The sequence below is a fragment of the Peromyscus maniculatus genome, chromosome 3, assembly GCF_049852395.1.
Source record: "Peromyscus maniculatus bairdii isolate BWxNUB_F1_BW_parent chromosome 3, HU_Pman_BW_mat_3.1, whole genome shotgun sequence".
In the NCBI taxonomy this organism is placed as follows: Eukaryota; Metazoa; Chordata; class Mammalia; order Rodentia; family Cricetidae; genus Peromyscus; species Peromyscus maniculatus.
Window position 1 is genome coordinate 13372852 of NC_134854.1, and position 72089 is coordinate 13444940.

At 38.5% G+C, this 72089-nt stretch overlaps 2 protein-coding genes and 1 pseudogene across 5 annotated transcripts; all 3 read left to right on the forward strand.

The window, feature by feature from the left end:
* Positions 1–10100: 10100 nt before the first annotated feature.
* On the forward strand, positions 10101–12157 carry Smim30 (small integral membrane protein 30). The gene is made up of 3 exons (XM_042272810.2): positions 10101–10215; positions 10527–10619; positions 11059–12157. The coding sequence occupies exon 3, from the start codon at positions 11088–11090 to the stop codon at positions 11265–11267; it is 180 nt and encodes a 59-aa protein (XP_042128744.1). The 5' UTR covers positions 10101–10215; positions 10527–10619; positions 11059–11087; the 3' UTR covers positions 11268–12157.
* Positions 12158–37692: 25535 nt separating this feature from the next.
* Gpr85 (G protein-coupled receptor 85) lies at positions 37693–43793 on the forward strand. 4 transcript variants are annotated; one of them, XM_006984258.4, is made up of 4 exons: positions 37715–37977; positions 38409–39023; positions 39407–39530; positions 40459–42122. In XM_006984258.4, the coding sequence occupies exon 4, from the start codon at positions 40628–40630 to the stop codon at positions 41738–41740; it is 1113 nt and encodes a 370-aa protein (XP_006984320.1). In that variant the 5' UTR covers positions 37715–37977; positions 38409–39023; positions 39407–39530; positions 40459–40627; the 3' UTR covers positions 41741–42122. The 4 variants fall into 4 exon arrangements, with proteins under 4 accessions (XP_015858244.1, XP_006984320.1, XP_042128743.1 ...); XM_016002758.3 differs by lacking the exon at positions 39407–39530 and having other exon boundaries at positions 37693–37977; XM_042272809.2 differs by lacking the exons at positions 37715–37977; positions 39407–39530 and having other exon boundaries at positions 38191–39023.
* Positions 43794–62505: 18712 nt separating this feature from the next.
* LOC102923843 (speckle-type POZ protein pseudogene) lies at positions 62506–63576 on the forward strand (annotated as a pseudogene).
* The last annotated feature ends 8513 nt before the right edge of the window (positions 63577–72089 follow it).

Consider the following 72089-nt stretch of genomic DNA (forward strand, 5'->3'; position numbering starts at 1 on the left):
GACCATCTCACAGCAGAGATCAGAAACCCTCTTCTGACTTCTCAGGGTTCCTATAAGCAAGTGATACACATATACACACCCAGGCACATACAAACATACACATAAAACAAATATTTTCCAAAATCAATTTTTAGGATTTCTACATTCTAAAGCATAATCAAGCTTATGATTTGTTCCTCAGATTATAAAGTGTTCAGCAGTCTGAATGAAACACACAGGATATTCATCTATTCACCTTAGTCTCCATGCTAGTTTATGAAAGAAACAAACATATAGGCTGTGGATAAAATATGAATGATATTAACAATGTATATTCACATATCTAAAAATATTAACAAAAATTTCTCTGCAAAGATAGAGAAAAAAATCCAGTTTTTTTTCATAATTTGAAATAAAGAAAGATCAAGCTATGGGTAGTTCAGTGGCATAGCTAACGAGGATAGTGAGGGTAAACTTAGCATGTTCAAGGTCTTGGGTTGTTCCTCAAAATTGGAGAAAAAAATTCTTCCTGCCTTAGTCTCCCCAGTTCTGGAAGTATAAACATATATCACCATGCCAAAAAAAGCAATTCCCTGTAATGCAACAACTAGCTCAGGACTTGAGGATGGGTGGTAAGAAGTGATAAGACAACCAGGGAACATCTGGTTCAGAGAAATCAGCAAGAATATCTATTTCAAGTATTGTTTTAAGGTCTGAATCTTTTCACATCTCAGACATAGCTTCATCAATCCAACCTTCTGATTGATCAGTTCCCTGCGACTCACCATGGCAATCAATTAGACTGTTAGAATTATCTATCCTTTTGTTGAATTAAAACACATGTTATTTTTACCAGTGAGTAAAAGTTATCTAGGACCAATCCAGGTTTTCTCCTTTGGAACCATTATAGGTAGAGACACAGATGACCTCACTGAGTCTTTTCTTTCTCGTCATTTTTTCAAATATGTCTGTACTAAGACTTTGAGTTTCATCACATTCCCAGTTAGTGTCTAGTTGCTAATATTTGTATTAACATAGGGAACCTATGAAGGCACCATACTGTTAGGCATGGTCCAATCTAGAAAAAATAATCCAAACACCTTTCCCTGTTCAGTATTACACATTGATTTCAAAAGCCAGGAGTCACACTCACTGCTTTTAAGGCTAAGCCACACAGGTTAATTCAAATTGAGCCTTATAGTAACTAAAATTTTAATGCCTTAGAAGTTAAAGATAGTCAATAACGATTTAGTAAGCATGTATGGATGCAAGCACTACTTTATCTGCCACTAGCTGTGTGACAAGAACACTTGTTAGAGCTACTTGATTTTCATAATAGGATAACTATCTTGCTACTTGCTGATCTCAGTTTCAAAGCATATGGATGGGCCCTCAGCCAGTAGTTTAGAATGCCAACACTCCAGGTTATCCACCTCCTTCCAAAATCCTACTGAGAGGGAAATGTTTACTGAAGCTAGGCCCAAGGCCTTCTAAATTCAGTGTTTGATTAATACTCTCACAAGAAATTTATCCATTTGGACACCACATGACACCACTCCATTAACTCTCTGAGTTGTAGTTAATATACCATATTAAGTCTGTTAAGAGATTATTATAAGAAATAACCATACAAAATTTAAAACAGTATGGCTATTTTGTTTTTATCTTTTGTTTCTGTGAGGCAAGGTCTTGCTATGTTACCTAGACTGATCTCAGTCTCCTAAGTGCTAAGATTATAGGCATGAACCACCACACCCAGGCAATCACTGTTACTTCTGACAGCAGAAGATGTTGCCCATTTGTTCAGAGTCCATTTCAGTGCTAAGGTCTTAGTTTCCCTGAAGAGTCAGCTCTTGCTATGTCTCTAATGATGGAAAGCATCAGAATGGCTTCAGACTTCTAAAAAGCAAAAATTACAGAAAGAAGTCTAAGAATTAAAAGAAACCAGGAAAATGCCATTTGATACCTGTACAAATAAAGATGAAGCACTTGTATTTGCTACTTCATCAACTAAAAAAGTGGTCCTTGGAGAAAAGTGGTTAATGTCTACTAGGGTCTTATCAAAAATGTATGGTTAGTTAAGCTAATCAACATTATTCAGTTGTTTCTAGATATCTACTTCCTAAATAATCTCCCTGAGTAAATTGGTTTTCCCCCATGACAAATTTCAAATATCATATGGATGTAAAAACACCTTAGAGAATTTGTTGTAAAGTTCTATATCTTAAAAAATGAGCTCCCCTTATAACTAGGATGCAAATGATTGCAAAACACACTAATTGTGGATCCCTTGAATAGACTCTGTCATTCTTCCCTGTGGCCCATGCTGTCTCTATCAATTTATTTAATGCCTGGTGAATAAAGGTAGATAGAATATCCTACCAAAGGTCTTACTGAACAGATGAAAGGATCTTGTCCCTGTTCTTACCTTGCACACCACATTCTCTTTACACTCCCTAGTGTCCACAGGTAGGATCACAAAGGCAGGGCCTTGTGCAGACTGCCAGATGGAAGGCAACTACTCCTTTTAACTCTCCAGAGCAGTGAGAGCTTAAAATGCATTCAAATGAGTCCAAATCACAAACATGTCAGCTGCCATCATTTTTACAGACATCACCTAGTTCACCCTTAAAATAGAGAAATTTACTAACAGAAAATCTGACAAGTTCCTTGAGTAAGACTGTTTTTCAAAAAAGTAAGTTTTTAATCATAGTTGTTGCTATTCATAAACATTTTAAATTCATATAACATGATCTTAGCACATATAACATCAAGCTCATTGTCATAATGCATTTCATCACCTGAACTCCAGTTGAAAAACCTATCAGGTGAGTGACAGGAGATAACCAAAGAGAAAATAACTAAAGTGGTGTTTCAAAACTGAGTAATTTCCCCAAAAAAATGGCCCTAGTCAGAAATTTCACAGGCCTTCGGAGTTCAGGAAACCAAGCTAAGACCATTTGGTCATGATTCACTCTTCTATGCTGTTTGCATTCTCTATCTTGTATGTTTTTAATTTTATAAATTTCATGCTGTCTGTCTCCATGGTTACCAGCTCTTAATCATAATGAGCACCTGGTCTATAGTGAAGAATTAATATTTCCTTATGAACTGCAGGCACTAAATTGCTCACAGCCTCCTATTTTTGCAGAGACTAGCTGTAGGTCCAGTCCTCCAGCCAAGCTTTCCACAGGGTCTCTATGCCTTTGTGAAAACTGTATAGTACATAAACATGGCAATTTTTATGATAGTTAAGAATTGGAAACCCCTCACAATCCATGTTTATTGTATTTATTTATGTCCAATTTAGACATACTTAATTTCTAATGCATTTATATATATTTATTAAATTTTACTCAAAATAAATTAGGTGAATGCTAACATTGACTCACTCGCCACTCATAAAAAGAAAATCTAAATTTAGAAATAATCTATGAAATCTAAATTTATCATCAAATAACAGGGAGACAAAGCCCTATATCTTGCCACCAAATGAAACTTCCAGTGCCAGGATGGTTTATATCTATTTGAATTCTTGGCCAAAGGGGCACCACATTAACCCTTAAACAACCCAGGCTATTGTAGAGGTTAGTGGTGATTTTCTTTTCCACAAACTGATTGTAAAGCCTGTTGCTGAAGGAAGCCTATGTAACTCATTGGACACAGAGAAGTTGAATTTCACCACTGACTAATGTTCATGGTATTGGAAGGCAATCAGTATATTACTAAAGGAGAAAGGTTAACACCAACCCAGCTACAAACTCTTCAGTTTACAATGGCAACCTGCTTGTGTAATACACTGGCATGATAGTGGCAGGTTGGGAAAGTAAACAATTAGTATCTGATAATAGATTTGAAGCCCACTCCATGAAATGTAACCCATGCCTGACACCGCTTTTGTGGCCAAGAACCTGAAAATACATAGGCCAGGAACCTAGTGGAAAACCAAATGCTATTGTTATTCTAAAGGAAGAAAGCAATAAAATAACTCCTAATGTCATTCTGCTATACTCATAGATCAGCATCTTGTCCAGCCATCATCACAGAAGCTTCCTTTTGGAGCATATGGGAACAAATACAAAGACCCGTAACTGGACAATGTTCAGAGAGTAAGAAACCTTGGACACTCAGACCTAAATTTTATGTTTCCATCAAATCCCTCCCATCTGAGCACAGGAAACTTTGCAGAAAAGGAGGTGGAAAGATTGTAAGAGCACCAAGGAAACAGGGAAGACACCAAGGAAATAAGGATTTCTGGACACAACAGGGCCAACACACATGTGAACTCACAGGGACTATAGCAGCATGCACAGGGCCCACATAGATCCAAGACAGATGGGGTCCCATTGCTAAGTAAACACAAGCCCCCATCCTTAACCCAGACACTATCTCCAAATGACAGCTGCTCACAAAGGAGAAAGTAGTTCTCTTCAAGGGTCTTACTGGGTATACAAATCATTCTTACAGACAGGCCCCATGCCTAGCAGTATGTGGCCAACACAAAATGAACTCAATAGTATTTTTAGAGGGTTTTATTGACTCAAAATGCATTATCTAGGCATTGTTCTACCTTATGGGTCTCATGCTTATATCTCATGGTTTAAAATTTTGTTTTTATGGGATTTCTGTATGTATGAATGTGTCTCCGCATCTGTATGCATTTTGTGTTTTATCTTTGGTCCTTTTTTTCTATTAAGTTTGTTTTGTCCAATTCTGCTTTGTTTCTTTCTCTTTTATTTTTTATTTTTGTTGTTGTTGCTGCATGTTTGTTTCCTAATGAAAGAGAAGAGAGAAACTGTGTGGATTTGTGTGACTGGGGAGGTAGAGAGGATCTGGGGGGAGTTGGGAGAGGGGAAACCATGATTAGAGTATGTTCTATGAAAAAATAAATATATTTCCTTACCAGGCAGTAGTGGTGCAATGCCTTTAATCCCAGCACTCGGGAGGCAGAGGCAGGTGGATCTCTATGAGTTTGAGGCCAGCCTTGTCTACAAAATGAGTTCCAGGATAGCTAAGGCTATTACACAGAGAAACACTGTTGCTGGAGGGCTTTTCTCCAGGTTCCACCAAGCCCCGCAGTCCCACAATCCATGTATAAAATAATCACTCAGATGCTTATATAACTTATAAACTGTATGGCCGTGGCAGGCTTCTTGTTAATTGTTCTTATATCTTAAATTAACCCATTTCTATAAATCTATACCTTGTCACGTTACTTGTGGCTTACCGGCATCTTTACATGTTGCTTGTCCTGGAGGTGGCTGCAGTGTCTCTCCCTCCTTCTTCCTGTTTCCCCAATTCTCCTCTCTCCTTGTCCCGCCTATACTTCCTGCCTGGTCACTGGCCATCAGTGTTTTATTTATATAGAGTGATATATACAGCAAAACACCATCTCAAAATATAAACAAAAATATACATTTCCAACTTTAAAAAGGAAAAAAATAAATAAAATAAAATATGTATAGGTCTGCTCATGTAGCTCAGTTGATTGAGTACTTACCTATCATTCACAAAGCTGGGGATTTAATTCCCAGTACCCAAACCTCAGAGAAAAACAGACAGGGTGGCAGAGCTGTAATCCCAACCATCTGGAGTTGCAGACAGGAGGATTAGGAGCAGTTCAAGGTCATCATCGGCTACATAGAGAGTTGGTTGCCTGTGGCTACATGAGACACTCTCTCCAAAGAAAAATATTTTTGTCAGGTTTCCTGAATTCATAAAGATCTGATCACTATTGTTCACAGATTGTATGACCTTAAAATTTCTTAGCATTACTCAATTCTCTCATCTGAAACAGCATGCTAATAGCATCTACTTCACTGGATTATCTAAAAAAGAGTAAAGGGGTTAATATGTTAATGTGTGAAAATTGTTTCTGGTATATATTAGTCACCATCTTAAGAGTTTGTTAAGGATAAATGTCAAACAATCTTACCACATGCTACAGTTTAAATATAGTTTATGCCTGTGGAGAAATCATTGAAAATAAAGAGCTCATTCCAGGTTGTGCTCTTGGAGGATGCTGGAACCTTTGGGCCTTTTTTGGGTCAATGGGGATATCTCCTTGGAAGATGTCTTAGTAAGGGTTATTACTGTTCTGATGAAATGTCGTAACCAAAAGAAACTCGTGGAGGAAAGGGTTTATTTCACTAATAGTTCTATATAATAGTTCATCATCAAAAGCAGTGAGGGCAAAAATTCACACAGGGCCGGAACCTGGAGGCAGGAACTGAAACAGAGGCCACGGAGGAGTACTGCTTACTGGTTTGTTCCCCATAGCTTGCTCAGCCTGCTTTCTTATAAAACCCAGGGATGGCACCACCCGCAATGGACTCCCACATCAGTTACTAGTTAATAAAATGCCCTATGGACTTGCCTACAACCAGGTCTTATGGAGGCATTCTCTCTACTCTGGTCACTTGACTATGCATAATGCTGATATAAAACTATGCAGCACAATGAAGGGAATATGGACTCCAGTCTCTTTTTCCGACTTCCCATTGAGCAGGACCGGCTCATCCACAGTTGTTCTCCTCTGCTATCACATGACACAGCCAAGACAGAGGGCCCTCATCAGAACTGAGATTCCAGCTCTATGTCCCTAAACCTAAAAAAATTGTGATACAAATAAATATTTTCTCTTTATAAAGTTAGCTGCCTTAAGTACTAACTTCAGTACTAACTAATTTCACTATACTTCATTATAGCAACTAAAAGCAGATGGATAAATCTCAGATAATATAAAACCATTCTACTAAGCAAACCTCAAACAGTTCTGTCCTGTTGTTAATAGTAATACTTAAGCACTGACTACATGAAGGCATTTTATATGCCACTTCCTTTAATCTGCATTGTCATTCCCGAGAAGATTGGTTATATCCTCATTATCAATAAGATGAGTATTCTCATCTCTAACCCAGTTAAGAATATGCTCACAGACAACCTAATCTGTAGGATTCCTCATTGGGCATCCCTTCCCAGGTGAATGTTGATTGCATCATGTTGAAGACTTAATTCCCACATTACCATAGTTCATTGATGAGACAGGACCACATCCTCCATCATTCTATATGATAGCTGAGTCTACATACAAAATGACTATTTAGCTTACATGTGCCTCTGTAAACTGCTAGCACAAGAGGAATTGAGACTCGGCAAGTCCTGCAGTTGGTTCATTGCATTTTGTTTTGTTTTGACCAACTTCATAGCTTTAGAAAATGTAACTTATCCCTGGTTACTCTAATGATTAATTATCCCAACACAATGTTCTCAGTGACAAATATCCATTATTGATGAGAAATACTGACTACCTCTGGGTTAGTCCTTTTTAATTGTGAAATTTCACTAACATGTTTTCACTCACTTGGTTTGGCTCAACTGCTAATGAGGAAGTCTGGGTTTTATGAATTCCCTGACGCCCACGATTCACTGCAAAATGCTCATGTAGGCACATTCTGCCTCCTCTGATGGATCCCAGAGGCTCCTTCCCTTCAGGGCCTATCAGTGACTCATTTCTAATGGTTATAAAATAAGCAGAAACCACTTCTCCTTTCTTCTTTAATATTGTTTCTTAGTAACGGCTGATTGGGAAATTTACTTTCCACTGCGGAGATAAGTGGCTTATGCAGTGTTCTTTGTCCCTATCACTGGCTACCAATGTTCTTTATTTTAGCAGGAATGGTATTAGCTTAGATTTCTTGAACTAAAAGGCTGAATTTTGGATTCTGTCATTCTAAATGTTTAATGAAGTGATCTAGGTGGCCTCAATGAATACATTTTAAGAATCTGGGCAGAGAAAGTAAGTATAGAACATTATATTTAGGATCCTGTTTTAGATTCTACTGCATCTTATACTCACACAGAAGTCTTATTATTAATAAGGCTATATAGAAAAGATAAAATAACTAACTTTGAATGAAGATTCAAAATAACACCAGACTAAGTATCTTCATAGATTAGTTCAAAAGCAAACTTCTTTCTTGTAAGATCCAAAAAGGTGACTAAATATCAATAGTATTCTGAATCAAAAGATTCAGAATCAAAAGTTCTTCAAGAACTTTTCATGTTCTTATACTATCATTATACTATACATTATACTATCCTTATTCATTTAGTCACAATACCTACTAAGTGTCTACTACACGATTGCTAATTGTTGAGAACTTAATCATGAACAAGATGAAAATACTTCTACTTTTTGTGGAATTTTCACTTGGGTGTAGTTGTTTACCTGCATAATATAATGGGAGATTTTGTTTGGTTTTGTGTTTTATTTTCAGTGAGGTAGTTAGAGATGGAAGTGAAGCTTGAACAAAGCTATGGGCTTTGAGTGATGTTAAGAATACCTATGAAGACAAATCTGTCAGAAAGTGTTATTTCAGAGAAAACAGAAAGAGCAAAATGTCAATAGGGGAAAAGAAATCAGCTTCTTTATAAAGCAGCGAAACCTTAAGTGGAGGAGCAATGGAAAGAGGACTGTGTGAGTGGTGGCCGGGCATCAGAGGCAGGAAGAGCAGTGCTGATGTTGGGTCTTGGCAAGTAACTTGGGCTTTTGTCTAATACAATGGAACTGGAAAATTTCAGTAAAAGAGTAAATTACCCTTAAAAGAAAAATACACTAGTTAGAGTGGAAAGAAGAAAAAAAATAGAATTAAAGCTGCATCTAATCTGAAAGTGATGCATTAAAAATTGCCTTAAATTTCCTGCCAAGGTTGAGAACTAATTAGCAAATATTAAGCAACTTCACTTTAAAACCATATTTGAACCTAAAACATCCCTAGACAAATCTGTGCCATTCTTTCAGACAGACCAAATCATTATTCTGACTACAATCACTTAATTCACAGATTCTTCAAACTTAGAACTTAACCAAGAAAGAATAACAAACTCAGGAACAATGTGTGTACCAGCACTAACTTTAGCCAGCAGACTTCCAGTAGCTGAAATAAACACATAGAGAAAAATAAAATCTCCCAAATAAAACATTGGCATATAGGAGGATATTTTGAAAGCCAATATTTGGAATAGGTTCTATTCCAAAACTAATTGATAAGAAAGATACATAGCCAAATGCAGCATAAGACAAACACAATTAGAAAGAACTTGTTAATCAACTGTAGAGAAACAGCACCGTCAGCTTGTCAGACACCTTGCTTTTAGTGTGCTTGCCACTTCTGGGTCTCCTGGAAAACCTTGACATATTTATTTAACCAAATGATTGTTATTAACTAATGTTACTAAAGCACCTGCCAGATGTGTATCAGGAACCACAAGTATAAATCTCTGCCTTTTAAAGAAAGATACAACTGTGTTTGAAAGGGGATCTCATAACACAAGAATACATGCTTGGTTATCAACACTGAGCTGAATGTATCCCCAGTATCTGCGTGGTTTTTATCACGGCAAGTTCAATCACCTTTAGAGGTGAACTCTGCATCGTTAATGACAAAATTAGAAGGTGACAAGTTGTCAATAAGTATGAAAGTGTTCAGGCCAGAAGACTAGAAACATTTAGTAAGGATATCACAGATAATAGACTTCAAGAATCTTTCAAAGGTAATGCTTACAGATGCAAATGAATAATTCCTGTGATGGTTTAGAGTGCTAATTTGATATCTTAAAATATTGGGGGGCTTTTGAGGGTGAGCATTCTGAGAGGCATGAAAAAGATCTGGTTATAGGGCTGAAACCATATTTGCTAAACTTGTTTTGCACCACAAATGATTCAATATTTTCCAAAGTTTCTGATTAAATGTGCTTATTTTCCCCATTGGTTTAAAAAAAAAAATAGCAAATGTCGTCAGGCACATTTGGAATATGAGGATAGGGATTTTTCTGCTGCAGAAATGTTGGAAGTTCCCTGGTTTGAAAGCATCCCAAACAGATGGCAACACTCAGCTACCTCTTTATTTCAGAGTGCCCAAAAGACATATTTACACATCTAGGAATCCTGTAAAGGGCAGAAAACACGTGCTTCTGTTTCATTAGACTTATCACGAATTCACTAAACCTTATCTTGGACAAGCATCCAACCTCTCGTTAACAGTAAAACAGAAGGGCAATGTGGGAAAGCCGCACAGCGGACAGCTTTTCCTCCTGGGAGCTGGGGTGTCTGTACCTCAGCCAGGGATCAGAGAGCCATGCATGCCGGGAGTAGGCGGCAGCGGGGATTGTGGGAAATGTAGTCTAGCGACGCCGCCCTGCTCGCCATTCCTGTAATGGCTGCTTTCCGGTCAGGTAGGGTGCAGACTCCGCTCCCGGGGCTTCCCTGTCTTTTACCCGGTAAAACGCTGCAGATTTGAGCCCTCCCGGGGCGAGTGAACAGTTCTTCTCCAGATCTGTATGTCAGAGACTGGGACGAATTTGCTTCTCGGCTCGGTTTCGTTTAGCTTTCTCTGTGTGAGAACTAACTTTACATTTAGGAGTCTCTTTTTGAACGAACTGTTGGGCGTGTTTTCTGTACTCCGTATCCGTTTCTGCCCTTGCGCCCGTTCCTCGTTAGCTTCCTCTCTAAAATAATGTTTAAATTTTATCCCCCGCCCTAATAGGGTTGTCACGGTTGACCTCTTAGCCTCAGCAACCGGAGCTCCAAAGAGGGACCGTTTCACATTGGATAGAATTTTACATACACTCTGGTTTGGGTAAGTCTTATTATTCCTTGCAACTTCACAGAGTTACATGTTGTGTTGTGTAACTTTTATCAGATTTGTCTAAATAGGAGACACACTAAAAAATGTGATTTTTTTTTTTTTTTTTTTTTTTTTACTCGTTAGGGTATTTTACATTTACAAGTGCCATGTGTTTTTTCTCTCCCTTTTCTTAATGATGTACAGCCATCCAGTTTCCGTTTGGTCGGTGCATATCCTGTTGGAATTACTGGAATTTCGGAACTAGGGTGTTGTCCTGAGATTAACCTAAAAATGACTGTCTTTAAGTAAAACTTAGTTTTGTCATGTGTAAAATGACAAACTCTGAAGTGATTCACAAACTCCAGCATCAAAGATTGCTGTATATTTTATATTGTCATTCAAAAAGTAGAACTTTTTGACAGTTTCTTTTGTTTCTGTGTTTAATTTCTAGGGAAGTTCGGCCCGCCAGACCCCAACATCATGAATTCGGTGTCAACACAGTTGATCTTAGTCCTCACTTCACTGCTGTTGATTCTGCCTGTTGTTGAAGCTGTAGAAGCTGGAGATGCGATTGCACTCTTACTGGGAGTGGTTCTCAGCATTACAGGCATCTGTGCTTGCTTGGGGATATACGCCAGAAAGCGAAATGGACAGATGTGACTCTGGAGGACTCTTCTGAATTTGACTTCACCCTGGCCAGACTGAAAACCATTGTGCTATTGAGGCCAAACCCAAGGTTTGATCTCTCCTGTTCCCAGCAAGAGGGTTACAGTTAAGAGGATGATTTCACATTTACTTGGTTGTTTTTCCTAAGAGGGGAGTAGATGGGGTCGGGTGGGAGTGGGGAGTCTTTACAACAAAGAGAGCACTAAGAAAATGGCCGATGGTTTGTATTTGCTGCTTAGGAAGGGGGTCAAAGAGGGCTTAAATTTGCATAAGCATTATTCCATGCTTTCTAGATTGTTAAAGCACACGACATTGGAGGAAGGAAGGATTTGCTCAGAATCTAGTAAATCAACATTGTTGCTGTATTAATCACTGCCTCTGGAATTCTGGGGGAATCTTTTTCTCTGTATTTTTTGTTGTTGTTCTATCTCCCTAGTTGATATTGTACTTAGATATTAAATAGCCAAAAACTGAAATTTTTATGTCTGAGAAAAAGATGAACTAAAATGTACTCAACATGTCTAATTCTAAAATGGAGAAAAGATTTGTTAAAAAATAACTTTATATTAACTGAGTAACATCTCCTTTGTGAGGAGTACTGTATCAAATACATGTCCATTATGCCATAAGTGAATCTGGTTATTTTGGTCTGTTTGTATCTATGTGTGGACTAGTTATTTTTAAATGAGTAGAGAGAGCCTGGTTACCTTACCTTAACAGATCACAGTGGATGAGAAATGAGCATCTTTGGGATAGGAGAGGCCTCTGGTAGAAAATCCACAAGTACAGAAAGAAATGTATTGGCCGCATTGATTTGTACACCAGCTAAATAAATGGGCACACCTTCTTTGCCATAGTAAATAAAGAGTCCCCAAACCAACAGACTACAGAGCTTCTAAATGCACATTGTTGGGCCCTGGACAAACTTTTCGGTTAAAATCTGTATTTTGAATGTTACTATAAGTTCAAGAAAAACTACTCAAACCTGTTAGAACTCAAGAATAACTTCAGATCCTTATGTTCCACCAGAATCTCGGTTCCTAAGTCTCTCTCTGTATTGTAGAGCAGAAGGGAGAGTGGGGCCTGAAGCTCTTGCTTGGCCACGGTCTTCAGGCCTTTGTTTGAGTCAGAAGATTCGGCTGGAATGAAGTAGTCTCGGTAAATTAGACTATATTTTCAATGAAAGTGGATAATCAAGTTGTTCCCAAAACTGTGTTGTCCAATCTCTAGCTCTCCAGATAGCCTTTAGTGCTTTGACTTCTGTCAGGAAGCAGGCTGTGGCAAACAAAAGTGAAAACTCTGGCGTGCCCCAGAGTTTTGATGGACAGTCAAAGGTGGTGAGGAGTGCTTACATGACACGCATGGGAACCAGATAGGTTTACTGGCTTTGGAGGTATTTTATCTTTCACCAGAGAAGGTGCCAACAGTCTTTCTTGGGGTCAATTGGCAGTTACTAAAACTTGTTTGAGCATGCTCAGGAAACAAGGAATGATACCAGAGGTACTAAAACTTGTTTGAGCATGCTCAGGAAACAAGGAATGATACCAGAGGTACTAAAACTTGTTTGAGCATGCTCAGGAAATAAGGAATGATATGAGAGGCGGGACAGTCATCTTTGTACACTGGCTCGCTGCAGCTGATTCAGACAAAGGCTGCTTTCTCATCCCTGCATGTCTCAGCTTTTCAACCAGGATGGGACAAATCTAATGTAAAGCGTATTTTAAATCACAGTCATTTAGTTACCCCCAGGTACTATTTTTAGAGTATTCAAAATGAGACTACAGGAAAACAGGTTTTACTAACAATCTGTTTCCAAAAGTACTTCAAAGAATGTTTTTAAAAAACTGCCATTTCAGCCAGGCGGTGGTGGCGCATGCCTTTAATCCCAGCAATCCGGAGGCAGAGGCAGGCGGATCTCTGTGAGTTCAAGGCCAACCTGGGCTACAGAGTGAGTTCCAGGAAAGGCTCAAAACTACACAGAGAAACGCTGTCTCAAAAAAACAAAAAACAAAACAACAACAAAAAAAAACAACCCTGCCATTTCCTGTTTTATCCTTAAAAGCAGAAGTGGGGGAGAGGGGAGGAACGCTTTCTAAAAATGGCTTCACTGGGCCATGGAGATGACTCTGGATAAAGGTGCTTGCTTTTACTGATGACCCAAGCTGCATCCTCAGTATCCACGTAGTGGGAAAAGAGAACCAGTTCCCACAAGTGAGTCTCCATACGTGTTCCATTATATGTGGGCATACTCCCAACCTCTGACTTATCACTGAATAATTACTGTTTAATATACTAAAAAAAAAAAAAAAAAAAAAAAAAAAAAAAAAAAAAAAAAAAACTTCATTGCCTAAAAACAGAAACCTGGGCTGGGAAGATGGCTTCCTTGATAACAGTGATTGCTGTTCAAGCATGAAGTCTTAATACCCACATAAAAACCTGGTGTACATGCTGAATATTCCCACCCTAAGCATGCAGAGAGGGGCAGATCCCTAGGGCTTGCTGGGTAGCCCCGTTAGCCAATTCATTGAGTTCTAGGTTTAGTAAGAGGCCCAGCCTCCAAACATAAGAGCAACTGAGGAAAACCCGGTGCTATGCCCTCCGTATGTGCACACGCATACATACCACACACAAAATAACGAAGAAAGCCTTATGACAGATCTTATTCATCTGCTCCTTTGAGATTCTGATAAAAGCTTTTGATTTTTTTCTTAAATAATACCTGTACACGCTAACATTTTCAGATTAGTTTCACAAAATTTGCAGCGATAAAGCCCATCTAGGAATCAACAATTACAATTTTATGGTCTGTTTGTTCATTTGTTTTCAGGTTAGGATTCTTTCCAGTTGTGCCAGTCATTCCATGGCTCGGAGAGAGCACACCTGTGGCGCTGCAGTTAGGGGAGTATGATTGACAGGTGTCCCTCGGGTGCCTGGCACAGAGTTTTATGTCTAATGCTCTCCTTAGATGGGCTGAGTTCAGTTAAAAAGCAGAAACAATAAATAAAAAAGTAAGGTCCTTGTCAATATGTTTTATTTCTATCTCACTGCTTTCAAGATTTTGTTTTTGTTTTTCAGAGGGTAGGTTATAGTGTATCTCGGCCTGGGGATCTTCTGTTTACTCTAGATGGGACTTTCTGAGTTCTTAAATTTGGAGGTTTCAGGGTAGGTTTTTTTCCCCAAAATTTAGGAAAATTTTCTCCATTATTTCTTCAAATACTTCCTTGGCCTAATTATTTCTCCTTTCACTGTAGGACTCCAGTGGCCCACTGGTAGATGGCTTGTTGTAGAACTAACAATTTATTAGCTTTTTTTCCCCTGTTATTTAGATTGTATAATTTAGTGATCTGGTCTCAGATTCACCAATCCTACAACTGAATTTTTCAATTCAAAATGCATCATTTGCATTTTCTTTGTATCTTCTTCTATTACACTGTAAGAGTTTCTACGTTTTCAGTTGTTTCCAGCTTGGCTTGGAGTGCTCATTGAAGTGCCCTCCTAGTGACAGCTTCAGTGTCCATGTTACATGATGCTAACATTTGTGTCATGAGTGATGATAAGCTTTGAATGTGCTCAGTGGTAACATGACACATGTTTAGCTGAATTGCTTAGATCATTTAAGATTTTGCATGGAATTTGGTTTTGCCTGTTCAGAAGAAAAACAGATCTGGTCCATGGCTCACCAGGAAAAATACTTGGTTCTCAATTCATTGAAAGCCATAAAGATATAAGAAAATTGGGGCTGGAGAGAGGGCTCACCAGTTAAGAGCACTTGCTGCCCTTCAGAGGACCTAAGTTTGATTCACATCACCCACATCATGACTCAGCCATCTAGAACTCTAGTTCCAGGGGACCCAGTGCCATCTTGCAGCCTCTAAGGTACTATGAGGCACAGAGACATACATGCATGCAAAACACCCATACATGTAAAATAAATTTTTTAAAAAAATATATATAAACAAACTAAAAGTTGATGTGTGTTTTCCATGATAGTGAGTAGAAAAGAAGCCCCTAGTTTGATTGACTAGCTCTGAACATGATTTTTATACTTAGATGATAACAGAATCAAACTTATAAAAATCTGCAGGATAGCCTATTTAAGTTTTCTAGTTTTTAATAACTTCATTTAAATATTTTTGGAAAAAGTATAATTGCTATAAAAATGTTCCACAAATATGTTTTAATTTCTCACTGGCAAAGTACAAAGTCTTATTTCTGCTCAGTATTATTTATGAATGATTAAATTGAAAATATTAGTTGATCCTTCATAGTCTGAAATGATATTGTGAAATATTATAAACAAGAAGGTTAAATATTTGGGAAGGGCTAATCATGAAGCACTTTCTTAAACACTGGGATTATAAATACCCTATTTCACAATATTAGTCAAGATAATTATACTCTAGTTAAATGTTCATAAATCACTTAAAGGAATTTAGAAGACGTGTTCACCAAGAATGGAAGCCATACCATATTTTATTTCAGATAATTTGTAGTAATAAGCATTTATTTCATAGCATTGACACCAATGTAAAACAATTTTATGAGTCTTGGTATGTTACGTGCTAGCTTCCACTTGTATGTGAAACACTTTGGCAGACAACACCTCTCAAGCCTCTACAGTTGGGTGTTTTGTTTGTTTGCTTAGTTTGGGTTTGGTTTTGGCCTAAATTATGTCATAAGTCTCTATGTCATAAGGCTTCCTTGTGATAGAATTTTGTGACTTTATGAAATTATATTTCTTATTCCTAAAAATAGTAAGCATTGCTAATGTGTTGATAGTATTGCAGTTACCCATTTCAGTCAGAAGTAATGAGTCTTCCAACTCCTCACTGACAATGGCAGTTTAGTCCTTTGCTACATTTTTGTATTCAGTGCAGTGGTGTGGGAACAGTTCCTTTTCTGATCTGAATGAAAATGATTCGGGATTACCTCAAGAACGAAGAATGAAAACAAAGCCTTGCCCTGCCACTCCCACTCAAAGCCACCAACCCACAAGCTGACTAAGTAAAATCAGCCTAGCAGCATTGGGGACTAAGGAGTCTTGCAGTTTTTAGTTTCACGCAGTCACTGCAAGTGAGACTTGGCTAACACACCTTCCTAGTGGCTGAGACAGTTGATGGGATATGAGACACCTTTCTCTCCTCCATTCCAAACTTGATCCATTGCTAAATCCTATTCATTCACCTTCAAATTTTACCCAGTATCTATCCGTTTCCATCTCTGTGGTTCTACCAAGTTCGATTCCAAGTATTGTGCTCATGTAAATAAGATCGATAACATCACATCGACACCACCTCCTAGATGGTCTTCTGACTTCACATCTTATTCCTCTGCAGTGTTTCCCAAGTCCAACTGTAAAGAACTTCTAAGAAATGTGGTTTCTGGTTTGGAGGGTGGAAGGAGATCATTGAGAATGAAAATAAGAGAGAATAATGGGGCGGGGGGTGTGGGGTGTGTTGGGGGGGCGGTACTGCTCTAGTTTGCATTGTGAACCTGGGAAAATTGAGTCTAAAAATGAATCAGACTAAAGTCTCATGCAATAGACAACTTTATTCAGAGCATCAGACAATTTATACTCTGAGGATTAAGAAGTGTCACATCAGTTAAGTGTACAATCACAAGGGCAGGCTACATGTGGCAGATAATCCACACATGGCTAAAGCATGTTTTTCCATAGGGACATAAAAGCACATAACAATAGCAACTTGCAATGAGTAATCTAAAGCAAACTCCTATCTGCTAGACCTGGGAGTGGCACAGAAGCACATTCCAAGAACAAGTCTGTTTTTGAAAAAACTGAGGTCACAAGATTCTTGTTTTGCTTAGAGTTTTCTCAAAAGTTCTCAGAATTCCCCTCGCCGTGACTCCATTCTTGGACTGTGTTCTGAGAGAGGCGTGTGAAAATGATTTTATATATAGATTTTTTTAAAAAAAAAAAGAAGACAATCTTCCTCTGTTGCCAACTAGCCTGAACTCTTGGGCTCAAGCTTTTCTTCTCCTTAGCCCCTGAGCAGCAGAGTCCACAGGAGCAACCCACCCTTGGCTGTGGCGGAAAAACTACAAACACAAAGCTGGTCCTATCATTATACATGCCAGCCCCAAATCCTTTGTCAGGCTTCCTGTTTCTGTGAAGTCCCCCAAATAAAATCTTAGAAGGATGTACTTTCTCACCACCCTTTATTTTTGTAGTCTCACTTGTATCCACAATCGCCAACGTCCCTTCCTAGGAATAGCCAGGTATATTCTCTTCTCTTTCTTCCCTGGCTTACACTTGCAGACACATGCTCACGTGCTTCTTGCTCTTCCTAGGGTAGTTTACCCCCAGAATATCTGGCTGATTCCCATACATCCAAACGTAAACAGCTCATCTTTAGAACATTTACCCCATTTCTCTCTGCTCACAGGGCTTTTTGATATCCATCAAACACAGACCACACTGAGCTGGCATCTATGTATACTTATCTTGATTTCAAACACCCTAGCCCCCATTTCAGAATAATACACTCTGGGGAAAGAACGGTGTCTAAAATGAACACTTTCAGGATTTTCCAGCATAAAAGCTAGTGCATGTTAACTCAATAAAAGATAATACAACACATGATAGAATCTATGTCTACTTATCTTCATTTCAAACACCCTCACCTCTGTTTCAGAAACCTCAACTCTGGGAGGAAGAACTATGTTTCTAATGTACACAGTCAGGGTGTTGCAGAATTAGTTAGTGTATGCTTAATCAAAGGTAATACAACACAGGGATGTTGCTGGAGGGCTTCTCTCCAGGTCCCACCAAGCCCCGCAGTCCCACAATCCATGTATAAAATAATCACTCAGATGCTTATATTACTTATAAACTGTATGGCCATGGCAGGCTTCTTGCTAACTGTTCTTATATCTTAAATTAACCCATTTCTATAAATCTATACCTTGCCACGTTGCTTGTGGCTTACCGATGTCTTTACATGCTGCTTGTCCTGGCGGTGGCTGCAGTGTCTCCCTCCCCTTCTTCCTGTTTTCCCAATTCTCCTCTCTCCTTGTCCCACCTATACTTCCTGTCTGGTCACTGGCCATCAGTGTTTTATTTATATAGAGCGATATCCACAGCACAGGGATACATGGTGGAATCTATGTCTACTTATCTTCATTTCAAACACCCTCACCTCCATTTCAGAATGATGCACTCTGTGGAGGAAGACTATGTTTCTAATATACACAGTCAGGGTTTTGCCACATAAAAGTTAGTGCATGCTTCCTCAATCAAAGATAATACATCACAGGGATACATGGTAGATCTCCATGTTCCCTTGCTGAAATGTACTGTGATTGTCTCAGTGTTGCTCTGCTAACCATTGAAAGCTTGCATAGGATAGGCTAAGATTCACTTATTTTACCACATTCTTTAGCATTTATAATTGGAGAACATGATTTTAATAATTTTCAATAGTCTACTGGATTTGACAATTATTAAAATTTATATTTTCTGAATTATTTAATGATTTGTGTACCATGCAATTGAAGAAAAATGAAATGGTAAGCCATTGGTCAAGCTCTTCTGCACTACTCCTGTTTCCCTATTCATACCATTTACCAATAAAGACAAGTTGCCGGAGATACCAAAGTCAAATGCTTCCCTGGACCTCCAGACCCACCTTTAGTATTCTTTGCAAGTTCTGTTTCCCTCCCTGAAGCTTTCCCTAAAATGAGTTAATGATAGCCATCCTTTAGAATCCATGATGCATTTGTTCTGTATGTTGTATATATTACATTAAACCTTTATTTTTTACAAGTTATTTATCGACTTTTTTGGTCACCAGCCTTGCTGCTCCCACCCCTTATGACCTACCATCAAATCTATCACCCACACTCTAAACTTATCGAAATGAAGTTTGTCTTTTTATCATTGCAAGCACTAACAAACCTAATCTGCCCTGTAAGGAATCCCAGTATTTATTTACTTTGATATTTAATTTAGTTCCTTAAAAAATCTTAAAGAAGTACAACAACCTTGCTAAATAAGTCTCCATGTTGACGAGTACAAGATCAAAACTGATACTAATGCTCTTCAATAACATTACATACTGAGAGTTTTCCATTTATAGACAAATGTTTATAGACCTCTCTTTTCCTGATAACAATTATATATTAGTATTTTCTCTTTTTCTATTATGTATTCAAAAGACAGTTGGCAATACATGGTAGTTTTTAGATAACATTACCACAGCAGAAGCCAAATTTCACATTTCATGCAAGCAGGAAGGCTGTGTCAAACAAAAGCGAAGAGAAGCTACCAAGGGCCAAAGTCCTAGACCAAAGGTCTCTGAAATGAATGGTCTTAAATTGCACTCCACTGCTTGCCTTCAGTCACAATGAATGGATTTCCAAAGAGCTACTTTCTTGGTTCATCTGCTGTTGTGCTGGACTCTCACCCAGGTACTATGACTCTCTGAGCCAATGTCTAGGCATAATTAACATACAAAAAAACACCAAAATTCACCTTTGAAATATCTTGTTTGTACACGTCCTTGGGTCACTCAATAACAGTTCTCTTATGGAAGCAGGACCTTTAGTGATGGTGCCAGCACTCAAACAATGTTTATTATTTATATGTAAGCTAGGATATGCTTTTTCAAGTAACCACAAATGAAGAGATCTCTTTAAGCATTTAGCTTTTAGGAAGAGCCAAAAATAAACCAATGCTGGGTCCTGTGAGGAAGGGGAACAGAAACAGAAGGAACACCACTTGGTGAGTTATTTGCCAATTGAGGAAGAGCACAGAGCTCATTCCTTATCTACAGATGATGACACTTAGACTCGGATATGGTAAGTTACTTAGAGCAGTACGTTTACACAGAATGACTGAATGAATGGAATGTCACAGTAATGCAATTTTTCTCTAATTTATAAACCATGCTAGCTGATTAATACACATGTTTGCTATATTTCTTGTTTGGGTTCCTGGTTGAGGACACAGTCCGTCATCATGACAGGGAAGTGTGCGGCATGGTGGGAGTATGAGGCAAGTCTTCACTATTAGTCTATAGTCAAGAAGCAGAAAGATGAAATCTGGTAGTAAGCTTGCATTCTCCTTTTTCCTTTTCATTCAGTCCAGGATGCCAGCCCATGGGATGACAATGAAAACATTCAGAGTGTGTCTTTCTTTCACCGTTAAATCTCTCTGGAAACACCCTCACAAACACGCCTGTTGCTATTGGTTAAAATAATCTAGTCCCAGCTCTAGTCAACAAAGAGGACTAACCATAACACCACATTATATGATATATTCTTTTACAGCTAAGAAAATTATGCCAACAATATTAAGAAATGATATGGTATAATGAAATGAGCAAGGCATAGAGATGCACACCTGCTATATTAGAACTCAGGAGACCAAGTCTGGAGGATCAGTAAGTTCCAAGCCATAACAGGCTAAAGAGGTGACCTGTCATTAAAAAACAAACAAAAGAAATCTGTATCTTACCTGCATCCCCAAGAAACAACCATTTTGCACACCACCTTTCATGTGTATAAAGTTAATTAAACCATGTTAGAACATTCACATTAGTTTTTTTTTTATCCTTTTTATTTTCAAGTATGTCATGGATAACTTAACTCAAACACTATTCCAGGCCATGTATTTCCATTTCCTATTGCTTCTTCAAAAGCTATTTCTTTAACAATGTCAGAGATGTTACCATCGTGCCATTATTGACAACACTATAATAAGAAAAGCAGACAATTCTCACTAAATGTAAAAAAAAAAAAGTCAGACATATGGTTTGAGCCTTTTGATCCAGCCTAGAAATTATCTTTTAAATATTACTTTTTAGGTTATAATTCAATAGATGCAAATGTGTGCATAAGCATCTGTCTAAACAGTCTGTCCAACTTGTTTTCTCCCAAAGTGGAAGGTAATTGAGGGGACTACAAATGACTGAATCAGAAACACTACCAGTCTGGATTTAGAAATGGAAGTCTGAATTTCTAGGTGTAGAAAGAGAGGTTTTTATCCAGAGAGAAGATAAGAATCTCTTATTAGAAGAAAGGACCAGAATGAATCTTTGTGTACTTTTATAATACGCAGTTTGTAAGAGGGGTCAAAAAACACTCAACACAGAAGTGAAGCAAGAATCCTCACATGCTCTTGAACTGTCACTTTTAAGATTGTTCTTATTGTTTCCATAATTGAAATAAGCAATAGTTGTCCAATGATCTCTAATTTTTTATTGTGAGAGGTCAACAGTAATGATAGCTGTCCAGAAATACTATTAATGTGGTCATTGTTACAATACTATGCCCCATGCTTTCTTTCCTAGGTGCTGTTGCTAAGGGACAGGAGTTTATGATTAAGGAAGGCTGTATCCTGTAATGAAAAGATCCCTAGAGGGAGAGGCAAGGAGTCAAAACTTTCAAAAAGCATTACTACGATGTGTCTATGTCTTTGTGTTGCTATTTACTCATCCTGGTTCTGACTACACTGCAAATAGGCTGCAAGCCAATGGCATCCTACAAGTTGCTATAAACTTTATTTTATTAAAGGAAACTATAAATAAATTGAAATACTCTAGCCACAACAGGAAGTCTCCTGTCAGGCCCATAGCACAAAGATGACTGTTTAAAAGAACAATGGAAAGTGAAGAAGGCTTCAACAAACAGCTCGCTTAGAAATGGACAGGAAAAGAAATCGGGCAGAGGTAAGTACTTGAGAGATGATGTGATTTAAAGAAAACTAATAGGAACCAGCCATGTCAGGTATTCATGCTGCATACCCATTAGTGCTGTTGAGGTTCCCATAGTTCTAACATAATGACCCTTCCGGGACTCCATACCTCAGTGTTCTGGCTCCTCATTTGTGAGTGCTAGTATGCCTTTGGGGTCTTTACCTTAAACTGGAAACAGTACCCTCAAGTGGGACTCCCAGTTGGGATTGTGTTCCTAAAATTGGGACTGCAAGAAGCACAATAATGGAGAATACAGGAGCCTTATGTGGTTATTGCACTAAACGCATACAGTTGTACTATGTGACTGAAGGCTGGCTGTGCTTAAAAGAGGGTTCAATTTTTATTTTATTATCCATTAAATTGATTGCGTCTGCCTCATAGCAATAAACAAGGCTCTCTAGTTGTCAATTTGTGGGCAGTCTCGTGAAGCCCAGTCTGGCCTCTAACTTCTTACGAGCCTAGCCTTGAACTCTGATGCTCTGTCTCCTCCTCAGGTTAGCGATGGCTTTGAAGGCAGAGCTCTCTCCACTTCTTTTTTTGTAGAAAAAAAAATTAAGAAAACATTATTTTCTTTGGTGCTAATATTGGAAATTCTTATTAATTATTTGATAGAAAAAATTTGCTTCTTGGTTAATCAAAAAATTTTTAAAGTCCATTACTTAATATTCTTATTTTATTTTAAATATGTTTTCATTGAAATATAATTACAACACTTTCCCACTCTCTTTCTTCCCTTCAAGCTTTCCCAACTATTCTCTCTCTCAAATCCATTCATTACTCTTTTTTTGAATAATAATTGTTGCATATGTATTTATATGTATCTGCATACATATGTATGTATTCATGTATGCACTAATATATACAAATGCAGTATCCTGAATGAATCCACTTTTGTTGGTGGTGTATGCATGCTTTCAAGGCTGACCTATCCACAGTGGACAACCAATAAAGGGGCCCATTCTCCACACACCTTGCTTAGCATCCTTGTTGTCCGACCCACCCCAGCAGTCTGAGCTCCTTTCATATCTTTGGTGCTTGCTCTGGACAGTTTTCTCCCAAATGATATATTGTGGAAAGTTATTAGATCATAAGGGTTTATCCCCCGTGAATTTAATTAGCAACCTTATGTGAAAAGCAAATACAGTGTTGCTTTCACTTCCCTCTAGTTCCTCTCTGTTTCTTCCATTCTCTTCTCTTCTTCACCTACCCTGCCTCCACTTCTCTTCTCTCTGCCATGTAAGAATACCCACAAGAAGGTCTCTCCAAACCTGGAAGAGAGCTCTCAACAGACAACAGATTGGCTGGCATGTTGATCAATTTCTAGGCTAGAGAACTATAAGAAATAAACTTCCATTGTTTAAGCCGCCCAATCTATAGTATTCTGTTATAGCAGCCAAAACTGAATAATACATCCCTGTCTAAGAACATTCAGAAGTTTGCTCCACCCAACTGTTCTGACTGCACCATGCCAACACATATGCACACACATGAACACATGCATACTTTTTTTCTCCTGTGTGACAATAACCATACCTAACCTTTATTGAGCACTTACCATCTGCAATGTTATTGTTGAATTTTTTTATAAATAAAATTGTCTCTTGTAATTTCAACACAAACTCATCAGTTAGTCACTATTACTTTACCTACTTAATACCCACCAAAAACTAAAAAAGAGGATCTAATTTTCCTAATATCACAAAGCTAGTAACCAGTAGAAAAAGAGTCCAAGCCACACCCCAGGAATCTTTCTCACAGGATCAGCCTAAAGAAAGGGAAAGAAATCCATGCCACTTCTACTATCCAGCTGAGCCATTTTCTATTTTTTTTTCCTTTATCTGGTCCAGACCCACTCAATGTTAATTCACTTGCTGCTCAATCCTCTCTCCCAGTATTCATGCATTCTGCTCTTCATTAATTTAGCTGTGTTAAAGAACTAATGGTAGAGATACCATGATTTTAAACACATCAAAAACCAAGCTTTCCAGGTACTTACTGCATGGAGGTTGAAAATGACAGCCATAGCTACTACAAAGCATGGTACATTTATGCCACAAAAAGTACATGAGCACTTCTGAAGTACTGATTAGCAAGTGGTTATAAAAAGGTGAATAAAATCAGTTTCTTCATTTTTCTATTACAAGGAACAAGTAACCTAAAAGTCGTTCAGATGGGCTTTATCTAATTAATTTCTTTATGGGCTTTCTCATGTAGTTTACTCTGTTGATTACCTTCTTGGAGCATTATTTCTTTTTGTCTTTTTTAGAACAACATTCTCTTATTCATTTATATAATGAATATCTACTAAGAAACTGTGCAGTGCCAGATAAGCACACACTTGGGCAAGACTGATATTAAACAAACAGATAAACACATATTAGTTGGTGATAGTGTTGCTAATAAAACAATATGACTAAACAGAAAGGGATTGGTGAGCAGTGATAGTGTTTTACAGAGAATGCTCAGGGAGGGCATCTGATTAGGAGATACATAAGCAGACATATAACGGAAGTAAAGATCTGAGTTACATCGTCTGCTGAAGGATGAGTATGCACAAGTACCCCAATCTCCTTTTCTTACACTGTCTCCCTTGTAGATAATTTCTCATTATCACCTCTCTGATAGCATAGTCCTAAGGGTCCACTATGAGCAGACAACACATAGCCAACCCTGGCTCTCCAAGTTCAAGTTTTATACTAGCTGCTATTTATAGATTATCTCATGTGACTGGGTGATTGTTAATTCATGCTCAATTGCTAAAATTAAACTCATCTGTCAACACCGAACGTCTTTTTTGATTTCCTCATGTGGGTGTGTGTGACCATCAATCTCCTAGCTAACCAACCTTGAACTTATTCTAATCCCATATCCAGGCTATGATTCTGACCTACATTGATCCTTTCTCTCTATAAGTTCTTTCCATTGGTTCCTTGTTCTATCATTGTAGTAGAGCTTATGCCTGGACATCTGTTCATAAGCTCCAACATTTTAAAATGGTAAAAGTCTCTGGCTTTGATCTAGCAAGGGGGAAAGGGTGAGCCCTAAGTCAGTGCATCGTGACTGCATCGATCTACACCCAGGCTCTATAGGATGCCTTGTGAGCTGCCAGGTTAAACAAAAGATGAACAGAAAGTGGTGTCAGCCCCTAGCTCCAGTCTCACTTCACACACAGCTCCTCTACTCCCACTTGCTTTTTTATCGGATTTCTAAGCATAATAAATATAAATAAAAAATGTGCAGCCACCTAAAAAAATTCAAAACCATGACAGTGAAGCCTGTCAGGTCCTTCTTCCTTCAAAATTAAAGCCCTGTGAACTAAAGAAATATAATTATGAAAATAATACTAGAGAGAATTACTAGTTTAGGCTTCTGCTTATATGCATCTTTAGTAGATTCTGGCTCTGGCAAGCTGAAGGTTTGAAATGAATTTGGCTTAACAATGAAAAGTCAGTTCAGGCTTCAGGTTTTCCAGAAGGTAATAGGAATCTTATGAGTTCAGGGTCTCAGAAAGGAAATCAAAAATTGTCTCTAAAACAACACCTCCCGAAGTTAGAGGACCTCACCTTTTTCCCAAACTGAAGCCATCATGTTAATGAGCTTTCCACAGCCCATATATATTTAAAAAGAGAATTTGTGAATAGGGGGAGTTTCTAGGCTCCTTTATCCCATGAAATTTGATTATTATTATTTTTACTTATATTTTATCCAACTTTTCAAAAGTAAATAAGTAATGGTGTTTATTTACTTTTGAAAAGCAGCCAGTGTGGGCTTCTTGGTGCGGAAAGTGCACTACATCAGACTGAGTTGTGGTTACTCAGGTCTATAGATAATCAGCTGCTGAGAGAGTGATACAGGAAGAAGGTCTCAAAGCCAGCAGGCTAGCTGAAACCTCACCTATGGCTCAAGTCTTGGCAACTGATTTTTTTTTCTTTAACTCTGTTCACCTGCTTGACTTTGATGCACCTAATTAACTCTAAGACAATAGAAATTTGTTTCTAGAAGCCTCATTATTCTCATATGTGCACTTGATGGTATAGAGCTGTCTTGAACATTGGGAATATTGAAATGATCCATGTTAGATGGTTACCAACAACCGTACTGATGAAGCCAATGAAAAGTTTTTAAGAGTGGGTTCATGACTCTGAAAAGTCTCTTGATGGCCAAATCAGAGGTATTGACTTTTTAAAGGCAAAAATCACAAAGGCCATGATGTACATCAAAGTTAGATGAGGTCAGAGTAACCTTGAGATGTTCTTTCCTGGAAGCTTATAATAATCATTTTAGACATAGCATGCCAGTTATGTTTTATTATATCTTTTCTAGTTATTTTAGTTTACTTTAATTATTTTGGTTAATACATCTGAATCATAGTTGAGTCCATGGAAATCTCAAATGTATTGTCAAGGCTGACATGACCATTGTGGGGAGAAGGGAGTGAACTGTGTAAGCAACACAAAATGAGTAAGAACAGGATGGCATTAACTTAGTCATTGCAATATGAATTAAGATGAGTTATGCATGTTGTAAAAGCCATGCTAACCCAGGAGGTGGTGGCGCACACCTTTAATGCCAGCACTCTGGAGGCAGAGGCTGGTGGATCTCTGTGAGTTCGAGGTCAACCTGGGCTACAGAGTGAGTTCCAGGAAAGGTGCAAAGCTACACAGAGATACCCTGTCAAGAAAAAAAAAAAAAAAAAAAAAAAAAACCAGAAAACAAGGGAAAAAAGCCATGCTAAATTTTGAAGACTTAATGAAAAAAAATCTCTAATACTTTTGTATTAATTATAAATTGACATGCTAACACTTTGGATGTTTAAATAAAATATATTATTAAAATTGGTTTTACCTGTTTATTCTAATTTTTTTTATTTTAGCTGTTAGAAAAGTTTAAATTACACGTATGCTTCACTTTGAGTACCCAGGGTCATTACTGGTTGACTATCAAGTCAATATGGCTTACTTGAAGTACATAAGATGTAGTTGGGGAAAAAAACAAACTCGAATCAGGTTTCTCCAGATAAATAATTCACAAAGGAAACTTTTTCTATTGTCTTTGAAAACTTCTGTGAGCATCAGCTAAAATGGGTTTTCTCATAATAAAATGGAATTATGAAAAGAACAAAACATGTTACATTAAAAACAATCCTTAACTACAGATGTTCCTGAATGCTAATAAGTCCACTAGAATCTGAACATATTGTAAGTACAAGCGTGCGTACAGTTGACATAACAATAGCAACACCGTACATCGTTGAGTGTTTGTTCTTGGCTCTCATGCTCAATGACTGATGCAGCTGTGTCTCTGGTGCTTCCCAGCGTGTCCGGAGAGATGCCCAGGAAAAGACCACACTTCAAAGTATGATTTCCAATGAATGCACAGATCTTTCCCACAATTTACAAATGAATGACAAGTCAAACCAACGTAAGTTACACTCTTATGTACTCACTACTCATCCCTCTCAACTAGTTTTTTATTATAATGAATGGAGAATGATAATCATAAGGTTAGAATACAATGAAATGGTGCATTTAAAATTAATTTACAAGTCACAAAATTAGGCAATTAACAAGTGTCAATAACAACATAAAGTCAGACCAGAATAAACATGAGTTCAATTTTCCCACCTCTTAACCCTGAACATGAGTAGGCATGTCTGTTGGTACATGTTTCTTTTTATCCCATTATAAACTGTGCTCAAAGTGAAGGTTTAGAAAAATGTCAAAGCAGCTCATGTTAATGCCAGCCTCACTCTTAAACCTATGTCTGTTCACTCACTAAGCATTTAGCTTGGGTTCTCAACATTCTGAACACCACATAGTTCTAGTGTTAACTTAGAACACTCTATAAAGTATTTAGAAATATCTGGATATACTATAAGAAAAAGAATTTAGCCATGATATCTAGTATAAGTACTGAGTAAAAATAGGCTATTGTTTTAATTTAAAAGTTGGTTTTATTTTAAAACGGCTGAAGATTATGAGAAATGGGTGGAAAAGAAAGTAATTTAGTTAGTTTGTATTAATTAATTTTTTTTGCATTTATTTTACATCCTAACTACAGTTTCCCTTCCCTCCTGTCCTCCTGTTCTCTCTCCCCCACTTCCCTTATTCCCCTTCCCATCCACTCCTCTTCCATCTCTATTCAGAAAGGGCCAGGCCTCCCATGGGCTTGAAGAAAGCATGGCACATCAAGTTGAGGCAGAAGCAAGCTCCTTCCTTTACATCAAGCTTGGGTGAGGCAACATGGGGATTAGGTTCCCAAAAGCCTGTGACAGGCACAGGCCCTGGTCCCACTGCTAGGAGCTCCACAAACAGACTAAGCTACACAACTGTCACACACATGCAAAGGGCCTAGGTTGGTCCTATGCAGTCTCCCTAGTTGTCTGGTCAGTGTTTGTGAGCTCCCATGAGCCCAGTTCAGCTGTCTCTGTGGGTTCACCTGTCATGACCTTGAGTCCTTAGGCTCATACAATCTCTCCTTCCTCTCTTCAAGCTCAGCTCAGTGCTTGGCTGTGGATCTCTGCATCTGCTTCCATCAGTTACTGATGACAATTAGGATAGTCACCAATTGATTACAGGGAATGGCCAGTTCAGGCACCCTCTCTACCCTTGTAAAACACTAATGACATCATATGTTGGAGAGGATGTGGAGTAAGGGAAGACTCCTCCACTGCTGGTAAGAGTGCAAACTTGTACAACCACTTTGGAAATAGATATGGAGGTTTCTGAGAAAGTTAGGAATCAATCTACCTCAGGAACCAGCTATAACAATCTTGGTAATATACTCAAAGGATGCTTAATCATACCATGAGGATATTTTCTCAACTTTGTTCATAGCAGCTTATAATCATAACCTGGAAATTGTCTAGATGCCCCTCAACCAAAGAATGGATAAAGAAAATGTGGTACATTTATTCAATAGAGTACTACTCGGCTGCTTCAAACAATGGCATCATGAAATTCGCAGGCAAATGGATGAAACTAGAAAAAAATCATCCTCAGTAAGGTAACCCAGACCCAGAAAGACAAACATGGTATGTACTCACTTAGAAGTGGATATTAGGTGTAAAGTAAAGGATAACCAGGCTACAATCCACAGCCCCAGAGAGGCTAGGTAACTAGGAGGACCCAAAGAGGGACATGGATTTCTCTGGGAAGGGGAAATAGAAGGGATCACCTGGATAAACTAGGGTCAGGGGCTGGGAGGGTATGGAGGGTATGGAAAGATACCGGATCAGATTGGATAGTTTGGGGGCAGGACAGAGGGGGAGCGTAAGTAATTTAATTCTTAATTTTGATGAATCTAAAAAATGGAAACATTGAATCATTTATGGCACTAATCATTTCTTAGTGACTACCTACCATATGGCAGGCACTATTCTATGCAGCGAGGAAATAAAGACAATCAGCACAGCGATCTTACTCTTGGGAACTAGACTGTATCAAAATTTTTCAAAAAACAACTTAAATGCCCAGCATGTGTATTCTTACATACATTTGAGGGTGATCATGTGATGCATCCTTATAGGTTGATATTTTATAAAACATCATTTTGAATATACCTTTGTGATAAAACACTCAATCCATCTATCCATCAAATGCCAACTTATCCGTGTTCTTTTGCAGTACAGTAATAAGACTCATCATGAAACCCTAGCAAGCACCTCTCACCTATGTGGTGCCAGATGGCAGGAAAACCAAACCATTTATAGAGTGGATTATAGGCAGGCTACACACAAAAGTGCTGTCTCTGCGGGATTCCTGGTCTCTCAACCAAGTGCCAAGGATTTATGTTCTTAATTCCCATTAGAATTTACAGGAATTAACAGTGCATGAATGTGAAGAAACACATCCTTAACTGGAAACTAAAGTCTCATGCTCCAAGATTTTGCTTGAATTTTACAGGTATTTTTCATAAGAGTGCTATATAATAAAACTTAAATTGCAAGCATGGAGCAGATTAGGCAATTTGATAATTTGGTTTAAAGGCAACTGAGCATTGTAAAACCTTAACAAACAAATGCTTCCTGGACTAAGTCAATATGTGAACAAGTCTCTAAACGAAGCACTAGTCAATGTTTTGGGTGCAAAAGAAGACATTGTGTTTAGAGGGCTTTCTATAATGCTAAGCTATATAATGCTATATATATATATATATGTTGCTCGAATTCTAAATTGGTCTTGTAATTAAAAACCCAGAGCCAGAATATTGGGGTAAATGCTGGATGATCAGAGAGACAAAGGGACAAGCCACATCCACCACCTCTTACCTCATCAGCGCCTCAGCCTGAAAAGGCTTTCTAGCCGAAAGGTCTCTAGCCAAAAGGAGTTCCTCATCTGAAAAGCCTTTAGTTCCTGTCTCCTCATGCCTTATAGATCTTACTCCACCCAGCCATCACTTCCTGGGGTTAAAAGCCTGTGTGCTTCCCAGTACTGGGATTAAATGTGTGTACCACCACTGCCTGGCTCTGTTTTCTCTCCCAGACTAAGTCAATCTCATGTAGTCCACGATGGCTTTGAACTGGCAGAGACCCCGACGGCTCTCTGCCTCCTGAGTGCTAGGATTAAAGATGAGTGCCACCACTGTCTAGCCTCTATGTTTAATCTAGTGACTTGTTCTGTTCTCTGGATCTTCAGGTAAATTTTATTAGGGTACACAATATATTACCACACATACACCTACATCTAATGCAGTATATTCTTGGATTAGTGAATGCCTAGTTGAAAGGAAATTTTATATGCTTGGGGTTGTTTTTAGTTCAATAATCTGTTACCTACTATAAATAAAATGGAAGAGCCCAATGTTCCCTCAAAAATAATATGCTTATTACAGCAAATTGGTCCTTACAAAGACCCATGTCTGTATACCAGGGGAACAAAATGACAGTGGTCCTGGATCTATACTACACAATTCCACAGTTACTGGAGAAAATACCACCTAACCAGAACAGCCAGAATGTCCACATTCAGAAATCTCACAGGAGTACAAACTGTTTACCTGGATTTCTTACATTAATCCAGTGCTCTAGCTGTCCTAGATAACTGTTCAGATATCTATTTTCAAACTAGTTCGGAAATTGAGACAAGCAGAGCTCTGTTCTACTGTCGTAGTTGACATTGAAATATATGAAGTCCATAGTAAAATACACACACACACACACACACACACACAAATACACACACACACACACTTGGCGTAGGATCATTCCCACCTCCATCTTTTTTCATTTTACACCTTTTGTTGAAATGTTCTTTTATCACATAGTATATCCTGATTACAGTTTCCCCTCCCTCTACGCTTCCCAATTCCTCCCTACCTCTCCTTCCATCCAGATCCACACCCTTTCTGTCCCTATAGAAACAAACATGCTTCTAAAAGATAAAAACAAAATGTAACAAAACAATAAGATAAAACAAAAACCATCACATTGAAGTTGGACAAGGCAAACCCACAGAAGGAAAAGAGTCCAAGAGAAGGGCTAAGAAGAATAAGAGATACACTCATCCACACACTTGGGAATTTCATACTAAATATTAAACTGAAAGCTATAAAATATATGCAGATGCTCTGCCCACCTCCCTCTTCTAAGCCTGGTTCAGTGACCCACCCCTCTACAGCACAGACATCAAAGAAACAATGACTAACTGTAGAAGTACAGATTCTAGAGTTCATGAACACAACACATATTGCATTTCAAATCTGTACACAGAAGGCACATATTTTTTCATAATTTTCATGCATGTAACAAAATTCCTTAAACCCCATGGGAATGATTAACAACCCTTTGGCTACAGCCATGCCAGAAAACAGCTGTTGTAAATCACATACCAGCTGCCAATACAGGATGCTGTGATTCTAGACTAGATAAAGGAAAAGGCAATCCCAAATAATACTGTGCAGGGAAATTATGTACCACACTTTTAGTCATTAGGGCCTTTACAAAGTGACCTGCTGCCCTGTTTTTGGTTGGGAACACTGTTCTACACTCCCTTGTTACAGAGATTATAAACTATCATTTGCCTTGGCCTTTTTTCAAACTAAGATGACTTAAAGTGTAATTTGCCTGGCAGCTTTTTAATACTATATTTAATTAATAAAATGAATCAGCATTATTTTATATAAGAGTTTTTGTTTGGCACTAATTTATGCCTGGTAAAGAAAGGAAAATACTTTCAAAAAGGAAAACAAAACACAAGAAAATATTATCCTGCCATTTACCTGAGAGTCACATCATCCTTATAAAGTCTTTATCCAAGTAGCTAAATAAGCAATTTCTATTTTAACCTCTTTTCCTTCTCATCCTGTGGATAATTATGAGAAATTCAGCAACAAAACCATATAAGAAGTTATTATTAAAAGGAAGCCATTACAAAGTTAAGTTAGCAAAGTTTGTCTACGGAGAAAAAGCAAATCATGAACTGGGCAGTGCTCAGAACCAGAGGAATTTCAGTAAAATCTGCAGTAGGTACGCTATTTTATTTATAGACAGAAAAAATAAAAAGAAGCATGGCAAGCACATTTTTTGACTGCCTGTGGATCAGGCACTTGCATGGTGTATTGGGGCATTTACCTATTTGGATGTGGTCTGAGCAGTTGGCAGCCTGCGATTGGCTGGATCTCAGCTTCTGACCTTGTGTGAGACTTGGCATCTCCTTATAATAATATAGGCTTAGGTTTGCTTACATATTAAGGCAGGTTGCAGTTCGCTGTACTACAGAGATAGCATCATGTCACATTTAGTTAAACCGTGATGATCATTTAAATGTTTTATATTATCAAGCTTTTCACTTCTGTGCTGATTTATCAGATTGGATTTTTTATGTCTTCATTTGTTTGCTTGCTTTTTTTGATTCACTGTTATTAAAAGGTTAACGATCATATACATAAAGGCAGAGTGAGACTATAAATATATATTTTTATAAAGACTATAAATATATTTATATTTTAAAGACTATATATATATACATATGTATTTCTGTATTTGATCACCAGTTTAGTGATTAAACAACAAAGTGTCTGCTCTTGTCTTATAATCTACATGAGACATTAGAAAATGGAATGAAATTACTAAGTTCTAATGCAAATAAGAAATCATGTAGATGCTTATGTAATAATGTTAAAAAGCAAACTGAACTCCAAATCCAGAGTGAATCCTTGGCTAAGACAACTGTCTATCCAAAATACAAATAAGTATCCCAATTCCATTCAATTAAAAAAATGTGCAGCCTCTTTGGAGCTTATGTTGCTATCCATTTCCTCCTTCCATATCCCTATGTACAGGACCTGAAAGCATCTTTTGTGTAGCAGGTTCATAAGCATCCATTCAACAAATGTGTACCACTTGCCTTCCCTGGGCCAGGTTCTTTTTGGGCACTGGGGAAGCAAAATGCCAACACATCAGAGTTTATAATTCCAGTGAAGCCTTGAGTGTTTGATGAATGAATGAAATTATGTGCCCCTGAGACTTAGTCTCAATAAAGTCATTTTTGATGCAAAATTAAGTAGATAATGTTATTGAAATTAAATACAACCAATATTATAATATTTATAAATGGCTCTCATACATTTTCAATCCAAAAGAGAAAACTGACCTTGTGTTATGAAGTTATAATTCTATAAACAGAAAATATAAATTTCAAAAATTTAAGAGAAATATAAAAGAAAGGGTAATCAGAAAATCAGAATGCAGATCTGGGCAGTCAGTATGGAGTTCTTATATCTGAAGGCAATATTCTTTGCTTTCAGAACATTTTAATTATGCCTATTTGTCAAAAGCTAAACACCACAGAAGCTCAAGCAATCATCACCTGCTTACATTATCAGTGAACTAGTACTCATAATAATGTCCTTAATGTACTACAAGATTGAAGTAACCTCTGAAAAATGAAACCCAAAAGTCCTTATACTTCTAGAGATTTTAAATCTACATTGCATTTTTATTCCCTCAGAATTTGTAATCCATCTAAGATGTGTACGACTCTCCAATAACTTGGCTATTAAACTGGCTTCTCATTCCTTAGTCATTTTACCAACATGTGGGTTCCTCTTCCTGACTTTCTTCTAGGCACCTCTCTCTCTCTCTCTCTCTCTCTCTCTCTCTCTCTCTCTCTCTCTCTCTCTCTCTCTCCTCTTCTCTTCTATTCTTTTCTCTTTCTCCATTTTTGTTTTCCTAGATAAGATTAACTGCATCTAAAACAGGAGGTGGGGTTGAAATATATAAATTAATGGGACACTTTTGAGTATAATAGAACAAGGGCTTTTTCTTTTTCTTTTTTTTTCTTTCTTTTTCTTTTTTTTTTTTTTCTTTCGAGACAGGGTTTCTCTGTGTAGCTTTGCGCCTTTCCTGGAACTCACTTGGTAACCCAGGCTGACCTCGAACTCACAGAGATCAGCCTGGCTCTGCCTCTTGAGTGCTGGGATTAAAGTCGTGTGCCACCACCGCCCGGCGGGCTTTTTCTTTAAGCTCTGAAGTTGTCCCAAGCATTAGTAAGGAACTTGGAACTTTCGTTTCCTCTTCTCAGTCACATAATTTAAATAATGTACAGTTTAAAAGTTTTAAAGACTTCTTGAAGAAGAAGACATGCTGTATTCATTTAAATAACCACCACTTTGTTCATAAAGTACCAGCAGAATTCATTAAAACCGATGTCACCAAGACAGTGCTGTGATTAACAGTACAATCATTTCTGAGTCTAACCTTAGATGCCTTTAAGACTGTGTCCTTGCCTGTCAATACATGTAAACTTGTCTCTCATAAGTTGCTAATCTTACTACCAGACCCAATGGTGTCTTCTCATTCACCATTGGTCTAAAGTTTAGAGTCACAATTTGTGTGGATGATGACCACTCCTCATTGAAAGTCTTTATCCCAAGGTACCCCTGACATAAATGTTGCTCCTGTTTTTCATTTCTTCAGCACCCCTCCCCATTTTATGAACTAAGTGGAATAAGAGATTCTCTTGACTGTTTCTAACTGGCAATGCCATCCATCGGTTTATGCTACTCTGCCATCACCCCTTGGTACTTCCTAAATTAGGCCTTCACTTTTGACCACATAAAAGACTTCAATATTTGAAATACCCACCAACATTTCACATTCCATATGTCTGAAATAACTCATTATTTTCATTATTGGATGAACTCCTTTCTATTTTTATTTTTGCCGCCCTCCATGAACAGTTCTTTGGCCTTACAGTTATTCAACATGAAAGTTAACTCTTACTTTTCAAACTCCTTTTGCTTCCCTCTAAGCACTGGACAAGCACTGTGGTTCCTCAGGTCTTGCCAACCTACCGCTTTGCTTCTAATCACTCCTCTTCTGGTTTTCTTGAGAATGATGCAGCTGCCTGTAAACTGCTCCCACCACATGATCGTTGGTTTTAGTCAAGATCTGTCCTTGTATCTCATAGAGAATCAGTCTGACAAATAGTTTACTAGATGAATTAAATACGAGAATAAATCTTAAAGTTTTCAGAGATGGAAATTTTCTACATAAAAGTCACAGTAAGTAAATTGCTGAGCTTTCAAAAGCCTGTGTCTTAACTGAGAAAGAAGGTGCTCCAAATTAAAAGTGAGTTATAGTAGCACTTTGGACCCTGTTTTGTGGCAGAACAGAAAGAAAAATCTGACAAATGAACCTCTTAGCGATGTGGAAAGAAATATGCCAGATTCTTAATCTTTTTAAAACCTATTAAAATTCTGAAGAAATCTCATTCCTCATTTGAGATGTTCACAATTATGGTTATTCCAAACTCCTGAGGCACAATTTTAAAATCTGATGGTCATTTTTTAGGTCTAAAGTCCACCATTTTACACTTCAAGTGTATAAGTACAATGCCCTAAAAACTTTTCACTACTTACATCACTCTGGAAAAGTTTGCTTCTTTGAAAAACATTATTAAAATATAAATGTATAATTTCTCTATCTATTAATTACTTATGACAGGTTAGCTCTTATTTCTCAATAGTCTATCAGAAAATGTTTCTATGCAAAAGGAATCAATGAGAACCTTTCTTATAAATCAAGTTCTCAGAAATCGCTAGTTCAGAACTCTAAATTTACATGTTTTCTAAAGCTTTAATGACAAGCTATAAGCAGAAAAGGTAACATTTTAAATGAACAACTAGATATCATTTTTAGAATATTTTATTGCAGCCTGTTGTTTTGTGAATTCAAATCTTGATAGACTTGCACATAAGCAATGCATAGAATAAAACCACTGCACCCATAATGAAGCTGAGCATCACAGAACAAAAACCTAAAATAGGTTAACTCCAAAAAGAAGTTAGTTTCCTTTTAAAATAAAATTGTCTATATTGAGTATAATGACCAAATTTAGCAAATCGCCCCAGTCTTCCTAAACACAAATCAATATACGAAATGTAACATGTCTAATGCTGGGAACCTTCAAAGTCCTTCAAACCCAACGATTAGGGTAGAAAACACTTCACCACATGTGCTTCGTCCTTTATTCTTAATCTGAAAATCAATTTTTCTAGGTTTGGTGATACAAGGAACCAGAAAAGGAATTAGCTGAGGTCAAGTCACCCTACAATGCGAACGTAAATCTGCAGCAATAGCCATATGTTTAAGAACTTGATGATAATGTAAACTTTGTTCATATTTTTTCATCTTTTAAACTTTGTTCAGCTGTTAAACATATATTTAAAATCCTTGTCTGTTGTTCCAAGATACAAAACCCAGTGTTTTCTCCAGTAGTGTTAATGAACTAAATTATCTCATTAGTTCTTGAGCCCCCTTTCAAGGCAAGTAAATGGCATAGTCGTCTAACAGGCGGGGGCGGGGAGGGGGGCACTGAAGCAAGTGTAACTGTACTCAATTGCAAATGAAAAATATCTCTACTATACCTGGACATTGCTATGAAAGACTATTGTATATACATATACTTTTCTATTATCTAGTTCAACCCTTGGGTCATAGTCCTGCACTTTTTGCCAGAGTGGATTATTGCTTTGTGCTCTGGCGGTGTGCCCTTCCCTTTCATTTACTTTTTAATCTGGACAGCCTAACATCTGGTCAACAGTGGGTGTTCAGCAAACTTACTTGAATCACTTATTCCATTAAGTAATTTTTAATCTTAAAAGTTCAATAAATCATCATTCTTTGAAAAATACATTAAGATATAATTTAAGAAGTAGAAAACTATATTGTAGTTTCATAAAAACAGTTTGAGATTTCATTTAAAAGTTTCCCCTCATTATATAATTTCAAGTTCTGCAGAATTGAGTTTTACAAAAACTGGGATATCTTACTTGGGTGGAAATATCTTCAAGCTACTTCCAGTATTGTTGCAGGATTGATTCTCCTCAGTAAAGGAAATGCTTAAAGCAAGTACCTTATGGATATCCAAAAGAGGGGAGAGAGAGAGAGAGAGAGAGAGAGAGAGAGAGAGAGAGAGAGAGAGAGAGAGAGAGAGAGAGAATCATTATTTTTTTAATTGGCTAAGAAAATCTCCAATCAAATCAGGGCAATTTAACATTATTTCAGCATTACTAACATTGGTCTTTGTGTAACGACTGTGACATCATGACAGTGAAGTATTCATTTTTAAGCTTTAAACATTTTACCTCTATGTGTCCAATAGAAATACAATATGTAAATTAACCTATATTATCTGTATGCTGATTGGCTTGACTTCCCCTGAATGTCACAATCTCACCACCCAGCGATGAGGTATTTTACTGCTGTCTCGAGATCAAATTATTACTGTAGAGAGGTTTTTTTTTCTGTTTCATTAACAGATTATTATAAAGCAATAAGCTTGCAGCAGGACAAGCAGACGTTTTACCTTGGGAATTAATGAAAGCGTGCCTGCTAGCTTTTAAGGGGTGGAGGAGAGTGGGTAGTTGTTTAAAATCTTACCCCACCCTCACAAAAACTCTTTGGAAATGGGAGAATCGGGACGTGGATGATTCTAGAGGCGTTCCTAATCACCAGGTGTCAGACTATGTGGTGTTTGTGGACTGGTGTAAGTTTTCGGTATTCATCATATTTCTGTTTTTTTTTTTTTAAATGTCTAATAACAAAGGAGAGGAAAGGGGGAACTCATACACACCACCGCTTTGACATCAGCAACCTATTGGTCAGCCCAGCTTGGAGGAGAAAGGAGAGGCTTGTAGCTTGGTGGGGTGGGATGTGAGGAACAGCCATGTAAAATCTCTGTTCTCCTGATCCGTTAGTCACTTTCGAGAAGGTAGAATGAGTGTAGATCGTTTTTGCACTTGTCTGAACTTAGCTTCTCCTTCCTTAAACGCAGATCTGCGTGCCTTCGCGAACAGATGACGACTAACAAAGACAGGGCTGCCCTAACCTGCTTTCCTTCTTCCCCCATTGACAAGATTTTGGACTGTGCTTAATTTTTTTTCTTTCTTTTTTCATTCTTTCTTTTTCTTTCCCCAGCTAACGTGCCAAACCAAAGACCAGCAGGGAAAATCATTTGAGAAGAATTCTGCAAGGCGCATCCAATGCTTAGCAGGACCACCCTGACAGAGAAAGGAAGACGATGTTTCGGGCAGGCGAGGGTTCGGGGCAGCTGGGGCGGAGGCGGCCGTCCGCGGCACGGTGGCTTCGTGCGCTGCCCTAGGGGAAGAGGATGGGCCTGAGGTCCGGGAAGAGCCTTCCCGAGCCCCCCACTTCCAATGCGGGGAGGGAAAAGTTCCGAAGCAGCCTCGAGGGAACAAAAGCCTGATTCGGGGCCGGCTGAACTGGACAGGACATTGAAGCAAGCCAGCCTGCTCCGGAGACGGGCAGGGGCTCCCGCTGGCTCGGCGGAGGAGGCCGGAGGAGCAACCCTTGCCGCCGCCCTCGCCACCGCGCCGCCGCCGCGGCCCCTGCGTTACTGGGGGAGACGGTGCCGCTGCGACAGGGGAGGACGCGGCTGGAGCTGAAGGAGGCTCCAACGCGCAGGCGCCGCCGAGCCCTGCCTGGATGCTCAGTCAAGGCACTCAGGAAAAAAAAATCAGCAATTTATAGAAAGAAGAAGCTATAGTCTGTCGGGATATCCAACACCAACAGGTAGGAGGATATACTCTTGGTTAAGTTTGGGGGAGGGGGTTTGCACCGTGATGAAACTGCAGGTTCACCAGGATACAGCCCTCCCAGAGGGTTTTTTTTTTTTCCTGACAATAAACTGCATAATGGAAGTACATTCAGACAATGCATCTTCTGTAAGGCTTATTGAGAGTTCGGTTTCTGGAAAGCTTTGCAAAACTGAGGAATACCAGACTGCGAACCACCGGGAATCCTTCCCTTGCAGCACAGAAGCAATCTCTCCTCATCTTCCTGTATGTAATGCATCTCTCTCTCTCTCTCTCTCTCTCTCTCTCTCTCTCTCTCTCTCTCTCTCTCTCTCTCTCTCTCTCTCTCCTCCCCCTCCCCCATCCCCGTTATAAATCCAGGGGTGGTGGATTTCAGGTTTCGTAATGTTGCATGATGTGGTCGGTATTTACCCGGGGATGCACCGGTTGGGAAATTAGCATCATCGGATGCAGTTCTGCTTGGGCTTCCATCAGCATATTCCAGGCAAGTGAGAAGTGGCAAAGGAAACTCGCTTCGTGGGAATAACAGAGGAAGCTGATTTCCCTGGTGTGGCTCCCAGGCACCCAGGAGACAATGTGCATTTTGTTTGAAAATAAAGCCACTTGTGATTTGCAACAAAGATTATCAGTGTAAATGAGAAAGGCTTAATTGCCTAAGAAATACCGGTTCATGTTATATTCATTTGAATCCAGGCAGCCAAGGTTTACAAATGGAAGTGCATTATCCCTCTGGGTGTGTTTCCCTGGCCAGTATTTACATTAACCATTTTTAATAATCATGTTGGCTGAAAAGCTACAAGATTTGCCAAAAAGGGGGGTGGGTGGGGTAGGGAGAGAAAGACAAAAGGTTAAACCACATCAAATCTTGGGACAGATTTCTATTCATTTTGAAGTCTGGTGTCGAAATCATGCCTCAAGATGAATCAACAAATACTCTCCTGCAGCATGAGCTGGGGCACTTGACTTAAAAGGTATATTTTGCAGAGGTTCTCTGGATGCAAATGAGCAGAGAAGCTTCCTTTAAAATACTGATGGTACTAAAAGAGCTCTAATAATTGTGGGTAGCCTCCTCTCTGTCTCCTATCCGTAACCTTGCAGATTCCATTGCAAAGCTAGTTACTAATTCTTGGGCTGGCATATCTTACAACTGTGGGACAATTTATTCCCTTCCCTCATGAAGATGCCCACATCTAACTAGATGGTGTCTAGAATAAGGACATCGTTAAGTTCACCTAGCTTAGGACACTAAAACAGCCAGTACCCTGACATCTCAAGCAAAGGACTGCTGGAGCAAACAGCAGTGTTTAAAATGGAAACTTTATTTGCTTCCTCATAAAGGGCCAGCTTTCTGCTTGCTTTGACATCATGGCTTGTTAACTTAAGAACTGATAGTTCTCTGTTTTCTTCTTCAGATATTCTGATGGCAAATCACACGGAAGGAAAAAGGAAGCATGAGCACAGATTGGATCAGATCTCTTTGTGGATTACATTTTCAGTAAAATGCATGGATCTAGCTTTTCCCTGTTCTTGTATCTAGATCATGAGACTTGACTGAGGCTGTTTTTTATCCTCCATCCATCTATGGCGAACTATAGCCATGCAGCTGACAACATTTTGCAAAATCTTTCGCCTCTAACAGCCTTTCTGAAACTGACTTCCTTGGGTTTCATAATAGGAGTCAGCGTGGTGGGCAACCTCCTGATCTCCATTTTGCTAGTGAAAGATAAGACCTTGCACAGAGCTCCCTACTACTTCCTGCTGGATCTGTGCTGTTCAGACATCCTCAGATCTGCCATTTGTTTTCCATTTGTATTCAACTCTGTCAAAAACGGCTCTACCTGGACTTATGGGACTCTGACTTGCAAAGTGATTGCCTTTCTGGGGGTTTTGTCCTGTTTCCACACAGCTTTCATGCTCTTCTGCATCAGCGTCACCAGATACTTAGCTATCGCCCATCACCGCTTCTATACAAAGAGGCTGACCTTTTGGACGTGTTTGGCTGTGATCTGCATGGTCTGGACTCTGTCTGTGGCCATGGCCTTCCCCCCAGTTTTAGACGTGGGCACCTACTCGTTCATTAGGGAGGAGGATCAGTGCACCTTCCAACACCGCTCGTTCAGGGCTAACGACTCCCTTGGATTTATGCTGCTCCTCGCTCTCATCCTCCTAGCCACACAGCTTGTCTACCTCAAGCTGATATTTTTTGTCCACGATCGAAGGAAAATGAAGCCAGTCCAGTTTGTAGCAGCAGTCAGCCAGAACTGGACCTTTCATGGCCCTGGAGCCAGTGGCCAGGCAGCTGCCAATTGGCTAGCGGGATTTGGAAGGGGTCCCACACCACCCACCTTGCTGGGCATCAGGCAAAATGCAAATACCACAGGCAGAAGACGGCTGTTGGTCTTAGATGAGTTCAAAATGGAGAAACGAATCAGCAGAATGTTCTATATAATGACTTTTCTCTTCCTAACCTTGTGGGGCCCCTACCTGGTGGCCTGCTATTGGAGAGTTTTTGCAAGAGGGCCTGTAGTACCAGGGGGATTTCTAACGGCCGCTGTCTGGATGAGTTTTGCCCAAGCAGGAATCAATCCCTTTGTCTGCATTTTCTCCAACAGGGAGCTGAGGCGCTGTTTCAGCACAACCCTTCTTTACTGCAGAAAATCCAGGTTACCAAGGGAACCTTACTGTGTTATATGAGGGAGCATCTGTAAATCTTTAGCCTTGTGAAACACTAACCCTCTCTGCTAAGCAATTGTGGCCTGTAGCCATGTCTTGAGAAGAAAAGCAAGGATGGGATCAGCAGTTGTAAGGATTTGGGCAACATTCTGCAGTCTTTGCAATAGTTCACCTATAATCCTATTTTCAGTCTCAGAGTGATCCTGCTGACGGCTGGCTGTCGAAGGTTTGTAATTAAGAAAGGACAGAGAACCACTGCCCTACGTTTCTTTCTGTGGTTGAACACTAGATAATGAGAGTAGCAGGTGCTAAGTGTCAGTGCTAAATGCTGTGTATATCATTACATATGAAAAAACTTAAAAACAATTAGCATTGGACATTTGAATAAATTAAGTTGACATGAGGTAAATGTGTTGATAAAAGCTAATTTTAGAAGTTTGAAGACTTTAAAACATTTCATACTATTTTTGTTTTGCAAAGACTTCACTACTGGGGGACTTAACAGTACTGTAATCCTCTAAAGATGTGCCATGAAATATTGGGGTACAACACTTTAAACACGCCTTGTAAGTTTGGGGGAGCATTCCAAAGCAGTATATCAGTTCCAATTAGAGTTTACCTTTTTGTATTAATATATTGCTATTTCTAAATGCCACTTTCCTTCCTTACCAGTGAAATTGCTAGCATTGAACTACTGTATTATGTGTTTTCTGTTCATTCAGTAAAAAAGTTTCCAGTTCGTTTCTATTTTACAAATGCTAGATATCTGTCTGGGAGGCAACATGAATGGTATCAACTGACCACAGATGAGCAGTTCTAATGATGCAGAATAAACACGTGTTGCCTTAAAGGGTTATCTAGTATCCTTCATATTCTTTAGCAGTGGAGAAAATAGTCAAGAGGCATTGAATCAGTGACTGGCCCTGGCTGTTCATCAGGAAGTGCATGGAAGAGCATTGAATACTTTTCCATTTTTCCTCACATGGTTTGGAAATTAAGGTGCACATCATTCGGATAAAGAGATTTTCTTCTGAGGTGTGCTGCCCATTCTAGGGTGTTCTAAGAAGCAGACAGTTGCTGTATGTTTATATTGTAAGTCAGCTGTCAAGTGGAACCCACAGCCTTAGGATGACACCCGGCACAATTTGTGAAGTGTTTATTCTGTGGAAGGCACAGTCTTGTTTATACTTTCTGCACATTCAGTGTATTGGTCGTTTAAATTATTTCAGTTTTAACTTGTGAAAGCTTATAATATGATTTCTGGTATTTTAGAAATACATTAGATTCTGTGAGTCTCATTCTTTAAGATACAGATGTGTGAACTTCAATATAAAGTTGCATTTGCCAAAATTTATCTGTGTAGCCTGTTAATTTTCGTGGAATAAATTTTACATTTTTGGCATATAATTTTCTTTAATATTGCAAACAAGCACAAACTAGAAAAATTAGCTTTATTATGGATTTTTTTTGTAGCTACCATATTCTGAAACTGGAAATATATGACTGACAGCATAAAGCTGACTTAATATTTCTAAAGCATTTTTGGGTAACTTTTCAAATCCACCCCTTTATTTATTCTTATATGGCAGTGGTATTTACAAACAAATACATGCCTAATTGTTTGGTTTGGAATTTTAATATAATTCTTACACTTTAGTGTCCAGTAGAATTTGAGTTCTAAATCTATTACTTGCCAAATGGTTTGCAGAAATAGTACAACAAAGCCAGAGAAAGCTGTTACTAGTTCTATTGGCTTTCTATTGTTTTGTTTCTGGAGGGATTTTTGTTTGTTTGTTTTGCATTTGTATTTGTATTTGAAAAATAAGGTTAAGAACTGAGTGAAACAGAATTTCTTATTGGTATAATACTTCTATAAACAGAATTTTTAATGTAAATAGAAAAAACAAAAAACTGAAATTTTTAATGGTCTATGCAACTCTTCAGTTTTGCTCAAGCCATGATTAGTGAGCATTCTAACCTCATTTCTACACCAAAGCTAATTTGATCTGAGACAAAGTTTAATGCACAGCAGTGAGGTGGATCTAGCAATAAAAGCTCCTTGTTCATACTAAAACCATTACCTAAAACACAATAAAGACAGTGTTACCAAAACATGGTCTCCTAACATGTTTCCATCTCAAAATTTACAGGAAAGACATGACGTTGGTTATTTTCATGGAAAACTTGGCTGGAAGTTTCAAATATCAATCAGAAATTTCTGCAATGGTCTTGAGGCCAGAGAACAGAGGTTTCACTAGTCCATACTTTTATTGTTTAGATAAGTAAATAGAGGTGGATTAAGAGTGTGGGGGGGGGGATGGGGGTTAGGAATGAGTTTGCCTGACTCCACCTAGCTACTTGGACTAACAACTCAGTTTGTATAAATGACTGGTCCCAGGGGGATAGTGAATACAGCTAACTCTAGTGACTGTCACTGTTGGTCAGCTTGGCATTTGCAGGTGAAGGCTGAAGCGGTGAATCAGACACATCCTTGGTTATCAACCAGGTTTGTAAGTGAATACGTCATAGTAGTAATCATACAAAATAAAAGTCATTTCCAGTGTCTTTATGGCCAAAACACATTATCAATTTTGGCAACCATTTCAATAGTCAGTAAAAAAACAGTGGGTAATTAATTCCACTTGAAATTTTTACTAATCTTCATTCCATAAAAATACATCCTCAATGGGGAGTCCAGTTTCCCATTGAGAAAGACTCACCATCAATAAATAATGGGTTCCTCTTGGACTAATTACACTATAGAGCTGAATAGTCTTTACATTGTTTTCCATCATAGTGGTAGTGTTTTTCAGGGGATATGGCTGTACTCGTCATCTGGTTCCTTTTATACACAGTGGATTTATATGTTTGTGACTGTGGAATCTCATGCAGATATTAGCTAAGGCAGACTGAGGTGAGTAGCTTGCCTGGTTTTCTACATGGGCTTGATTTGAATAACAAAATTGATTACAGTTGAAAAACATTAATTGTAAATAGGAAAATCAATTGGCTATCTTCTTCAGATGTTGGCTAATTGAATTTCAATACCATCATGCTCTATAGAATTAACTGATTGTCGTTGTTAACACTTGGATGTGGCCACTTTCCCAGTCATCAACATTTCTATGGATGCTTACCTGAGTAGCTTGCTCATTTATTTGTTTGTTCAGTAAATTCATCTAGGCTCTGGCTTCACGCTGTGAGGACTGAAGAACACATGACAGAAGGAGCTCCTCTTGAGCTTAGTCAAGTGAGAATCAACAGATATGGAATAACGGCGAGTTATGGGTGCTAAGACAATAAATACTCCTAGGGTGAGGTCGGAATTAATGATTACAAATTAAGTTTGCTTCTACCTTCTCCCTAATGCCTTATCTCCTGGTTTGCCTTGGAATCTTTTATATATCATACATCCTCAACTATGGGGCAGTTTTTGCTACATTCTAAGGAAAGTGTCAGGACCCTGCCACTTATGCTTAGATGTGTCACCATGCTGTGTTTTCAAAATAGTTCCCATGTTATAAACAGTTTGTATAAAGTCACAGAGAAACCTACATGTCAAGTGTCTCCTCACCCCCACTGTGTCCTAATTGTTTACTTCCACAAGAGGTAATTCAATTCCTTCAAGAGACTTGGAGGTGAGTCTCTTCTGCTAGAGTCATACTTCTCTCAAAGTATCATGAAAATGTTTTGGTAAAGTGCAATCAAATGACAGACTTGTCCCTGTGCATCTTAGTGATTATTGTCAGGGGCTCTTTTCTGGTGCCAGACAAAAATAGAAATAATATATGAAATGAGGTGCATCTTTATTATTAAAGTGATCCACCCCTTTAAGATGTCTACTGCTCCTTATTGGGGTAAAAATACAACTCCTGAGTGTTCTATAGCTGAAAAGCATGTTTGGCCTCCAGCAGTTGTTTCTATTAGAAGTACAATGAAATATATTCATAATTATGCATATATACACCTTTCAGCTAAGTCATTTAACTGCTGAACTGTGCTGCACCTGGGATTACTGCTGGGAAGTTGTAAATAGAACCCAAACTCCTCACTTCTCCACATTCACCATTAGACAAATTTGAGATTTTATTCTATCTTATCCCATGGGTAGCATAGACTATAACTTGTTTACACCTAAAATTCCAACTTACATCAATTCTATACTAAAAAGAAAAATGGGTGCTAAATAATGACATGTTTGAAACACTGGCTAGTGATACTAAAATCAAGATAAGTTCTCTGAGTGTGTGAATTATTTAATATTCCCAAGTTTTGTGATTTTGTTTTTTCATGACAAAAAATACATTACTTTTTTGTTTGGTGATAGAGTTTATGAATATTTTGAATAGAAATTATAAGTTATTATCTGTTCACTAATGAAATTTTATTGTCCTATTCAATTATAGACATGCCATTTATTTTGTGACTTTTCTAGACCTTTAGAAACTTTATTTACCTCACATTAAAGAATTGCTCAATATAGAAATGAAATTAAGCCTGCATGGTGCATAAAATGAAGATACCATTTGTAAATGGCAAGTAAGTTGAAAGTGTAGTTTAAAAAAAAAAAAGAGGAGAAACATAGGGGAGACTTGGGGTGAGCCAGACTGACAAATAGTTTGCCTTATGATGCAATGTGACAGATTCCAAAAATAACTAGTAAAACCAAAAGCCTTTAACTTTATAAAAATGTTACATAAGTAAAGCTTTGTTTTTAAACAAGGGAAGGCGCTTTTGCATCATCTCCTTTTGCCAAGAGGATGTTGTCCATTAACTGTCCAAACCCTTTGGGTTAAAAGGCTTTTAAAGCCAGTTTCCTTTCCCCAAGTCAGGAAGTTGATCAAGCAGCAGATTTTCTAATGCTCCAGAGGAAACCCGGGAGAATGTGTTTCCCTAAAGTGGCTGTACAAATAGACCTCTCGGAAGCCACAGGTCAGTTGGAGGTGGAAGGGGTTCACACCTGGCCTTCACAGCTCCTTCTGATGCCTAAGGGCACATCATCCTCTGAGTGTGGAAAATATTAGATTCTTGTCACTAATATTAAAGCTGATATTGTCATTCACTACATGTTTTATGAGATTTTTGGATAGATAGTAAAATACTGAAGCACTTAACTTACATGGGTACTCAAGATCACAGGACGAGGAAGTAAGGTATCCATTATACCTTGGGCAAGGGATTGTACTACCAAAAGTGTTAAAGATGGATTAAGGATTGGGCTTGAAGTAGCCACAGCTAATCAGTTGCTTCTTTTTACAGACTTAAGAAAAGACAAAACAATTAGATAGGTGAAGTAGAGTTTGTTCCTTTGTCTTCCATCAAAAAAAAAAAAAAGCTGAACTTAATGTTGATTTTCTCCCATGAAAATGATTTTCCTATCCTTTTTACTAAACATTTATTTACTGAAACATAACTTTAATGTGATAACAATTCATTATGCCCACACTTAAGGTTAGATTCTGCCTTAATAACAGAAAAAGAATTGCAGTAGTGTACGAATTCTGGAGCTGTTGAGAAGTTTCAGTGAGTGCATCCCTGTGAGGCCCTGGCAGAGAGTCTAACATTTTCAATAGACTTTCCTCTGTGCTGCAGAGAAGTTCATCATCTCACACTGAAGACATCAACAGGGTATGAGACAATGTGATAAATGCTGTAAGGGAGACAGGTGAGCTAAGTGTTAAAACAACACAGACGAGCAATTAGCTCCGTGAAGGTGGAGAAGGGAGGTGAGAGAGAAGAGGCAAGTGAGCAGGCCCTGCAGGGTAATTTTGATGTCACTGGCTTGACAAAGCTAATACAGCTATTCAGAGAGAGGCGTAACAAGATGGGCAAAAGAAAAAGACATGTGAAAACCCCTGATGGGTTCAACAGAAAACTAATCAAAGAGGTTTACTGGTGTAGCTGGAGCTGAGGGAGAACCAGCATGGCGGAATAGCTAAAAAGCAAAACATTTGAAAGTTTAAGCCCTGATTCTGTCTCCTCCTAGCTCTACAGTCTTAAAGATGTTCGCCAATATTTTTGAGTCTCAATATGCTTATCTGTAAATTGGGGGGAAAACTTACAACTACTAATTTTAAAATTTTGCTTTGAAAATTATATGAAATAATAAGAATTTGTAACAATACGCCCAGGAATATTCTAAACATGTTTCTGGTATTAACTCATTTGACAATCAAAACTAGATGCTATTAATATTTATAATCTGTAAATTTAGAAGCTGCAGCAGAGGACTAAGTAACCTGCACAAGTTAGTAAAGACAAGGGTGGCTGTCAAGCACATCATGGAAGGTCCAGCCCAGCTCAACATTCATTCATTCATGCAATATCTAGCCCAGCTAAACAACATTCATTCGTGCAATATCCAGCCTCACTGAATACTCATAAATGGTGGCTGTGGCTGTCGTTTCTACTGCTGCTGTTGCTGGTGTTAAGAGCATCATTGTTGAAGGTTAGAAACTAAGGAAACAGAAGGAGCACAACAGAGGCAGAGCTCCAGGCCTTTGGAATTCAGCTCCACCTTGCTTGCCTGCCTGCCTTTCCCACAGAGACTATGAAAGAAGCAGAGGACTCGGTTACTAAAACCCATCTCTGCTTTCATGTAGGATCCTGCTACTGCAGAAAGGAGAATCTAGCAGTTTTTTTTTTTTTTCAGATGACTTTACAGAAGGACACTGCTCAGATTTGAAAAGTGGGTTACACAATTCACACCAGGTGGACAGTTTTGCCTAGATCTGGCTATTTTTCTGTACTATACAAGTTTTGTGACGTTCTCAAAAGGGAAAATTTAATACAGTGGACTGTTGTAGGCCGCATAAAATCTTTTCATCAGTCTATCCAATCTCTCTTAAAGGTCTACCTTCCAGGAACACCATTCCCAGTCCCTGTGTCAACTAAAGATATTTCTTTTTCTACCCTCAAATCTTTCACAGCTCCCATGCCAGTGTTTAGATCTCTGTTTAATAAGGGGATCATTCATAGAGAGTATGGTAGAATTACCTTGTAATATTGTTTATATGGTATTCATGCAGCCAGGTAATTCTCATACATTTTTATCTACTGACTTTATGTGGCCAATGGCTTAAACGTCTAGTCATCCATTACTGACTCTTAATATGTTGATTTGCCAATTTTCCTGGTTTGCATTAGCAGTCGTGCTTCATCCTTTCCATTTGTTCTCTTCAGCAGTAATTGTCAAGGTGAGTCCATCCTGCAAAGTGATAGGTGCCATCTTCTCCCTATTTCCACGCACTGACTTCTGTGGCTTCAGGAAACACTGCTGTTATTTCATCATCCTGTGTATTCAGGAAAAATTGGTCAGAGTGAGTATTAGGAGCTGGTCCACCAGTCAGCTACAAGCTATGATCAATTTTCTTGACCTCTTAGTTCTCTCACTGTATAATGAAATTCCTCTGGCTTGGAAAAATCTATAGTTTATCTATCTGGGTCATGGATATTTCCAGGATATTAATGTCATGGTTATTCCTATCCAACAGAACTTCACACAACTGGCAGTGGTCCCTGAGAGTCACCTCCTTTGTGCAATATTTGAACTATCCAGGTCCCTACCTAAGCAGCTGAAGGCCCAAGCTGATCCCAGCTTATTGATATCAACACTGGCTAATATCTATATATAGCACATTAATACACTCACTAGACTTTTGCTTTATTCATGTGCTAACTTCATAACAGCACTTTTAATTTTAATCAGACAGATCTGATGCTCTGCTTCCATTGCAAATGACCAAATTATGGATATTTGTGCCCTGTTATTCCTTTTTATGGTTTGTCTTCAATTATAAATAATTCATGGATTTCTTTAACAGGCAGCCAAACCTGCTTCAATTTCTATTCCAATATATGAGGAATAAAATCTAGGGAGATATTTTAATACTTCCACAGTTTGTGATTTCAGAACCACCCACCTTTGAACAGATACTTCATTAGCACCTACTGTGTACTGAAAGTTGTACAAAGTACTTAATAAATCTTTTCATTAAATCTGGTATTGGCTTGGGTTTTAGTCTTCAGATTTGTGAAATGAACATAGATCGACTTGTCTTTTGTATCTGTGTTTGCTGTGTCAAATGTGTGTGAAGACCTTGCCTTTCAAATGCAACCCAGTACAATGGTGTTTTACAATGATTTTTCATCACATTCAAAGACTGGGTCAAAAGTCTAGAAATAATTATGACTTTTTAAATTTACACTTCTCACTCGGATCAACAAAGTGATTTAATTATTATAAAACATCATTTTCTGTTGTTGAATCTTGTGAATTTTTTTACTTTTAAAAGGATGAAGTAGAAATGGTTCTTAGTTATATCATGGTAAGAATTTTAGGTACTGATTTGGTAGATTGAATGAGAAAATGTGTATGCACCCAAAGATTCACAGTTCAAGAGAATAAACGTTTCTATTTTTACATGGTCCACATGCATTGGAAATTCTGCACAATTACTGCACCAATGCCTCTAGACATGAAGCAACTCAGTTCCCTGATGCAGAAAGAAGCTGTGTTCTTCTCTGTGGTGCTGTTATTTGTTATGCCTGGAAGGTCTTGAGCATTTTCTGCAGTGCGTGAGTTCAAGTGCTTTGTATTTCCATTGTGAGTGCAAAAAACTGTCATTTTCAGAAACTACAAAAATAAGACATTTCCCATTGTACTGAGTCTTGCTAAGGAAAGTTTGCTCTGTGTTATAATCAGTTTCGGAGCTAAAGAGATGGCTCAGTGAGTAAGGCTGCTGGCTATGCAAGCATGAGGACCTGAGTTCCGATCCCAGCAACCACATCAGCAACTGGGCACAGCTGCAAAGGGATTTGTCATCCTAGAGCTGTTTGGGGGAGACACAGGAAGATCACTGGGGCTTGCAAACTGCTAGTCTCACCCCAGGCTCAGTAAGAGAACCTGTCTTAAGGGAATACAGTGGAGAGTGATAGATCCGGGTACCAACATCCTCCTACATCATCTGTATATGCATCCAGACATATGTGCACATATACCACATATAATACACACACCACCACCACCACCACCACCACCCGAAGAACAACAACAAAAACCTGAAAGACCAGTTTAAATTATATTTACACTACAGAATACTTTCTCAAATATTCAACTGATAATTATTCTACTTTGAACCAACAAAAATTATATTTCCATTGATAACAATGATCAAGTGTAGTGTGTTTATCATAAGACAAGCTAGATATCCAATTTTGTATCTTAGATATGTATCCATGGCAGAAAATAGGAAATATTCACCATTATTTTCACAAATCAAGATGTAGTGTGTGAGTAGTCACCAAGAAAACGAAAATGTAAAAGAATGGCAGGGCTGGTCCAGTGATGAGAGCTAGTGATGCCATGAAGAAAATAAAAACATTCACCAGTAGGGAAGCTTGAAACAGTTTCATGAGTAGTTTAGAATTTGACTTGCTGTTTAAACGGACCTCCTGTGTTTCATCTGTGCATGGGATCAAATCCAAAGCACATTTACTAAGAGCTTTTGGGAGGTAGATGCCTTCTCATCTACCCAGATTCTTTGCTCATTTGTCATTTTTCCATTCGATATCGCTCCCTTCCCTTCCTGCAACATACAGCCATAAATTTTTCCCACTGAGCTGTCCAGCTCAGTCCATAGAGCCACTCTGATTGTAGCTGTCACTGATCTGACCCACAGTTTTCTGAACACCTAGCTTATATGCCATCTGTGGTATATAATCGGATGGTGATCTTCGCCTCATTCAGATTTCCATAGAAATGAAATCTAAATTCATTTAGATGGATAAAAATTTAGAAAAATTGTAAGTGCACTTGCCTCATTTTGTACTTCAGTAATATCTCACCAAAAAACTTTAGCTTAGTATTTGGCAATAAATGTTGAACAAGCAGACATCATTTACATATTAGGACAGAAAAGCAAATATATATTATTATATATAATAGTTATATAATTATAATATAAATATATATTAGAAATTGTGTCTACCTATTGTTATCTTAAAGAAGTATTTTATTTTTAATTATTTATGTATTATAATTATGTATGTGTGCATCTGTGCCAGACCTGAACAGATGAGCACAGGTGGCCACTAAGGCTAGAAATCAGCACAAGACCACGTAGAGCTGGAGTTACAGGTGTTGGTGAACTAATGAACGCAGGTACTGGAAACTGATCTTGAGTCCTCTGGAAAGGGAGCATATGCTCTTAACAGCTGAGCCAACTCGTCAGCACTCCCTATTGTGTTCTGAAAAAATAGCACTCACTTTGGCCTTGTCAAAATTAAGACAGTAACTCAAATATTATCTGCCAAAAAGGTAGTGTCTCTCTCTCTTGTGCAGGTGTGTTCATCTGGATAGACTGACATGAAGACCAAACAACAACTTCAGGTGTCTTACTCTGTCTCTCTCCAACATATTTTTGAGACAGGGTCTAGCACTGAACCTGAGCTTGCCATTTTGAGACTAAACTGGTTGGCCAATGAGCCCTCAGCATCCTCTTCTCTCCATCTCTACTCCAGCACTGGGTTAGAGATGCATGCTGCCACAACCAGCCTTTTATCATGGGGTCCCAGGATCTGACTCAAGTCCATATGCTTTCATGGCAAGCTCTCCACCCACTGAGTCATTTCTCTAGGCTTCAGCTGAAAGTTCAAGGGTGATGAAGTTTAAACTAGTCACAGCTTATTTTTCTCCCCTGTAGTTCTGGACAAATGACTGAGTGGTCATAAAGGCTGTGTGATGATTTATAATAACCACAATCCTCAGATAGTTATGTAGGCAGTATTTTAGTGTACTTTGTTTTAGTAGAGTAACATGGGACAACATTCATGGGTATGTTATATTAATCAAGGATAGCTCTTTTATCCATGCTTCAATAAGGATCTATACTATATTTTAATCAGTTATTCATCATGTGGTCAAAAATTAGGAATGAGTTAAACTATAGCCAAATTTTCTGAAAATTCACAATGTCATCTATTAGATTTTGGAGAATAAGACCAAAATGAGTTAAAATTACTAAGCACAGACAAATAATGTCTCAGCATCAGTATATTTTCCACAATGACTAAAGTATTATAAAAATTAAGCCTACCATAGCCAGAAATTACACAGAGAGTGAAAAACCTTGGACTACTCAGCCCTAAATAGTATGTGTTCATCAAATCTCTCTCCTCAGAGCTCAGGCAACCCTGCAGAAGAGGAGGTAGAAAGAGGGGGGAGTAGAGTGGATCAGGGACACCAAAAAAATCAAAACCTCCTAAATCAACATGATTGATGTTCATAAGAGACTGAGCAGGATGCACAGCACCTGCACAGGCCTGCACCAGATCTTCTCTGCACACATTATGGCTTTCAGTTTATTCCTGAGTGTGCAAATGACTGAGTCTTTGATACTTGTGTCTTCTCTTGGCTCTTTTTCTTCTGTTGGTTTGTCTTGTCCAACTTTGATGTGATAGTTTTTATTTTGTTTTATTATATTTTATTTGCAATATTTTTAAAAACTGAATGAATGAATGAATGAATGAATGAATGAATGAATGAATGAATACTAGCCACTTGGGTAAAGCTTAACAATTGAACTGTCACTTACACCTTCTGATAGAGGATAACCAGTGTTCTCCAATAGAGGGACTGGAGTATAACCACTCTAGGAGAGGTCTTGTCTTCAGGAGTAGTTGACCAACATATAATGGACTCCACATTTTTTATATGTGTGCTTTAATTTGGTTACAGTGTGGTGTTTTGTTTTTCTTTCTGTCTTTCTTTTTATTATTTTTCTTTATGGATGTGGTTTTATCTTGTTTTCTTGTATTGGGTTTTTGTTTCAGATTTGAGAAAGTACATAAAGTTGGGTAGGTAAGGAGGGGGAGATGATCTGGAGGGGCTTGGAGGAGGGGACGAACATGACCAAAATATATTTAAATTTTGAAATTGTTTTAAATAATGTAAACTAATTAAAGAAAAAGCAATAAAATTGGGTCTAGAGTAACCTAAATTTTAATAGATGTTTCAAATGTAGTGATTGGTAATACCTCTAAAACCTTAAGAATGTGACCCTCTAATTCTATATTCCAGTTTTGTATGTCAGGAGTGTTTATCCAACAATAGCTGAATTTTATATGTTCAAGTGCACTTTAGAATATTAGTTATTTTATTTAAATAAACTCTAAGTAATGCTGTTCATACATGAAGGCATTATTATGTTATCATGTAATAAACATAGTTATTATAAATTTAATTAATGGAGACAATTGGAGTGTCAGTTGAGTAGGCATGAGAAAGACATAAATTCAGTTTTATAGAAAAATGAATGGGTTTATTGGTGATAAATAAAACTAGATGGTTGTATTTCTTAATCTTATAATTATTTTTTAAATGGAAAATTTTAAACTGTGGAGATGTAAGCCTAATTTTACAACTGAAATTTATTTTTACACACAAACCAGTCAAGGGATCTCTTGAGACTTAAATAATTTTAAGTGTCAGGGACAGTTACTGAACTTTTATTTTTTAATATATTAATATTGAAAATATTGCCATTTTATTCAATGACCTGAACTTAGCTGTGGTTGTTTCTGACAGAAAGATCACACATTTTTTAAAAATCTATTTGTAAGTTTGTGTGTGTGCATCTGTGTGTGTGTCTGTGTCTGTGTCTGTGTGTCTGTCTGTTTCTGTTTGTCTGTGTGTGCGTTTGTCTGTCTGTGTATCTGTGGGGGGGGGTGTCTGTGTCTGTGTGTGCATTTGTCTGTCTGTGTATCTGTGTGTGGGGGGGGTGTTTGCTTGTCTTTCTATGAGTGGATATGTGCTCATATATGTAGGTATAAGCAGAGGTCAGAAGAGGGCATTGGATCCTCTAGAGCTGGAACTACAAATGATTGTGAGCCATCTGGTGTGTGGGCCAGAGACTGAATGCAGGTCCTCAGCAAGAGCAGTATAACTTCTTGAGCCATCTTCCCAGCCCCAAGGAGATTGTATAATGTAAATCTGTTTCTATACATTCATTCATACAAAATTTAAGTAAACCTACATATACATTACATAGTACTGTTTCACTATGTTCAGAACAAATGATAGATGGAACACAATATCTGATTCATATAGAGCTTTTTTCATAAATATGGAAGTGCTTCATTACATAGTTTATTACCCCAAAGAGCTGAATATCCCAGCTCCAAAGAGTAATTTTATCATTTAAAAAACATTGTTATTATTATGGTTCTCACTCACTTTTATATTTTAGTCATTAAAAAATTATGAGAAGCTGGGCGATGGTGGAACACACCTTTAATCCCAGCTCTTGGGAGACAGAGACAGACAGATCTCTGTGAGTCAAGGCCAGCCTGATCTACAGAGCAAGTTCAAGGACAGGCTCCAAAGCTACACAGAGAAACCCTGACTCCAGAAAAAATTATAAGGAAATAATTCCATAGACTCATATCTGAAACAATTGCTTCCTAAATCAAGAAAACAAGTATTCCAACCTATGAAAAATAATTTTGGCATCTTAGCTTGTGTAGATCAGGTGGGTCATGAAACTACATTCCCAAATAACAAGCATTTCTAGGGGGATGGGAGCACTAACTCATAAGCTTGTAGTAGTTTCTGTCCGTATGTGTGTTTAGTTTTCTTCAATGATTCAGTAAAGATGCTGTCCTGGGTAGCTCATCAAAGATTCTCATGAAAGTCAAGTTGGAACAGCATATATTCCATGTTAGGGCTGCATGATTTGGCGTATTCTCTCTTTAGTTGGAAGCAATTAAATTGTTATTGACTTGGGTGACAATGGTTTTTAAATTACAATGAAAGGTGACTGAAATTAAAGTCTGGCATGAGTTTCCTTTGTAACTTACAGACATCTACCCGAAAGCCCCCTTTTCAGTGGATATTGGTAGTGTTGGGCAAGCCTGGAAGAGGGACAGAAATACAGCTGGAGAGGACTGCTGGTAAAGTTCCTGAACATTCTGATGGCATCACATTATGGGTCTGCAAAGACTGGAAGAGATCTCATGGTGTCACTCCTAGTCAATTTCCAATTAGTTTTAAATTTTGAAACTTTAACTAACCAAGATTGACATGGTACTAAAATAAAGCAGAAGGTATGTATAGACACCTGTTTGTTTTCCGTTCTTAGCCTTAGCTCTCCATCCTGTTGTTTACTCCCTATCTTTTAATATAATGGCTAAAGGCTGTTTAGTCTGGCCCCATCTGGCCAGTGCTAAACATATCAGCAACACTAAAATTTTCTTTTACATCAAGGAATATAACAACGTTTTGTACGATTGTGGCAAATACCATGAGTTCTACATTCATTTTGTTTTCAAAATGCTCCCGTTTTACAAAAATTTATAATATTTACACTTTGAATTTCTACTATTGCCTTTGAATTTTTACTGCACACTCAGTTTTAAAATTCAGATCCAATCATATTTATTTTCAAAGGAGAAACACAAAAGTGCAACTTCCTCTTCCTTCCTCCTCATCATAGAGACGTGAATTCACTAGATACGTCTCACTTGTAAGAGACACACCCAAGAATCATGTTTTCAAGACTAATTTTTTCAAGAGAGTTTTGCTGTGCATCCCTGCCTATCCCGGTAATCACTGCATAGTTCATGCTGATCTTGAATTGAAGGTAGTCCTCCTGCGTCAGCCTCCTGATTGCTGAGTTATAGGCATACCCCACCCCAACTGGCCATGCTATTTCAGTGTAAGGCATTTAAGTATATCTAAACATTATAGGTGCCTACTGAGGCAACAAATCATAGCAACAAAAGCAAAATTATGCATGCGCACTGCCTCCGGAGCTCAATAACAACCAAAGTGATGGGAGAGAAAATAAGACAGAGAACGTGATTCCTGTTGGTAAAATGAGTGGATGAATAATGTAAGCAGCTGTTTTAAGTCTGTAGAATTTCAGGGCATTTCTAGCGGACAAAGCTCTCCCAGGAATGAGTTCATAGGAAGGAGCAGTGTGAAAGGCTCTGAAGAGAATAAACCAAATCATGTCTAAGCTTACAAGTCTGATGAATATTCCTATGCAATAATATCAGACAGATTGAATTCTTATTATAGCACATCATATTGTTTCGGGAAAATAAAAGAACTGCAAAGTCATCGATTAGAGTGAAATTCCAGAGGAGCAAGAAGGATTTTGGGCCACCTTGAATGGCTTCTTCAGAAGTATTTGTGTCATCAATTCTCAGACATCACCAATGGATGTAAGTCACTCCAGTTTGTTTAGAGGAAACTTCAAGAACTTAGTCTAATAATAGGCATTGTACGATCCAGCATATGTGTGTATTGCATATGTTTTCACTTTTAAATGGATTAGAATGACATACTTTAAAAACATCTTTCTACATGCCACAGTATTTTAATCGTGATGCTGCTAACCTTAAGTGACCTAGCTAATGTCACCTAGTCTTTCTCTGCCTCAGTTTTAACATTAAAGCAAAGGCTCCATAAAAACTCTTCATAGACTGATACACATTCCACTAAAACATTCTTCCTTCTTTTCTTTCTTTTTCCTTTCTTTCTCTTCTCTCTTCCTTCCTTCCTTTTCTTTTTTCAGGATCTTGCTATAGTTCAGACTGGCCTTGATCTCACAATCCTCCTGCCTCAGCTTTCTAAGTCCTTGTAGTTACAGGTATGTGACACCACATACTTTTTTTTTTTTTGTTTTTGTTTTTGTTTTTTTATTTTTTTATTTTATTTTATTTTATTTTATCTTATTTTACAATACCATTCAGTTCTACATAACAGCCACAGATTCCCTTGTTCTCCTCCTTCCTGCCTCCCTCCCCTCCCCCGCAGCCCACTCCCCATTCCCATCTCCTCCAGGGCAAAGCCTCCCCAAAGGACTAAGATCGACCTGGTAGACTCAGTCCAGGCAGGTCCAGTCCCCTCCTCCCAGATTGAGCCAAGCGTCCCTGCATAATCCCCAGGTTTCAAACAGCCAACTCATGCAATGAGCCCAGGACCTGGTACCACTGCCTAGATGCCTCCCAAACAGTTCAAGCCAATCGACTGTCTCACCTATTCAGAGGGCCTGATCCAGTTGGGGGCCCCTCAGCCTTTGGTTCATATTTCATGTGTTTCCATTCGTTTGGCTCTTGGTCCCTGTGCTTTATCCAACCTTGGTTTCAACAATTCTCGCTCATATAAACCCTCCTCTTTCTCGCTAATTAGACTCCCGGCACTCCAACCGGGGCCTAGCTGTGGATGTCTGCATACAGCTTCCTCAGTCCTTGGACACCACATACTTTTGATTCTGTATTTTAAATCTAAGATTATCAATGTGAAAATTCCATTTCTATTTATAACTATTTCTTTTTATTTTTTATTGAAAATATAGATTCTTCTCTCATACAATACATATCCCAAACACAGTTTTCCCTTCCCCATTCCTCCAAGTTCCCACCACCTCCCCTCTTCCCTCAGATTCACTCCCCCATAACTACTTTATTTAACTATATTAAAGAAAGATGGACTCATAATTAAAATATGTTCTGCTTTCATAAATGGTACCCAAATGGCCGAAAGAAGTAATGAAGATTTTCAATGCATATAAGGAATCTACCTTTCACAATAAGTCCTCATTTTGTGGAAAGGAACTTGAAAAAGCTTTAATCACTCACAGACACATATACATATGCCCTAAAATTGCACATGCTGGGAAATGACAGAAAAATAGATTTTTGATGTTTGAAGAAAGATTGTGAGTCATATCATTTTTCCACTTTTAAGAAGATACTAGAGAGTGACTGAAATAGCACATTAGAAATCATAAAACAGATATATCTGGATTCAGTTCTTGTGATGATGTGGGGAAAGGAAGCCAGTTACTATTTTACTTATGGTTATAAGAACAAAATAATAGTAGGAACCAACAACGTGCAGTGAAATGCCAAGAGAATTCTACAAAAGACTTAAAGTTCACAATCCCATATCTGTAACAATGCATAGTGTTCTCAGTGTGTAGTCCAGCCCATGGGATAGCACCATTGCATGAAGGACCCTGCTTGCGAAGGACAAAAGTTAGCTACAGCTCAATTTACAAAGACCAGGTGACCACTCAAAATTAAATGCTTGAAGAGCCACCAGATTCTTCCCACATATATTTTATTTCCTTTTAATAGGACTGAAACTCCTGCTCTAGTAGAAGCAGTTAAATTGTGAGTTTCCCATACTAAAAATTTAATTCTGAAATCCTATGTCCCAACCAACCTTCTCCCAGACTTTAGAAAGGTATTTTTATTCATTTCCCTCAGCCTACTCCATAAACTTGATAGCTTTTACTATTTTTTTGTTTATTGTAATCAACATTTAAAGTTACTCATTTCTTTATTGCTTCAAATAAAGTGGAAAAATGTTCAATTCTTCATCTCTGTCCAGCTCTCCTCACACAAACATCTTCACAATCAAACATCTTCCCTCCTCCATACACAGTGACTCTGTTTCCTCCATCATTCACTTCCCATGTATTTACCTTAGCAAAAACTACCGAAGCTATTCCTTCCTTAACTTCTTCTGGATAAATCTGTGATAAATATGCATGTGTCTACAACATCTATGATGTTAGTTATATCAAAGATTTGACACTTTTGTGTACTTTCCACTTGCACAATGAATACAAGATTACCAAAAATGCCCCCTAGTTCCAAATGCAACAATAGATAAACTTTCTTAGGAATTTGTTTCTAAGCACTTAATGTGTGTATTAGCTCATCTCATTCTCATAGCAAACCTACAAATATAGATACTATCATCACCTTTACGCAGGAGGCAAAACTGGGGTACATGGAGGTAAAATAATTTGTCCCAGCTGAAGATATAGCTCAGTTCATGCAGTGATTGCCTAGCATGCATGAAGTCCTGGGTCTGATCCCCAGTACTGCATCATGGCAGTACATCCTTGTAAACCCAGCATTCAAGACATCTGGGCAGGGAAAACAGATGTTCAAAGCCATCCTGGGCTACATAAATCCCCTTTAAAAATACTATAAAGTGAATCTCTTGTCTAAGAAAAAAAAATTGTCTAAAGTAATGGAGTTCATGCATGTAGGGGTCAGTTTTTGACCTTAAGCAATCTCTGTTCAGGGTACAGGAGTGTCCCAATGCAGTATTAGTCACTGAAGTTTCCCTGCCTGACGTCTTTTAGGATAATACTCTCAGTCTTTATACAACTGAGTTCATCACTTCTTCTGAAGCTTACTTCTTTTCCCAAGTTGTCTAAACACTGGTTTATTTCACATTTTTGTTGTCATCTCTGACCCTAACCTCCTGTTGACTGTCATGAGTCAAGATGAGTAATGAGACTTTCCACTGAATGTAAGCACTGTAAACTTCGGACTTTTCTTTTTCTGTTGCTCCTTGTTCCATATGTAATGTAGCCCATGGAGACCATGACTGGAAAAAGTACAGAGACAACTAACCAAACTAGTGGAAACTCGTGAACTGTGTGGACCAATAGCTGAGAAGCCCCCATGATACTGGACTAGGTCCTCTGGATAAGCGAGACAGTTGTTTTGCTTGAACTGTATAGGGGGCTCCCCAGGCAGTGGGATCAGGACCTATCCCTAGTGCATGAGCCGGCTTTTTGGAACCTAGTGTCTATGGTGAGACACTTTGTGCAGCCTTGGTGCAGGAAAGGAGGGGCTTGGACCTGCCTCAACTGAATGTACCAGGCTCTGCTGACTCCCCATGGGAAAACTTGCCTTGGAGAAGGTGGGGATGGGAGGGTGGGTTGTGCAGAGAAGGTTGGGGGGTGGGAGGAGGGAGGATAGACAAATCTGTGGTTGGTATGTAAAGTGAATAGAAAAATCTCTTAATAAAAAATTATTTAAAAAAGATAATTCCATTCAGTTACATTGTGCATTAATGTAAAATCTTATCACTGAAACTTCTGAATTATACTTATTTTCAGGCTGTTAGTACAATGTATTTGGAGGAAAGACCTGATTGGAGTACAGCACTTTATCTGTTATTACATTGATATAATTACGTTTTACACTTACCAAAAAAAACAAAAACAAAAAACAAAAACACTAGATCCCACTTAGCAAAATGAAATCAAGGTGAGACATGTGTTTTAAACAAGCCAATAATCCTAGTAAAATAGCATAATCACTAAAAGTCTCCCCATCAAAATAAGCCCAGGATCAGAGAGTCTGAGGGAATCAGTATCTGCCACTCTGACCCCAAACCCACATGGAGAATAGTCATGGATGTTACTAGTTAGTCACCTGACAAAGGATCCTAAGATGAAACAAAAATGTAGGCATCAAAACCAGTTGGTTGATGTATTCTGTATTGAGGGATGAACAGCCCTGGAGTCAGACAAGCAGGAAAGCTAGGCTGGGAATTGCTGAGTTGATTGAATCACTGAGATCTCTTCATGTCTTCTAGGCTTAGTGAGTCTCTCCAGACGTGATGAAGTGGAGAGAGATGATAGATGTGAGGAGCATTTAACAGACCACATTCTAAGGGGAACAGTCTCAAAAACCCTCCTTTCGTAACTGTTCAATGTTTTCTGCACACTTTGGAAACCAGAATTTGGTCTTCCTTTTTAAAAATGGTTTGTTTATTTATTTAAAGTAATTTTTTTTCATTTTACATACCACCCACTGTTCTCACATCTCTCTTTGAAGGCCCAGCAGAGTAAGCATGGAAGTTCAAAGTTTAAAGAGGACAGAACTCACCAGTGGAGGATGAAAATTATGAGGTATTAAGAAGCTGAAACTTGGCAGTAAGCATGACGGAATTGAGCAGCACTTAGGATCTTCTCATAGCACATCATTATGGGAATCTGGAAGAGTGTTTCCAAGGAGGATTATCTGAGTGGGGAGGGGAGAGACCACTAATGAAAGTTGGTGGAGCCGTCCTGAGGACTGTGAGTCTGGATGAATTAAAGGCAGGAAAAAAAGACTGTCACTTTCAAAGGATCCTACCTGGCTCTGCTTCTTACCCACCATATGTGAATTCTTACCCCCTGACCTCCATGTTGTGAACACTGAGACCCCTGACAGGGTAAGGGAAACACCTCTCCTAGATCACGTTAGTGGCAGGAATTAGTGTAAAACCCGTAGAAGAGTAAAGAAAAGCTCTGTAGGATTGTACACAAGCCCTTACTTTACAGAAGATAAACAACAGAAAGCAAAATACACTTTTGGTGGTTATTCTTGATTCTCAACTTAACTAGACATGGAATTAACTAAAATCCTAATATGGAGGGCATAACTCTGAGAAATGTTTTGCTTAAGTTTAAGTATGTAGATACACTTCAAATACAGATTTTGAAAGTAGAAGAGAGAGAGAGAGAGAGAGAGAGAGAGAGAGAGAGAGAGAGAGAGAAGAGAAAGAGAAAGAGAAAGAAGAAAGAAAGAAAGAAAGAAAGAAAGAAAGAAAGAAAGAAAGAAAGAAAGAAAGAAAGAAAGAAAGAAAGAAAGAAAGAAAGAAACATCTAATCCAGATCTCAGTGCCTGAAGACACACACCTTTAATCCCGGTCTCGAGGCTGGAAGACCCATCCTAAATTGTCCACACCCTCTGCTGGAAGCCTATAAAAGGACGTGGAAGAAGGAAGCTCTTGCTCTTTGCCTGCTTGCCCTCACCTGGTGGCAAGTCCATTCTTTCCCTAGCATTAGAGAATTTTTCTTCAGAATTCAGCACATACTGAAGACTGAGGGACATATCCAACCTCCTGGACTGAAGTGAAAAGAAAACATTTCCTAGTTCTTCATTTTCGATCCAGTTTAACCTTCAAACTACCCCCAGGAGAAATGTCAGGGGACCAGTCAACCCAGAGATGGGACTACACACAAATCAGCGTCCAGAATTTCTTCTACAGGTGGACCATCAGCAACTTCCATTTCATTCTGGAGGGAATTCAGGAACGCATTAGAAGCCCAACTTTCTCAATAGAAGCCAATGACAAATGGTATTTGGGAGTACACCTGAATGGAGCTGATGAAGAAAGCATAGATTATCTGTCAGTTTATCTAGTGTTGCTCAGCTGTCCAAAGAGTCATGTTTGGGCAAAGTTCCAGTTCTGGATCCTAAGCACCGAAGGAGAGACAACCTACGGTGTGTGGTATCCAAGAGTCTTTAGGTTCATGCCAGGTGTCGAACTGGGATTTAAAAAGTTCATCCTTAGAAATTTCCTCTTGTCCTTTGCGCCTTGGCTTCTCCCAAATGACAGGCTCACCCTCCTCTGCAAAGTAAGCATGGCCCAGGACTCCTTCAGCATCTCTGATCAGAACAGAAAACAAGGGACCCAGGTTCCCAGGTGCACTTTGGCAGATGAGCTAGGAGAGCTGTGGGCAAATTCCCACTTCACAGACTGCTGCCTGGTGGTAGCTGGACAGGAATTCCAGGCTCACAAGGCCATCTTAGCAGCTTGTACTCCAGTTTTCAGAGCCATGTTTGAACATAACATGGAGGAGCACAAAAGGAATCACGTTGAGATCCTTGACCTGGAGCTGCAAGTCTTCAAGGCAGTGATGGACTTCATTTACACCAGAACAGCACCAGACGTGGACAGCATGGCAGCTGCTGTGCTGGCAGCTGCTGACAAGTATGGCCTGGAGCGTTTGAAGGTCACGTGTGAGGATGCCCTCTGCAGAGACCTCTCTGTGGAGAATGCTGCCCACACTTTCTTCCTGGCTGACCTCCACAACGCAGGGCAGCTGAAAACCCAGACACTGGATTTCATTTCAGCTCATGCTTCTGAGATCTCTGAGACCTCAGGCTGGAAGACAATGGTGGCGTCATATCCCCAGTTGGTAGCTGAAGCATACTGTTCCCTGGCTTCTGCTCACTGTCCTTTCCTGGAGGTCCCCTCAAATGCCTAAATAAACCCTAGTACCTGGTCAGCTGTGACCTACATGTGTCTCCCAGAAACAGCAGCCAGTGTTGTTACCAATGAGACCTAGTAGACTATGGGTTCTATGGAGAATTGACAGTGAATCTGGAGAAAGACATCATGGTGGATGAAACTAATACAGCTGTAAAAGGCAAGCTAGGGGAAGGGGAGGTCTGGAACTCTACCCAACCCCTACCCTGTTGCTGTATTGGTTTGATTTTTGTCTAATGAGTTGGAAACTGGGATTCAGTTTAGTTGCCGGCCCCAAGCATGTTACAACAGGGTTTCTTTGGAGAAACCTCTCTGGACTGGACTGAGCAGAACATATGGTCAAGGGCTAAACAAAAGAGAAAACCAGCAAACATGTTGCTTACAAGAGAAGGGGAAGAGAATGAACACTTTTTTTCTCCTAACTCAGTGTGTGGGACAGGAGAGATGACTCAGTTGGCAGAAGCAATGGTTGCTCTTGCAGAGGACCCTTGTTCAGTCCTCTTCTTGTCTCCAAGGGCACATCCATCTCTGTAGACAATGCCTTCCCAAATAAAAAATAAAATGAATAAAAATTTTAAAATAAAAAACAGAAAAGGTCCACAGTGTAGTGAAACTTACTTTAGGAGTTTTCTATCTGAGGGATATTTTCTAGGAATGGAATAAATTCACACATGAACTGTTTGGGTCATGCTCTCTATTCTTTTGCTCTAGCTCTAATTCTCTTTACAGTTCTAATTCTTCCTAAATTCTAATTCTTTCTAAGTTTTAATTCTTTCTAATTCTCTTTTGTTCTACAAACACACACACACACACACACACACACACACACACACAGACACATATACATACATATTGTACAGGAGGCTTTTTTCAGTCATAAGAAGAGATACAAAGCTACCTCTGAAGCTCATAATACAATCCTTGAGTAAACAATAAGGGTAGAGCCATTTATCATGGCAATGCAAGGTTTTAAGTTTCCTGGTATAAGACTGTGACCAGGCCAGTGGCACAGTGCCCAATGAGATAGGGTGCAGAGAGATCTGCACAGGAAGTCAGGTCTTTATCAGTACAATTTAGCAAGTGAAGAATTGGCATAATATCTTAGGTTGCTTTGTGCTGATAACCTTGGTTAGACATCAGCAACCCTGTCCTTGTGCATATCTGTAAAGTTTTAACTTATGATACAATTACAGAGACACTCAGTCCAGTTTGAACTTGCTCTGAGGTAAAAATGAGCTAATTGTGTGTAGTTTGTCTTAGACTGGGGAGAAATGGTTGTTTTCTTATGTTAGTCTGAGTTAAAAAAAGTAAAGCAGGCTTCTAAGTGTCTAACAGTCTTTGTGGAATAACAGATCTAGTTATAAAGCATATTAGAGTATATTCCATTCATCAAAATTATACAGCTTAAGTAGAAATCATCTTCCTGACCATCCACAGCTATTCATGTGCCCAGTAGATAGAATATATTCACTAGATAAACATACAAGCAGTGGGGAGAATACCCATAGCTGTTTTCAGGGAAGAAATATAGTGACATGAGAAAAATTACAGGTAGAAGCAACCAGTCATTTACAGTCAGTGACCCCACGGCCTTACCAAGTGGGGCTCTCCATCAGAGAGTCATTTGTCTGGTGGGTCAACCTGCTGAACACTAGTTGTCACCTGCTGTATACTCCCATATATTGCCTCCAACAATACTGTGAGGACTTTTAGGCACCCAGTAAACGTTGGATAAGGGGTTCTCCTCTGAGTTTGCCTTTTATGTATTTCATTTGCCTTTCAGCTGGCCTTTCCATGCCTCAATCAGACTCCTGCCCCGCAATGCCTTGGCCCATTCTGAGCATTACCTTCAAACAGTCAGGAGCTCCCACTAGGAGCCAGAAGCAGCCTTTTCTGTTTCCCATTTAAGCTCCAGCACATAGCACAAGCCTGCACAGCATCAATGTGTATTTACTGCACAAACTCATAAATGGACCCATGAAAGTCATTGCCAACTTCCTCCATGTTCTGTCTCAAGCCATTTCACTGTTCGCCCAAATCACTGCAAACTCCTAACTGGATGGACTGTGTCCAGTATTGCCCTCCTTCCACCAAGGAGGAAATCAGCCTTATAAAACCAAACTTGACAATGTCTCTGTCCTGTTTAAAACCCTTGAACAGCTCACTAATGGTCTTTGGATAAAATTGCTTCCCTGTTATAATTTACAAAGCCACTTGTAGTCTGGGTCCTATACACCCTAACACCTGGCCTGTTTTCACTGGTTGTCTACTCTCTAACCACCCGCCATATTGCCTGTTACCATGAACAAATTATGGCCTCTCTCATCAGAGTATGTGTGCTCCCTTCAGACTGGAATACTGATTTTTCTTCTGTGCCTTTCTCTTGAATAAGACATTGTTCCTTCCAGGAAGCCATGCCTGAATCAGTCAGGTGTGCATCAGGTATACAACCTGTATTTTTCCACTGCCACAGAAATTATCACCACATAGCAATCAGTCAGGTGTGCATCAGGTATACAACCTGTATTTTTCCACTGCCACAGAAATTATCACCACATAGCATTTTAGTTGTCAATTTACTTTATTCTCTTCCATTCTAGGATTTAATATTTATGCAGATTACTTATACCTAGTTCACTGATGACATCCATGAAACCTACAATGCCCAACACTTAGTAAGTTAAGTCCTTGTAATATACAGGTGGTATGAATAATATACTCTAACTTTTTCATGTCTTTTCATAACAGTTTATCAAAGTAGTTCATTTTTTATGTTGAATAGCACAAGAACCTGAACCTGAAACATGGACAATATAACTTGAGGAGACTGTTAGAGTACAAACAAAATGTTCTAGGTTGAAATTAGAGTGAATTATGTATAATTGAGGAAGAGAAGCTTAGGGAGTCTATGGTCATGAGACATGAACCCAGTATTCACAGCAGAACAAGGGACCATGAGAGTTGTTAAGCAGGACGCTTCAGAGGCAGGCCCGGCTATCAGTTCTGAGCGGAAGTCCAACACACAGAGGTCAAAGAAAGGACAGACATAGCTATTAATAGGCATTTGTGGTATGCATGAATAAATAAGTGGGTAGATGAATGAGTGAAGATTTCTTCCAGTTCCCTGGATAACACACACAGCTTCCAGGAGGTTCATGAGACACATAGCAAAGTCTCCTGCAGGAAAAGCAAGCACAGCACTGAAGAAACAAAGCAGGCGATATAATCCAGTGTGGACTGGTTTGTTAATTCTTTTCCTGAATTAAGACCTGATCTCTTAATTTACTAAGTCCTCCTCAAAACAGGTATTATTACAGATGAGAAAATTAAATCTCTGAAGAAAAATGACTTGATAGTGATGACTCCCACCAGGATCCAAATATTTTCCTTCTTGCCTCCCAAGCCCAAGCTCTTGCTTATATAGTCCCCAGCCTCCCAATGTGATCTACATCATGTATCAGAGCTTGCTCTCTGACAGATCCTATGGCTCTTAGAAATAGAATCCTTATAAAGAAAAAGTATTTTGGATAGTGTCAAATAGGAAATAAGAATTGAAGCTGAATTTTAAACCTAGGTCTTATTGTTTTCAAATTTTCTTATCCTCTGTTGCTTATCCTGCTTTGTAAAATTTACCATCATCAGAAGAGAGGTCCAGGAATAGAGCCACATGACCATAACACAGTCCCCCATGTACTGAGGTAGAAAAGAGCTGAAGTCGTGTGTGTGTGTGTGTGTGTGTGTGTGTGTGTGTGTGAGAGAGAGAGAGAGAGAGAGAGAGAGAGAGAGAGAGAGAGAGAGAGAGAGGAGAGAGAGAGAGAGAGAGAGAGAGAGAGAGAGAGAGAGAGAGAGAGAGAGAGACCATCTTTGACTAATGACTAATCCTAGAGCCTCATTGTTCTGGGATGAAAGATGTGAAGATAGAAAGGAAGAACAGGTGTAGGCAAACTGGATTTAACCTGTCCAGAGATCCACATGGTTCCAGTGATGTATAACTGAGAGGAAATCAAGTTAAACAGCAAGCTGAGAATGAGGGACTCCTACTAGAAGTAATGAGAGAGAAAGAGAGAGAAGAAAAGTAGAGAAAGCAACATAAAATCAGCTTAACTATTCATGTCAATCAACTTTTCACAGCTATGAAAAAAATCCCTGAGCTAAACAGTTTAAAGAAGAAAATTATTATTTTGACTCACAACTTCAGAGACTGGCATCCATGATATATTGACTCTGAGTTTTCTGGGCCTTCATGAGGCAGAACATCATGTCAGGAAGCACGTGGTAGAGCAAATCTGTGCACCCTATGGCAGTCTGGAAACAGAGAGAAAAGAAATAGGCATGTGACAGATTTCATTTCCCAAAGGGGCAACCTGTAGATCCCCTTCCTGGAGACAGGAAGACCTAGGTTCAAAATCCAGCTTCAGTTCTCATTTCCTCTTTGATATCAGGTAAAACATTTTTTCTTCCCAAGTCTAATTTTTCTGCTTCTCAATTTCTATAACTCCCAACAACCAATAAAGTTAGGAACTCATCAGTTGATTAATCCATTGATGAGGGAAGACCTCATGATCTAATAATTTCCTTAATGCTCCATCTATGAACATTGCTCTATTAGGGACCAACCATTAAACGAAGGGGCCACTGAGCAACATTTAAGAAAAAAAAAAAAAGAATGCAGACACATTTCCATGCCTGCATGTGCCTTCTTGTCTGCTCATCCTATGTCCTGTCATGTGGTCTTTTTGCTTTGTTCTGATGAGGTAGGATTTTCACACATGTAATATTTAATGGACTTTCTTTACATTGACATGGCCATGGCCATAGGCCACACAACTAGATGATAGGGAGAATTTTTGACTACAGGAAAAATATGGAATAATCTAGAAGAAATTAGTATGTTGTGATTGTGACAAGTTCTTTCTCAGCATGCTTTAATTGTTTTCTCCAATGTTTGTAATGCAATCAGATTATATTAAAAATAATGACTGTTAATTAAAAGATTTAATTTAGGCTGAAAATAGTTTTCATTTTTAATATGATATCTGCCAAAGGGAAAAAAATATACCTGTGAATACAAGTAGAGGATCTTCTAATGTTCGGTTTTAGTTCAAAAGTACCAACAACTGGACAATGAAATGGCTCAGTGAGAAAGGCACTTGATTACTTGAGTTGAATCCCCAGAAACCATGATAGAAAGAAAGAACCAATTCCAGAAAGTTGTCCTCTGATGTCTACACTGTCTGACAAATATGATCCTGCATGTACACACATACATGCATGCACACACAATAATAATTAAATACAAATTTTAAATGTTAAAATTCCTTTTGGGAAAAAGTGTCAGCAGACAGTAAATTGCTTTGCTTGTTTCACAAGTACCTACAGTGGAAAAAATAAGCCAAGAGAGTGTTTGGGTTTGTTTGTTTTAGGAGAGAAAGAATTTATTTCAACACATAATTTCAGGCTATACAGTCCATTATTTTGTCAAAGTAACAGGAACTTGGAGCAGCTAGTTATATCCTATATACAGTCAAGAGCAGAGAGAAATAAATGTAGGCATACATAGTATTTAGGGTTAGGGTTAGGCATTTTCTACTATCACACAGTCCCAAAATCTCTGACTAGGGAATGATGCTGCTCACAGTGACAGAATCTTCCCATATCAATTAATGTTATTATTAAGGAAATGCCCAACAGACATACCCACAGGCCAACCTGATCTAAATAATATCTCATTCAGCTTTCCTTCCCAGGTGTTTCTACATTTTGTCAAGTTGACAGATAAAAGTAACCATCACAATCTGAATAGCTTTTTTTTGGTTTCTGTTGTTTGAGAAATTCTTACATGCTTGTAGTACATTTTGATTGAATCCACTCCACATTCCCTCTCATCCATGTTTTCCCTATCACCTCCCACCATTTCCCCTCACAGCTTTATACATTTTCTTTTAACTCGCTGTGTCCACTTAGTATACCAACACAGAATAGTCTTATTGTCCTGTTTATTAAGATTTTTAACAATACAGTGTAATGATGACAGTGACAGTGACAGATTCAAAGTCAAGAATAAAGAGTAAGATTGGGGCCTGGGCTGTAGTTTAGTGGATGGAGAGCTTGGCAAGCATGCATGAAGCCCAGGGTTCAATTCCCAGCATCACAAAGCAGTTTGGTTGCACAAATCTGTTACCACACAACAAGGCAAGATCAGAAGTTCAAGGCCATTCTCAGTTATATAGCGAGTTGGAGATCAGGCAGGGCCAAATAGGACCCTGTCTCAAACAACAAAAACTAACTAACTAAATAAATAAATAAATAAATAAATAAATAAATAGAAGTAGATATGAATTGAAGTTATAACCCTAAATAGCCATGGGATTTGTAGTAACTCTCCCTACCTGTGGAAATAAGGTACTCTAGGACAGAGGATTACTAGTATCCCCTTCAGTTCTGAGATGTAATGCTAAGTGAATTGATCCTAATAGATCTAATACGCAAAGCATCTGAGTATTGAAATCTTGATTTTTACCTTTGCTGAGCCTTAGTTACGGTAGCAATTTTTATCTCCGGAATTCGCAATGAGGAAAAGATTTTCTCTTTTCCTTCCATCCCTAGTCCTTATCTGTTTTTCAAAACAGAGACTAAATGCTAAATTGCAAATGCAAGTCAAAAATCCCTGCAACACCTGACACAGCTCATGGAGCACCTGCTTCTCTCTTCTGTTCATTAAAATAAAAACCAACATCTCCCGTGTCCATCTGGCACCACTCAAAGGTTGCCAACCTGGCGTCGCTCACGAGTACTAAATTCACTGACTCTTATCTAAAACAAATTTCATACTTACTGGTCATAAGCGCAGCATGAATGAAATCAGCAGATTTTGGGGTAACTAGTTAGTGACACTTAATTCCAATAAGCAAACTTCAAATTCTGCAGAGCTAATTTTTTTGAATATGCTTTAAAACAAATTATGAAAATAACAATTTAAATTTTTGGACCAAGGTGAAATAATCCTAAGAGTATTCAAAGTTTATTTTTGAGTGACTAATAACTTGAAATATAATATAATGTTAAGTGATTTTCAGAAAATAAAGCTTCAAAAAGAAAACAAGAATTTAGTATTCAATTGGATGCATAAAAATAAATTATGCAATATCAAATATATATAAGATAATAGCCAATTACCCTTTGAAAAATATAAAAACTGAATATAGCTAGGTACATAGCCTTGAAAACCTTCATAATTAGAGACAATCAGGAAACAGAAACACTACATATTCATTCAAATACAAATAGTTCAAGTGAGCACATACAATCAACCTAATGAGCTGGTGACATTTTTCTAGAACTATTTTAACACAAAATAAAAATCTGTACTCATTATTAAAACATTATCAAATTCCCATTTTGATTCTTTCCTTTAAAATTTTTTGAAAACTAACAGAAAAGAAAAGAAAACTCCCTAAATCTCTTGTGTCATAACAAATCTATGAAGCTAAATCTAAACAGTCAACTGGGCAAAATAAATTCTTACCCTTTGCTGTTTCCCTTTTTGGTTCATATAGGGTTTCATTTTAGGATTAATAGTTATACAAATATTATAAAGCTATATCACATTTCTTGGACAAGAACATGGCATTTTAATGGCAATTTTTATATTGATCCCTATTAATTGTTTAAACAAAGGCTGAAAGCACCCCTGGACAAGGTATTATTATCTCATCACTGTTTGTCCAAGAGTTCATTTTGCTATGTCTGAATTCTTGAAGCACTTTAGGCAATTGAACAATGGTGTTAATGAGAAGCAAGTATGAACAATGAATAACTCTAGAAAGGTGGTAGAAATTTGGAGGAGACAGCAGAAACCTCATGAGTTGAGATACCTGCTCAAGGTCTCAGGAGGCTAAACATGAGCTCTAGATTCTGGCTTCAGCATCATCTCACCTCTAGAAGGTTCAAACTTTTGAAGACCTCTGTACTCTTAATCTTTTGCAGGGTTTGATCTGGCACCCAACCATTCACCTCTGCATGTACAATTCTTCCCTCCTAGGCTGTCATCCACAACCTTAGCTTCTCTCTGCTTCTGAACCTACCTCAAGTGTGTTGATAGTTATTCTACCTACATCAGTCTTTCTCAACACTGGCTGCCTGACTAAACACAAAAGGAAGTGGTCGGCTGAAAAGATGGCTCGTTCCTTAAGTACACTTGGTGCTCTTTTGGAGGACCTGATTTCAATTCCCAGCATCCTTATCAGAGGGCTCATAATTACCTGTAACTACAATTTCATGGGATCTGTCTCCTTCTTCTGACATCCACAGGCACTGCAACATACACACACATGCACTCAATCACTCACTCACACACACACATACATGCATGCATAAAAAAATAAAATGAAGCTTTAAAAATCCAAATCTGGACGTCTCTTTCTAAGGCAGCCTTCATACTATTGTAGTCATTGTGACTTCCACCATGTTGTACCACTGCCAGGACCAGAAGGTGTAGAAAATGATGGTGCA

What these genes read in the sequence shown, in the direction of transcription:
- Smim30 (XM_042272810.2), top strand. Translation starts at nt 11,088, where the DNA reads ATGAATTCGGTGTCAACACAGTTGATCTTAGTCCTCACTTCACTGCTG.
- Gpr85 (XM_016002758.3), top strand. Translation starts at nt 40,628, where the DNA reads ATGGCGAACTATAGCCATGCAGCTGACAACATTTTGCAAAATCTTTCG.